At 44.3% G+C, this 72,089-nt stretch overlaps 2 protein-coding genes and 1 pseudogene across 5 annotated transcripts; 1 reads left to right on the forward strand and 2 right to left on the reverse strand.

The window, feature by feature from the left end:
- Positions 1 to 14,957: 14,957 nt before the first annotated feature.
- On the reverse strand, positions 14,958 to 18,838 carry LOC120644513 (zinc finger BED domain-containing protein RICESLEEPER 2-like). 4 transcript variants are annotated; one of them, XM_039921140.1, is made up of 7 exons: positions 18,794 to 18,838; positions 18,551 to 18,693; positions 16,334 to 17,445; positions 16,037 to 16,080; positions 15,856 to 15,913; positions 15,669 to 15,725; positions 14,958 to 15,390 (listed from the first exon to the last, which is right to left on the reverse strand). In XM_039921140.1, the coding sequence occupies exons 3-7, from the start codon at positions 17,339 to 17,341 to the stop codon at positions 15,310 to 15,312; spliced, it is 1,248 nt and encodes a 415-aa protein (XP_039777074.1). In that variant the 5' UTR covers positions 17,342 to 17,445; positions 18,551 to 18,693; positions 18,794 to 18,838; the 3' UTR covers positions 14,958 to 15,309. The 4 variants fall into 4 exon arrangements, with proteins under 4 accessions (XP_039777074.1, XP_039777078.1, XP_039777077.1 ...); XM_039921144.1 differs by lacking the exon at positions 16,037 to 16,080; XM_039921143.1 differs by lacking the exon at positions 18,794 to 18,838 and having other exon boundaries at positions 18,551 to 18,734.
- Positions 18,839 to 23,279: 4,441 nt separating this feature from the next.
- On the forward strand, positions 23,280 to 31,500 carry LOC120645671 (annotated as a pseudogene).
- A 5,414-nt stretch (positions 31,501 to 36,914) lies between these two features.
- On the reverse strand, positions 36,915 to 38,874 carry LOC120644514 (benzyl alcohol O-benzoyltransferase-like). The gene is made up of 2 exons (XM_039921145.1): positions 38,295 to 38,874; positions 36,915 to 38,088 (listed from the first exon to the last, which is right to left on the reverse strand). Exons 1-2 carry the CDS (start codon positions 38,739 to 38,741, stop codon positions 37,087 to 37,089), a joined length of 1,449 nt encoding a protein of 482 aa, XP_039777079.1. The 5' UTR covers positions 38,742 to 38,874; the 3' UTR covers positions 36,915 to 37,086.
- Positions 38,875 to 72,089: the final 33,215 nt, after the last annotated feature.

Below are 72,089 nucleotides of genomic sequence, written 5' to 3' on the forward strand. Positions count from 1 at the left end.
ATACTTGGTTGTTTCATTTCTTTATCTTCAATGAGACACCTTATCTGGAATTTGTTTTGCAGTCTTCCTATGCTCCAGAAAACTGTGGTTTTACTAGGTGGGTAGATCCTGCACCAATTGATTCTGTTCAGGAGTTCATCGAGTACCTCCAGATAAAGATCTTTGATCTGGAATGTAAGGTGAACCATTATGAGGAAGTGAGCGAGGGTAACAAAGACGACGAAGTTGATGATACCAGCAATGCAGCCGGTTCACAGGATGAACCATGCACTATTCCTTACTGCAACTGTCCTTGTCACAAGAAGAAGGGCCATGCGCCTCCGGCACCACCGCCTGCACCACCTGCAATTGGTGGATACTGCGGAGAAGGCTCAACGCAGTTTGCTACGTGGGGGTACGGCTACTAGGACTACCCTAGTGCTAGTGACATGCTGCATCATTGTGTTTATTCTGTTTTTTTTAAATTACCTAAGGCATGTTAGGTTAGTCCGGAATCTGTTTACCGTAGTTTGCAACGGGTTCTGACATGCCACTGCATGTGTGATGTGTGTTTCATTATCGTTGTATTATGATGTAAAATTTGGTGGTTCACATTATTACTTCTCGTCACCCTCTCTTTTTTTTTGAATTTTTAGTCTTAAATGACAAAGGGAATAGCGGCGAATGGTGGCCAGGGTTTAAGCAATAACGGAAGCAGCAGCAATTAGTGGATTCATGTTGAGTTCCTCGTGTCAAAAAAAAAGAAATGGTTAAGGATAAAATCAACCAAGAAATTATTACTTCGAACTTCTAAGCTCTATTGGTAGAAGTAACTAATAAGTACAAATAAATGATAATCGAAATCGTCCGAATTGCTTCGAGATCTCGTTTTTAGTTTCTAATCATTATAGGTTTGTGAAATCTGCATCTACCAGACATCCGCGCTGACAAAAAAGTTTATAGTTCGAAATCACATGAAAAGTAGTTTATCTAGTGTCATCTTTTAGAGGCCGCATCGCCCACCAAAATTGACATCCGACACCTTCCGTAAATTTCATGATAATTCGAACTCGATTTCCAAATCCTTCTGCAAATATATCACAATAAATCTTCGGACGCTGGAGGAATTTTATGAAATTCAATAGGCTTTGTTGGCTAGGCAAACACAGGACCCAGTCGCCCCCCCCAACGGGCGACAGGGGCCTGTCGCCCCTGGGGTGGGCGACATGGGCCTGTCGCCCGTTGGGGGGGCGACAGGCCCCCCTCTTTTTTTTTCTCCAGGGACTTCGTTGCAAATTTGAAGAAAATAAAATTACATTTGAGCCCTGTCGCCCCCCATAGGGCGACCGGGGTATATTTTTGAAATTTTTCAAAACCGACATATATTTTTGAAATTTTAATTTTTTTAAATATAAAAAAGAAAAAACCGCCTTCCTGCCTTCCTCCGCACCCCGATCCCGCGTCACCGTCGCTTGCTTGGTTCGCTGTTCGTTCAAAGAAAACCAAAAACCAGTTGCCGCGCTGCTCATTTCTGGGGTGACGGGGAATCCGTCAATCCGGGATCGCCTCGCCACGAGGGTTTACAAAACTGGTGGGAACCAGTCCGGTTTGACCGATTAACGGTTAAACCGGTCCGGCCCAATTATGGTTTGGGCCGATACCAAATCGGTCCAAATTTAAAATTCAAATTTGAATTAAAAAAAATGAAAAATTCCCAAAAAAATTCCTAAAAATACTTCAAGGTGCGACGAATCTAATAGTGTCAAATTTTCTCAAAAATTCGTTCGTTTAACATACTTTTCGGGCATTTAAAGTTAAACCAAAAAAGAAAAGGAAAAAAATGAGACGGCCCATTAAGGCCCACTTGGTAAACCGGTCAAACCGGCCGGTATACCGTTCCAAACCGGTTACATATGCGATTTTGAATTTGGATTTGAATTCAAACCGGCCGGTATACCGGTCCAAACCGATTACACATGCGATTTTGAATTTGGATTTGAATTCAACCGATTTCCATCGGTTTTCGGTCAAACCGGTCCGGTAAACCGCTACCGGAGGGCGGCGGTTTGACCGGACCGGTCGGGATTATTAACCCTGCTCGCCACTTGCCACGTGCCCACGTATATATCATGAGGCACAAATCCTCCATTAATAAGGACTCTCTGCTCACAAATCTCTAGTAGTTTCTCGGTTGCATATATGGGTTAAGAGGAATCAGTGATAAAACCCATAGCACGTTTTCACGAGAAATCTTGGCTGTGTTTGGTTCACACTACAATTCTTGCACGTCATAAAAAAAATCTCGCATGTATGGAGTACTAAATAAAGTCTGTTTGTATTGCAAAATTTTTTCAGAGATGGATGTAACTTTTCGCGACGAATCTAATGACGTAGTTGATCAATAATTTGCTACATTGATGCTACAGTAATCATTCTCTAATCACGCGGTCAAAGGCCTCATTAGATTCGTCAGAGTTCCTAACGTAAGGGTTCTGAAGTTCGTTTTGCAAACTGACTTTGTTTGACACCTCTAATGGGCGGTCAAACCCATTCTAGAATTCCTAGAATAGAAACCAAACACAACCAAGGTAAGGTTCATTTTCACGGGAAAAAAGATAAGCCAAGATCAAGGAGGATGAAACGACTTGCTATAATATGCAGGACAGCAAAGTTTCAAACAGAGCACAATCTAGTTAGAATCCGCATATTAGATCACCATGAAGACCGGAGTACGCAACATGCATTCACTACTAGAAAACATGCCATCGGTCCAGGCCAAAGGTATCAGCTGCTGTTGCAGCCGGTACCTTGCAGCCGGTACCGATGGGTACCATCGGTACCGGCTGCAACACCAGCTGGTACCTTTGGCCTTCGACCGACCTAGTGGAGGACAATTGGCACCGGGTGGTGGTTCCAACCGGTTCCAATGCGACAGCATAGGAACCGTTTTGAACCACCACCCGGTACCAAATGAAGGCGGCGCTATATGCACCGGTTGATGGTAATAACCGGTTCCTATGGTGATGAAACGTGGCAGCTGCCAGGAGCTCGGGACTAAGGAACCGGTTGGTGCCTTGACCAGGTGCTATTGTACAAAATTTTGCACCGGGTCATTGAAACCAATCGGTGACTTTGGCCTGAGCCTATAAATACCTCAGCCCCTCCCCCCTCAAGCTGCCGTGAACTCACTGTTCATGGCAGCTGAGTGAGGTGAGAGGAGGCGAATTTTTGCTTTTTTTTGAAAAAAGGTTAGTTATTTTTTTATATAACTTAGCAATTAATTTTTAGAAATAGTTATTACTTGATTTAGTTTATACATGTGATAATTATTTTTATTTGTAGCATCTTATTGTAGTTATATGCGTTATCAATTTATTTGATATTTGAATACTATCAAATTATTTTATTTATATGTTTTATCAATTTATTTGATAAGTGAATAATATCTATTTATTATAGTTATATGCATTATCAATTATATAAATATATTGTTATAAATTGGTAGTATGAATGAACTATTTGTACAGTACAATGATGTATATAAATGTATTGTGGACCCAGATGAGTCGGCAATGGATGTACATGGCCGACCGGCGTTCAAAGGAATTCATGGATGGCGTGCATGAATTCATAGAAGCGGCCGAGAAACACAAGTTTTGGCGGTTTCGTTCGTTGTCCATGCAAATTCTGTAAGAATGAGAAGGATTACTCATCATCAAGAACCATCCATAGTCACTTGTTCAATAGTGGTTTCATGTCGAACTACTATGTTTGGACCAAGCATGACGAAAGAGGAATTGTGCTGGATAATAATGTAGAAGAAGAGGACAGGATTCCTGACTTTGCAGCCAATTATAATTCCTTTTTCAATGACACTGCAATGGGTGAGCTTGAAGAAGATACTGAAGGATACGTTGTAGAAGATGATCTTGGTCAGATGCTGCGCGAAGCTGAGGAAGGTTGCGAAATAGAAAAGGAATCGAGAGATCTGAAGTGTATATTGGAGGACTATAGAACATTGTTGTACCCTGATTGCAAACAAGATCAAAAGAAGTTGGGTACCACATTGGAATTATTGCAATGGAAGACATCAAATGGTTTGTCTGACAAGGGATTCGAGGAGTTGCTGAAACTTATAAAAAAAACTTACTCCCTGAGGGTAACACCTTGCCGGAGATAACATACAAGGCAAAAAAAGTTATTTGTCCTTTAGGATTAGAGGCACAGAAGATACATATTTGTCCTAATGACTGCATCCTATATCGAGGTGAGTATGAAAATTTGGATTCATGCCCTGAATGCAACGCATGCCGGTATAAGATCCCTCGAGATGATCCAGGCGACGTTGAGGGGATGCGTGTCAAGAAGAGGGTGCCTGCCAAGGTGATGTGGTATTTTCCTCTAATACCACATCTGAAACATTTGTTCATGAACAAAACAAATGCTAAATTGATGCGGTGGCACAAAGAAGAACGTAAGCAAGACAATATGTTGAGACACCCCGCTGATGGGTCGCAGTGGAGAAAAGTGAACAGAACATTCCCAACATTTGCAAATGATGCGAGGAATATAAGATTCGGCTTAAGTATGGATGGCATGAATCCTTTCGGTGAGCAGAGCAGTGGCCATTGTACCTGGCCTGTGACACTCTGTATATACAACCTTCCTTCCTGGTTGTGTATGAAGTGGAAATTCATTATGATGTCGGTGCTTATCCCCGGCCCGAAGCAACCCGGTAACGATATAGATGTGTATCTGAAACCACTGATTGAGGATCTTCTATTGTTGTGGAAAGAGGAGGGTGTTCGTATGTGGGATGCGCACGCAGAGGATCATTTTAACCTTCGTACATTGCTTTTCGTAACCACCAACGATTGGCCAGCACTAAGTAACCTCTCTGGACAATCCAATAAGGGTTATAGGGCATGCACCCATTGTTTAGAAGAAACCGACAGCATGTACCTCAAGCACGGTAGGAAGATCGTGTATATGGGTCATCGTCGATTTCTTCCGATCAAGCACCCATTAAGGAGGAGGCATGCTCACTACGATGGAAAAGGCAGATCATCGTACCAAGTCTAGGCACCGTTGTGGGAAAATGGTGTTTGAAATGGTCATAGATATAAAAGTAGTATTCGGAAAAGGACCCAGCAGCAGAATAGTGCAGAGTGATGACGGACATGCACCTATGTGGAAGAAGAAGAGTATTTTTTGGGAGTTACCTTATTGGGAGGTCTTAGACGTCCGCCACGCAATTGATGTGATGCACCTAACAAAAAATATTTGTGTGAACCTTCTAGGCTTCCTTGGTGTCTATGGTAAGGCAAAGGATACATTGGAAGCACGGCAAGATCTTCAACGTATGAAACAACGGGCCGCCCTACATCCAGAAAAAAGGGATAAATGACGTCATCATCTAGGTCCTGCATGCTACACTCTTAGTAAGGAAGAGAAGCAAAGTATGTTCGACTATTTGAACAGTATCAAGGTCCCATCAGGCTACTCTTCGAATATAAAGAGGCTACTGAACTTGAAAGAGAAGAAATTCACACACGTAAAGTCCCATGACTGTCACGTGTTGATGACGTAATTGATTCCAGTTGCACTTAGAGATATTCTACCAACTAATGTTCGAGCAACAATCATAAAGCTATGCGCCTTTCGCAACACAATTTCTCAGAAGACAATCGATCCATCGAGTTTAAGCAGGCTACAAGAGGATGTTGTCCAAAGTTTAGTCAGTCTTGAAATGATATTTCCTCCATTATTCTTCAATATTATGATGCATCTTCTAGTTCACCTGGTCAAAGAGATTGGTATTCTCGGTCCTGTTTTCCTTCATAATATATTCCCTTTTGAACGATACTTTGCAGTCCTAAAGAAATACGTTCGTAATCAGGCTCATCCAGAAGGAAGCATTGCGAAGGGTTATGTCACAGAGGAGGTCATTGAGTTTTGTGTTGACTATGTGGAAGAACTCTGCCCAATTGGGATTCCAGTATCACGTCATGAGGGGCGGCTGATTGGAAAGAGCACACTTGGAAGAATATCAGTAAATGCCACAGATCATGACACGTTGAGCAAAGCACATCTCACAGTTCTGCAACAATCAGTCTTGGTAGCTCCATACATGGAGGAGCACATGCAAATTGTGCCAAGCATATTGTGACAGCCCAGGTTTTTAATTAGCTAATCTAAGGTTGTTAGCACCAAATCATGCATTATTAATCAGAAAACTTTGAAATAAATGCCTGAATGTCTGTGTGTCCAAGTGTATATGTGCATGAGTCGAAAACTTTAAATAGTTTTTAAAATGATGCAAGATTGCTTATGAAATTTCATACGCACCTCACTAAAATCATAATAAACCAAAGTCTAGTTGAAGCCATGGGAAGAAAGTGAGTTTTTGCACATGAAATGATAAGTCGATCCACATTACATTTTTTCCCCCATAATTAATTTCAGAAAATGCGGAAAAGATCCGAAAACAAAAAGTGCAAACCATAGCTTAAATTAAATTTTGCCCAAAACAAAAGTTGTAGAGTTTCATATAACCAACAACTTTCATGTTCAAAGTTTTTCAAGTTAGCACACAAAATTTGGAGAAAAATTCGAAAAACAATATGTATAGGGTAATTTCTTTTGCATTTAAATTTGAATTTGTAACTTTCAAACGAAACCTCAAATGGGAAAATGATTGAAACAAAAGTTGTAGATTTCGACATTTTGAACAACTTTCGTATTCAACGTTTTTCGAGTTTCAATTGAAAATTTTGATTTTAACTCGAGTCAAACAGTTGACTTTTCAACCCTTACTCACTCTCCCCTTTCCTCCTCCTTGCGCGCGCGGCAGAGCACTCGAGCGCCGCCCTCGCTGTGCCGCTGCACCGCCCGCGCTCGCTGCACTGCCCGCGCTCGCTGCCCCGCTGCTGCCCTGCCGAGCGCCATCACCACCCTACTTGAGCACGAGCCGCGCCCTGGCCGTCGCTGACGCTCCGCTCCGTCCGCGCACGCCACGCTCCGACGGTCGCTCGGCGACAGCTACGTCCGGCCGAGCGCCGCGGCCGCTGCCCGAGCTGCCCGACCTCCCTTGCCGAGGCAAAGCGTCCCACTCCCCTTCCCTTCCCCCTCGTTCTTTTTCCCCACGCAGACCTCCCTGCTCGCGCAACCGAGCCGCCCCGCGGCCACCATTGCAGCGTCGAGCTCGAGCTCGCAGCCGAACCCACCCCTCCGCCCCGTCCCAGACTCCACCAAGGCCCCAACCACCACCACACCACCCTACTGAAGCTGCTCGGCCTGGCCTCATCCCTCCTCTCTCACCAGGAAACGCGCACCACTGTTGGTGCCCGCCATTGCCGCCGTCGAGCGCCCCTCCACCCGCACTCCCCCTGCAGAACCCATCCGCTCCCCATTTGCATCGCGAGGAAGCGCCCTCACCTTCCCTCTCCACTCTCCTCTCCTCCTCAAGCTCGACCGCCGCTCCCCTGCCCAGAATGCCGCTCGCCGCCCGCCATTGTCGCCGCCGTGCCCGACCTCGCCGTGGAGCCCCCATCTCCGGCCTCCCTCCGCCCCAACGGAGCCCGGGAACGGGATCACCACCTCCCACTGGTACTCGCCGACCCCTTAACCATCCGTCACGGCCGCCGGAGTGCCGCCGCCGCCGGCCAGACCCGCCGCCGCCCCTTGCTTCACGCCGGAGAGCCCCGTCCGGCCATCCCCGCGAGCCCAGAGACCACCCACCGGTGCGCCTCGACACCCTCTCCCTTTTCCCCCACCTACCCCACGCCGCCAGCGAGCGAGCTCGCCGGATTTCGCCCGACGTCTCCCCTGCTCCAAGTCCGGCTAGGGACCTATTTGTAATCGCCCAAATCATTCTAGGGGCCTAGATGCAAGATCTCGTTTTCTTTTTCTTTTTGTTTTCAAAAACAGCGAACTTGTAAAATCGATATAAATTCGTAGAAAAATCTGAAAAATGCAAACTCAACTGTTCTGGAATCCTTGTGACTAGATCTACAACTTTTGTTCTTTTTTAAATAGTTTTTGCTCTTTTTAAAATACAAAAATAAGTAGCTTTTATTTATATCTCATGTTGTATGCATTTTCTGGTTCTGATTTTTGGATAGTGGTATAGTAGCAAATAGAGTAGCCCGGTGTAAAAGTTTCATGACCATAGGACAAATCTAGCTATAGATTTTAATAGACCTTGCTTTATGCCTAGGATAAATAGTTTTTTTATACAAATTGTTCTACTAATATTAATTAGCTGAAACTTTTACAGTTTCTCTATTGTGATTCATGTATTCCTCAGAAAAAGTTTGGAAATTTTAAGTTATGGCAAACTGATCCAAATAATTTATGGTAGGAAGAAATGTACTAAATAAAGACAAATAGTTTCTCTGTATAGAAAAATCTCATATTTTTACTAGAGCTTTTATTAGATTACTAAATCCTTCTGGTAAAGTTTGAGCCTCTAGAAATTAGTGTAACAGTCTATGGAAATTAGTTTTGATCCATACAACTATATGTTTATCTATTTTTCATGCTCTGTTTACTGCTCCATAAAATCTAAAAAATTAACAGTAGACGCCACATAAGAGTAGGAAGACTCAGTAAAAATTTTAGCATCTTTACTTGTATGGTCTGTTCTGTATAAATGAATCTTGCTCCTAGTTGTAGCTGTTTAATGTCTTTTTAATAATTAATATGCTCAATGAAATTATCTAAAAATTTCACAGTAGGCATGTTACTCAGATATGTACCTTGCATAAAAATTTCAGTACCAGAAAGTATATGTAACCCTCGTTATGGCATTACAGGTTAGTATAGTGTTAATTAAGAAAAATACCATTTCTACATGTCAAGAAAATGAAAGACAACAAACTCCTAGTCCTTTTATGAATAAAATCATGTTAGATAGTACTCTATAAATGATTGCCCAATAAAGAAAACATAATCTCCAACTTAACTGGAGTTGTGTTGGTTTATAACTTTATAGTGAATTAAATCATGAATTGAGATCATCACATAAACTCATGCATATGCATCTCGTGTAGATTCGACTACTCTCGCCGACGGTAAGTACGAGCTGGTGCCCGAGTCCGAGAGTGAGCAGCGTGAAGCTCAAGTGAATCTAACTGAAGCCACTAAAAACCCGAACCAAGTTTCGGAAGAGCCCAAGGCTAGCTACACTCAGGAAGGCAAGCCCCGGAGCATGACTTATTACTTTCAACTTTATACAACTTATTGTTTATATATACTTGTGCATTTAAGTTTACAGGAGTTGATTGAAACCTTAGTTGCATGATTCTAGGTACCTATGTTTGAACACTAGTATGTGTAGGTCGCTAGTTGGCTATGCTTAAGGGTTCGGTAGAAGTCGAGTGATTCCATGTCACTCGCGAGAAAATTAGGAGTTGATTGTTTAATTTATGTTGAAACCATAAGGTCGACGGGCGGGGCTGTGATACGATATTCATGTTACTGGTTGAGGCCCCGTCTGGGTAGTGAAAATGGCTAAGGTCGTAGTGTGTGGTAGTGGTGGTTAAGCGTTTGAACGTACTATCCACATGCCGAGAATATGGTAATCGGTAAGCTTAAGTACTGGATTGAACCGAGGCCGGAACATACTCCCCACCGTCTTGAACTCGTTCATATCTAGCTAATGGCGAGTACAGAGTCGTCGTACTGCTGTACTTGAGGGCGGTGGGCCTGTTCCGTGAAGCGGGAATTGAAGGGAACTGTTGCGTGGGTGACTCTGTTCCCATGCGTGTGTGTTAGGTCTGCCTGGCCAGGTTAACAAACTCGATTCGAATCGTCCGTTTGTCGCGGTTATTGAGACTGCTTAACCCTTTTGCCGCATAGAGTAAGAAGTGGAACAATGATAATGATGATGAATATGGTTGAATGATGAAAAATAATTGTTTTCCACCATGTATGCTATTGGATAGATGCTCACTTAGAAGGATTAATTGAACTAGAATTTGGAAGCTGAAACCTGAAATTAAGGATCTATTCTTTACTGCTTTTCGGCAAAACTAACCCCTCAAGCCAAAAGCCTTGCATGTCTAGATTAAGGGCTAAGTATACCCTTAGTCGGGTAACCCTTACTGAGTATTAGTATACTCAGCCTTGCTTGTTTTTCAACTTTGTTTTCAGGCGATACGTTGGAAGATCATATAGCTAGCTTGACTTGGCCGTGTACTTTACCTCATGGTTGGTCGGTGGAGTGGGATACGACTCCGGCCAACGATGACAACGCCGAGTGATGTTATGTACGGGCTTCATCATGACATCTTGTATCTTCGTTTAGAACTCGCTTTATTTCCGCTGCAAGAAACTCTGAACTATGTCTCAAGTTGAACTGTTGAGCTATGTCTTTCAAATTCAAACTGGCTTGTAATATTATTTAATTTAAGACTCTGTAATGTAATATTTCTGCGAAATATTGTACTCTCTGGACTCACCTTCGTGTGAGTTGCATGTAAGCTTTGGGTTCGATCTACGCTCAGGTGGATTCTTCGGGACTTTACCCGACAGCACTGCCGGATTACTCCGTTTGAAGTGCGTGTTAGCCGGGTTTACCTTTAGGGTGATGGTTAGCGCACTTGAGCCGGATTAATTTGGGCGGTTCTGCCACAGCTGGTATCAGAGCCGAACAAAGCGCACATCTGAGAGTGCAACAAGATTTGAAAAGTTTTCCTTAAAACTTAGCCACAAAATTGCATTTGCAAAATACGTTGGTTCGAAAAACCACCTGGTACCTTAGAGTTTTTCATTTCCCGCCGGTTGGAGTCCTAAGGCACCGGGTACACGGAGAACCGGTACCTTAGGCTTTCCAATGGTACTGGGTGGATCTTAAACCGATACCTTAGGGCTTCCTTAGGTACCGGTTGTTCTTTTTACCCGGTACCTTAGGACTTCCTTAGGGCTTCCTTAGGTACCGGTTGTTCCTTAGGTACCTTAAAACTGGATTTGGTAAAAAAGAGAAAAGGTCATTGGTACCGGTTGGAAAGACCAACTGGTACCAAAGGGGCTGCCACCTTGCGTCAGCGTGGCAGTCTCTTTGGTACCGGTTGGTGTTTCCAACAGGTACCATGGAAGCCTAAGACACCGGTTGAAAAACCCGGTGTCTTAAGGCGAGACCATTGGTCGCGATTGCGGGGTACCGGTTGGGAAACCGGTTCCTTTGGCCCTTCTCAGCCGATGCTGAAGGCCTGTTTTCTAGTAGTGATTCCAACCAAATCACGCATGCCGCTACTACTAGCTCGTACCCGGCCGCAACACTTTTTTATAAAAGAAAAATCATGAGGGATCACTGAAAGTAGGATATCCCTGAAAGTACGAGCAAACGTGCTTGTCGCAAAGAAAACACCCTCCCAAGTGGCAGAAAGATTCGGCCGAGTACTAAGATGTTGGCGTGTTTGGTGGCAGGGAGACAACCCATGGCAAGAGAATATCGATCTTGTTTGACGAAGCTAGAGTGGCATGCCGGAATGAAAAAAAAAAATCGGTGCGCGCCGCATGCAAGCTCTCGCAGGCGATGGCTCCGACGAGCTCGATTCAATATACGTACTCAGGGAAAATTTGATCTTTCTTTCTGACAAGGGGCGGCAGCAGTAGCTGGTCTGCAGAAAAAATCGACCGTGCCCAAGTCCAGTTGTTATGGAATAATACTAGAATTTTTTTAAAAAAACACAAAAATATTTTTGTCTCACTTGAGAAACGAAAATGTATCACGCGAATATGGTACAAGTACAATTGTATGTAGTATGCACGTAGTTGTAGTGATTTTACTAGAACTTCTCAAGCTTTTTTGTGCGGCGTAAAGGAAACAGGAACAGAAATAGAAAACGCTGGTAGAAAGAAAAAAGAAAAGAAAAGCAGCACCCTTGTCTTCATGTCTTGCCTGCACGGTGCACGCCCACGCCCCCGACCAACCGACCCTAACCAGACGTCAGCGCCCGCCCCACCACCGAGCCCACCCATCGTTAGTCTTAGGTCGTGTTCAGTTTGAACGCAAAAAAATTTTCGCTGCAATCTTACTAATTTGTACTAAATGAAGTTTATTTATAAAACTTTTTGCACCGATGGGTTGTAAATCGCGAGACGAATCTAATGATGCTAGTTAATCCATGATTAATTAATAATTAGCGGATGGTTACTGTAGCATCACTGTTGCAAACCATGGATTAAGTAGGCTCATTAGATTCGTTTCGCGATTTACAGCCTATCCATGCAAAAAGTTTTATAAATAGATTTCATTTAGTACTCCATACATGTGTCGAAATATTTGATGTGATGTTTTTTTGTGTTTACGGGGTTTATGGGGTGGGAACTAAACAGGACCTTAGGCTATTCCAAATTTTATAAGAGTTTTATACACATTAAATAGGGTGCCACATCACCATTTTAGATGATATGACACTGATTTAATAAGAAGAGAGATAAAATGAGTTTCATCTAGATGAAACCATATATGCACGGTTACCAACGCTTGATGAGTCTTAGAATTAAATAGGATGAGAGCCTATGAAATAGCAAACATGAAAAAATGCATTGTGGGGGTGAGTTTCATCCATAGTTTCATTTGTATTTTGGTGTCATGGTAGTGTCAAGTTAACATGACAGTTTCATAAACTGATTACAACATTAAATTGTTCAATGGTGGTGTAATCAAATGGGCCACGTGAACTTTGTAACCATTTGTGAAACAATATACTAGCACTACTACATAAATCTTTATCGAGGTGGGCAAAAAGCATTAATCGAGGCGGTTTTTGCAACTGCCTCGGAGCGATGATCACGGTTAATCGAGGCATTAACCGAGATGAGTTTTTTTGTCCCCCTCGATTAATCAAATAAAAAAAGAAAAAAAAAGAAAAACTCATGACGAGCCTACTGAGCCCATCACCCCAGCAAGCTCATCTGAATGGCGCAGCTCGCCGCGGCACCGCTCAAGGCTGCTGTTGCGCCGCCCGCCGCGCCGCAGCCGCTCGGGGCCGCCTCCGCTGGATGCCGCGGCCTCGAGCTCCGGCCGGCACAGGCTATGGAGAGGGAGATATGGGAGAGAGAGAGTGAGAAGGGGCGGCGGCGGCGGCTATGGAGAGGGAGAAAGAGAGAGAGAGTGTGAAAAGTGTATTTTTAGAATATTTCTATTTTATTTTAGAACATTTTAATTTATTTTTAGAATATCTTCTATTTTTATTCTTATTCACAATAATTTTTCTTGGTGCTCATTTGTCCACAACGATTTTTATTTTTAAGGTGGGACAATGTGGTCCTCCTTTGCAATCTAGTTGTTCCACCTTCAGAATTAAATTGTTTCATCTTAGAAACTAACAAAATATATTTAAGTGCCATCTTGTTTCACATATGTTATCTAAATATACAAATGATACACTCAAATTTTGATTCAAATATTAAGTTTGAAAGATATGAATTTTTATTTGCATGTGGATCATTTTTATGTTCTTGGTCCGCATGCGCGATACACTGCTTTTGTTTATGGTGACAAATTTTTTTTGTGCGTGTGTTGACTTTTTTTTTTGAGAAAAACACCAGAAAGGTGTCTCATATCTAATTCAAATTAAGGAAAAACAATTTGTGGGTTGACAAATTTCACTCGATGGTGGACTAGTTACACGTTCGAACGCTCGGTCGAAAAAAATAGGGAAAGGCTGCATTCCAATACTGCTGGGCCACGCCTGGTAGTGTGGGCCATGGGCCGCTTGCATAGTGCAAAAAGTAGCAGTAGGCCTGGCAGGCCGTGGGAAGCGCTATCTGCGACACAACGATCTCAATAGCACGGGCTGCCCACCTTAGTTCTTGGGGTATTTGATAGGAACAAAGAACCCACCTTAGTTGGACGTTTTGCTGCGGGAAAGGCCTGCCCCAGGCGGCCCACTCGAAAGACAACGATAGCGGAGGAGGGCCCACCACCAGCTCCCTCCCACGCGCGAGTTGGGGTGTAAATGGTACAATATTTTTGACCGATCAATCAACCGAGAGGAGTCGGATAGTGATTCGGATACTATTTTTTTGACCGACCAATCAACCAAGAGGAGTCGGATAGTGATTCGGATACTATTTCTGGATATCCTGATATTTTTTGAATATCCAGATACGAATTCGGATACTTTATTTGGATATCGGATACAGATACAATATGGGTAATATCAGTCGGATATCGGATATCCGGTCGGATAATCCGGATAGGTGATTCGGTTATTAAATTCGGATATTAAATAATATATATTAATAAAAAATCTAACTTAAAATCTGAAAAATATAATTAATTCATTTGAAATCAGAAAAATACAAAATTAGTACAAAATTTTTTATAAAAATATAATCTACCTAATGATACTACTTTAGTTTTTCAATACAAAATATATACATTGATAAAAATTTAATTTGTCTCAAAAATTTTGGAACTAATTCATTTCAAATCAGAAAAATATAAAATTATTACCAAAATTTTACTAAAAATATAATGTACATATTGCCTCTATATAGAAGTTGAATCTTATTTATTAGTAGTGTAGTTGAAGAACTAAAGTCAAACTTTAGCAGTAATTCGACATTCTATTTTGAATGAATATTGCTGTTACTCGATATCCGAATAAACATCTGTGCCCGACATGATCCGCATCCGGTTCACTCCGTATTCGAAACACATCTATTCGTATTCGTTCGAAGGAATCCGAATCAGTATTTGTATCCGAGACTATCCGTGTTCAAATCCGAATCCGATAAAATATATGAAAATAAATACAATATCGACAATACCAGCCTCCCTCGGCGCGAACCCAAATCAGCGATTGCTCGCTGGTAGCCCTGCTAGTGGGCTAGGATCCGAGCTGAAGCCAGACCGAACCATCAAATGCATACGGCGTACACCAATCCAGCCCGATTTGTTTGTCTGTTTGAAAAAACTAAACCACCCCGAACCATACTTCTGCTCACTCCACACCAGTCCAGTCCAGCGGCCGATCCATGGGTTCAACCCATTAAAAAACCATTTTCCAGACTACGGTTAGCATGCATGCACGGGTAACCAACAGCATCACCATAGAATGGTACATAAGATTTTTGAATGGTACATAAGTTCATCGATTAACAGTGATATGGACCTAACTGGACATAAGAATTTCACTGCATCACCATAGAATGGTACATAAGTTCTACAAGATACCTCTAAATAAATAGAATCCTCTTTTCTATCAACTCATACACAAGCCAACTGAGATATGCAAGAGAACACAGGATATAGAGCTAGATCGTTCCATGCCAATGTGATTGTCACCGCGACATTGTCTTTCAGCATGCAAACTAGAGCACCAACATCCAGTGGAAACAGCCAAACAGGGGATAGCCAAGAAGACTAAGGTTTTGAAAGAAGATGTGTCCACCCTGAAAAAAGGAGATTCAATAAATAATTTCGAAACATCAGGAAAAGTACTTTGATTAGCAGTGGCAGTTGATTACATTACATGCCAAATCAAGAAAACATGAAAAAAATCAGTATTTGACTAGCTTAACTCTTCTTTTTAAATTCTCGCTGGAATGTTATGTTCTTGTGACATAAAAGTAATAAGTTTGCAAAAAGCAGTGCTTGTGATGGGAGTATAAAAGAAATAAGTTTTGAGTATTTTTTAAAAAATCACTGGCAAGAAGGAGGGAGCACTAACCTGAGATGCCCTCCTCTTACGTCTTTCACAATGAATGGACACCCTCTGCACCAGAACCTGAAATGGGACATACACAGGACATACAGAAACCAACCAAGCATGTAAGAGCAAAGCCAATACGATTAGTCGATAGATAAAAACATAGACAACTCGTGCCTGCAGATCATTGGCTTTGGAAGTGGCTTACCTTGATTGGAAGGTGGATCTGTCCCGTGAGTTGCAATGTAAGTGGCTGGGGTGACATTCTGATGGCAAACACAGGGAAAGAAAGAGAGAACAGAACTGAATTAGCACCAGGTCAACTGAATATGTCATTCATAATAGTATATAATAATATTCATCCATGATAAAACCAGGACCTAAACTACCCTGTCATGCTCACACCAACACCACAAAGCTGCCCAGCATGAACCTATTCTTAGAAGGGTAGAAGCACAACATGCCAAATCAAGAAAACAAGAAAATTTTAGTTTTCTGATCCTAGACTAATCAGAGCAAATGCATTCAGTTTGCTTGTTCTAATGCATTCAAATTGCTTGTTCTAATGCATACATAAGCGATATATAACCAGAAAATATGAACAAACTGATTATCACCCAACAAGCTCAAGGTTCACTTAACAAAAACAGATATAGGCATATAGCAAGTCTAGAAAGGAGATTTACCAAGTTGTTTTCATTGTCCATAATTTTTTCCATGTACAGCCAATCTTTCCCACACACCAAAGCTTCCAACGTCTCGGGGGTCAGTGAGCTTCTTGCATCTCCAAGTAACCTACCTCCCAAACTGAAGGCTGATTCTGAAGATACTGTACTGAGAGGAATTGCGAGAAAATCTCGAGCCATGGTTGATAGCATAGGAAAATTTTCTGTGCGTGCCTTCCACCATGCCAAAACATCAAAGTTTTCACTATCCTCCTCGGTATCCTCTTCCAAGTATGTCTCAATTTCAGACTTTGTTGCACGGGTCATTCTCCGACATGACTTAAAAGTAGAATACTCTGCTTCAACTTGCCTCTTTCCAAGCATGGGTGAACCCATGGTGCGACTCCCATCACTTGAACATGTCACTTGGTGCGAAGTAGCTCTCCTCACACGTCGCTCATACTCTTGATAGTACTTCCTAATCCATTCTAGAGCTGAGTCAACACATTTTTCAGCCTGGTCTTCGGTGTTACAAATCTTATGATAAAAGAACTCCAGGTAGTCACTTTTTCTTCGGGGATCCAACATTGTGGCAATAACAATTGCAAGGTTGAAGTCATAATCCTTTTTCTTGTTGCGAGGATTAGACATTTCAGACTCATCAGAACCCCAATACTTCTCAAATTTGAACTTCATAGCTGCAGCCAAGTCTTTCATAAAATTATTTGTTTGCCACCCAGGGTCATTTAAGGCATGCCGAATGCAAAGCACTAGTGGCAAAAAGGCATGGGCTGTTGGTTTTCTATCAGCAGATACGACATTTGTTGCCTCCTCAAAAGCCCTTAGGAATTCACATATTGTTTCCACCTTTTCCCATTCTTGTTCACTTGGGGGAAGTTCACCATATTGATTTGCATAACTATTCAGAACAACCTTATATTTCAATGCTTCTGCAACCATTTTAAGAGTGGAGTTCCACCGAGTTGGTATGTCAAGAGGAATACCATGCTTTGAGGGCAAGCCATTCATAACTGCAATGGCATTAAAAGCTTGGATCCGTGAAGGTGAGGAATCAATGTCTTCAAGAGCTCCCGAATCTTGCTTATTGCCACATGAATTACTTTCATTCCATCCTGCACCAAGATATTAAGAATATGTGCACAGCATCTGATATGCAAATGCACACCATCAAGCAACCATTCATGTCTATGGTTATGCACTAACTCTTCGCACCCATTTGTATTGTTACTAGCATTATCGACTGTCACAGTAAATAGCTTCTATCTTATCCCCCACTCTGTTAGGCAACTCACAATAGCCTCTTCAATGGCAAAACCGGTGTGAGGATACTTCACATTCTTGAAGGAGATAATCTTCTTCATCAATTTGAAGTCAGCAGTGATATAATGTGCAGTTATGACCATATAACCCAAGTTCTGTACTGATGTCCACATATCGGATGTCAGGCACACACGAGAGTCTAGGTTCATAAACTCATTTTGGAGTTCTTCCTTCATTTTTCTAAACTTTTTCAAACAATCATTACGTACAGTTTGACGCCCAACACAATTGAAAGAGGGCTGCAAGGTTTGCATCCAAGCCTCAAAGTATGGGTCCTCAAACTTATTAAATGGAATCAATCATTTGCTCACAAGCTAACTGATGGTTAAAAATAAAATTCTCTGAAGGATGCTTCTTCATTGTTGCAACAAATGCTTTCCTAGTAGATTCATCAATTTTGGCACAATACTCAGCAATATGAGTTCTAAGACTACTTGTGCCCTATTTGGTGCTCAAGTGCATACCACAAAACTTACACACCGCTTTTAGAATGTTATCAACTGCCACTAAATTCTGCTCATAGTATTCCCAAACTTTTGACCTTCTAACACGTGTTAGAGATGATTGAGACACATCCAGTGGGGATTCTGAGCTTTCAGAAGTGTTTGATGTCTGTCCAAACATGTTGAAGTTTGCTGAATTCCCTAGGTATCTGTAATTCTAAACATTAATTATAGACTAATACAATGTATGCAACATTAAGCAATAATGAGTATAGCAAACATGGACAATAAACTAGCATAGTCAAACAAATCCGTCCACAAACAGTACAGATCCATCAATGAGATTCCGTGTGTGACATAGCATCATACAAGAATAATTTCTTTGTTATGCCGCAACTAAGTCCAACTCAAATATCTGGCATTAATTAACTGCAGAGGCGTATTTTCTTTGTACCTTCCGACTCCTTGTTCTACTCAATATGTCACTCCCTCACGAGCAGATTAATGCCAATTCCCTAGCAGCTCGAGCAGAGTGATTAAGAATAACCAGTCGTGTTCCTCCTCCTCCTGTCTTCGTCTCTTCCCTCTCACACAAATCTAGCAGAATGAAGAACCCAATCTAGGGTTAGAGAAAAAAAAATCCAATTTGTGCGTATCGAGAGGGAGAGGGGAAGGGATAGGGGAGGAGAAGGTTCACCGCTACTCGGCGCCGGGGCTACCGACGGAAGGGAGAGAGCGCAGCGCGTAGGAGTACATCTTGGCGATGGCATCGACACTTGGTGCTGGTGGAGCCATGTCGGAGCGCCGAAGCCTTAGGATGTGGAGGTGTGGCGGCGTGCTGGCGAGGTGGAGGCGTGACGAGCTCGGCATAGGCGGCCGACAAGGCACCCTAGCGCTGGTAGAGGACGGTGTCCATCGAGAGCGTCTCCACCCGATGCCGCACCACGGAGTCCCGCGTGCGCAGACGTGCGGGCGAGGCGGAGGCGTGCGCAGCGATGGAGGCCGCGGCCGATGCAAAGAGTAGCAGGTGCAGCGACGCAGACCCGTGGATGCGTGCGTGCGGCGGCGGGCGAGGCGGAGCTGCGGAGGCCGGAGGCGAGGGCGTATCGTGGATGTGAAGTGGAGTCGTGAAGCTGTCGTCTGCAGCTTGGTTTGGAGCCCATGGTTTGAGCCCACGGTTTGAGCCCGTTAGAAACAGGCCAGCTACGAATCGTACCAAACCAATCCAAACCGAAAAGAGGAGCAACCCAAACCAATCCAACTCATTGATATTGCCAGACCGTTAGCGCCCAGCCCACGCGGAAAAGTTGGGAGCCCAAACTATTAAAACCGTTTTAATCCAAACCGTTTGCAGGGCTACTCGCTGGAGTCGCTGCTTGCAGTCGGGCACGCATGCGCCTGACGAGCTCCGCACCATGGGGCCCACCTTAGGACGCTCCCCTACCTTTAGGACGCTCCCCACAGTACCCACAATCATTACTGTGGGCAGATTATTAGTATATGAAATATTTTCTTCCATTTCTTTTTTCTTTCCCTTTTATTTTTTTGTTTCTTATTTAACATGTGGGTACTTACAATCATTAGCCATATGGCTAATCAAATTCATATGTTTTTGAAAATTTTTTCTAGAAAGAGTTATATGCACAAAGTTGTGCAGAATAAGTTGTGTGCATAAATTTACGATGATGTTGCTGGTACAGATTATTTATAAAAGTTCTATTAGAAAAATTATGCTGAGAAATTTTCATTATAATTTCACTGTTAAACTTGGTTGGCACTATTGTCATGTCATGTGAACTCGTGAAGTTATTCTGCAAAATTATAAGGATAAGTTATATCTAAAAATTTTGTTCGAAACTTCTCTATCGTAAATTTGATTGTAAAGATATTTTTTAAAAAGTTGATATGAAAATTATACACAAAAGTTATATGTACAACTTTATAACTTTCTAAAAATGGAAAATTGCGGAAAACAGAACTTTCCAAAAAAAAAGAAAGTTCGGCGATGTCCCAGATCGATCATTGGGAAGCATCCGAGCGCGGGCTCGCTAACTAGAAATCCCCCTCCCTCGGCCACCAGCAGTGACGCCGAGTTGAGTGGGCTCAAGGCTAATAAGAAAATGAAACATGTTAAGAAAAGTACCTATCTAACCTTAATTGCATAATCATTACTTAAACAACTTTATTCTTGTCGTATTTTTTGAAATAAAATCTTCAATTATACGTAATCAATCTTCTCCAACCTGTCACTCTCAAGTGCTATCAAGGCCAAATCATTAAGTACTATTTGCTGAAATTATATTTTTAGATCGATCCACGGAAAACATAACTTCATTTGATGTTTATGGCACAAAAAATGAAAAGAAAAAAATTAAACTATAAAGATTCAAAGGATATAAAGTAGATTAGTATAATTGGAGAATAAAAAATTACGTATACCTTGACTCTTTGAGCCATTGTCTCTTTAGTCTAACCGGCAATTGCTTGCAGTTACAGAATGCCCCTGAGAACGTCGCCTGCCTGCCCTGGTACGGTGCTGCCGCCCGGCTGCCGCGCCGTGTCGTGATTGCAATCGTCGTCGCTTGCTGCCGCCACCGCTTTGTCGGCTTGGAATGCGTAAGTCGTGACAGTGTGATTGCGTGAAGATGAATCGGCAGTTGGCAAGACTGGTGGGTAACTGGGCAAGCTAGCAGGCAGTTAGCCTTTTGGCTATGGGCATGCGTATCTAGCGTCAGTTACATTTGGGCTGGCCGGTTGGGAAAAATATAAGAGCTGGTTAGTAATTGTTGAATTAATGGGTTTGATCATGATAGGCTGCGAAATTTTTTTGGAGGTGCGGCCGCGGCCGCATACCCTTCTGCTCGGGCCTGGTTCGGCCAATGTTGGTCCTCAAGGGAAATGGAAATTAAAGCTGCCCATGGAGCGCCCGGCCAGCTACGATGATGGACGGCGCCGCCCCCTCGCCCTCCATGCACGCACCGCATACTCGTGTCTCATCTCGACTCCGCTCCGGCCAGCTGCGTCAGCCATCCTTGACGACCGCTTTGTTCCGGGGCGGCTGGCGTATATGTACTAGCGGCGCTATAGTGGGGCAATAGTGTTTTTCAACAGCTGCAACTATAATACCATTGTATTAAATAGTGCGCTATAGTGGCACTATAGCAGTGGAGAAGAGCTCTCCGCTAATTATCATATCCCGCTATTTTATACACTGGTACTAGCATATCGCAGGCTACAAGCCAATGTGCTATCACTGCTAGAAAAATGCCTATTAGTACCGGTCGGGAACCCCTGTTTAGTACCGGGCTCCCGACCGGTACCGGTTGGCCGGTACTAAATGAGACATCATTTAGTACAGGTCAAAATGCCCGGTACTAAATGGTCCATTTAGTACCGGTCGGTAACACGGTCCAGTACTAAATGGTTTTGAGCCCACAAATAAAGAAAAAAATTGACGAACCCTCGGGAGATCTGCACACGCGAATTTTTCACGCGTAAATGCGCGTGCGCGGTCGCGAGGATTCGAACCCATGACCTCTGGCCTCGCACATTTCTTCCTTACCATCTCACCTATGCATCACATGTGACTGTTCGAGAGATGCTTTTCTTTTGAACCAACCCGTGGAGGACCATTTAGTACCGGGCCAAGCCACCGGCCGATACTAAATGACGCATTTTAGTACCGGTCGGTGTTACCGACCGGTACTAAATGGACGCGCCTTTTTAGTACCGGCCGGTAACACCGACCGGTACTAAAATGCGACATTTAGTACCGGCCGGTGGTTTGGTCCGGTACTAAATTGGCTCTGAGGGCTTTCAAATTTGGACCCGGTACTAAAATGGCATCAGGACAAGTTTAGTACCGGACCAAATTACAACCGGTACAAACAGTCAGGGACGAATGAGGCATTTTCTGGTAGTGTATAATGGCAAAATACGCTCTACAATGTACATGTGAACATGTACACATTTACCAAGTTTGTACACTCGTGTTTGCATGCTTTGCAACTTATTGGACTAAAGTGATATATTTATACAAATTGTTGTACAGTGAGTGCACTTCAACTCTGTAGATTGCCCTTCCTGTTGTTTGCAATCTAGCTAGGATGATTGAAAGGGGGACAACTGGTGGTTGCAAGTTGGAAGCCATGTATTTTGAGCTATTAGCCATCGTCCATCTTCTACTTGCCAGACAGTGCCTCCATTGTTCAGCGGAGGAGCGAGGTGTACTCGCTTGACGCTGGCCAAACTTCCCCCTCAAATTGGTAGTGGGCAAGGATTTGGCAAGGCTGGGTACATTAAGAGCATCCAAGCCGTAGCTTCGTCCAACATTCTCAAATTATCAGATGGTGTAGTCTATCTAAGTGACCCAGCTAGCTGCTATGAGCCAATCAGTGGGAGTTTTATAAAATTTTATGGGCACTAAATATGAACAAATTTGCTGACATAGCAATGTCATTTATGATGAGAGATAATAGAGTTTCATGGAACGAGAGAAAGTTTCATCTCCGTAACACCGGGTACCAAGTTTTGAGCCTTGATAACTGTACGGCACCGACACCGGCCTAGCGCTGCACCGATGGTAGTATGTACGAGTAGTAGCTGCAGAACTGAAGATGTAGGCAACAGCAGGCAACTAGCCTTCCAATGAACAACGCTCGTACACACATCGGTTTTCTCTTTGCGCAGCACAACATATCAACAATTTGTCACTTGTGCACAATTTCTTCTTTGCAAGGAACGACTAACACCTCGATCGGTGACGGAATATTAAAAGGACGTCGGCGTACGGTGCCGATGCAAGCCTTGCCTCGGCGACGCATCTCGTCCGGCCTAATCCTTGTCGACAAATGAAAGCAGGAACTGAAGAAGCGCCGCCTCAACAGCCGCCCGCTACGGACCGGACCTCGGTGCCTCGGTGACCAATGCCTTCTCTTGTCCCTGCAGAAGCAGCTGTCACCAATAATGATCCACCTGCGACTCCACGAACCTGCCAACATCTTTCCAAGCACTTTCGTCATCATCAGTTCATCATCATCATCATCTATATAAGCGTGCGTATAAAAAAAAACTCGTTTGGAGCAGATAAAATTAAAACAGGCCGGTGCAAACTCGACCGCCTGCTTCTTCCATTTCGCCGGCGATCAATGGCAGCGACGCGAGCGTGCCTGGTAGCCCTCGTCATGGCTCTCGCATTTCTCACCTTATTGGAGGGTGCGGCGGCGGCGGGGAGCGCCGGGAGGTCGGCGCTGCGGCGGCGGCAGGTACGAAGCCTCCTCAGGAGGATCAACAAGGCTCCTCTCGTGAGCATTCAGGTACTGGCTGACCGACCGAGCATCCGGCTCGAAACGATACGGCTCTCGCTCAGCTTCTTTAGTTACTCGTACTAATAATACTAATAATAAAAGAGTAAATTACACCCACCATACAACAACTTGATAGATACGTGCAAATTAGTCCAACAACTCGTAAAGTGCTCAATTTAATACAATAACTTACATGTGCATTGAGATTGATCCAACAACTTAGAAAATATTTAATTTAGTGCAATAGCTTGGTAAATTGATGCATTCACAATCCAAATGTTACACGACACTGTATTTGCTAGCGTTAGATCACAATAAAGAGTATATTTACATCGGAATGTATTATTTGATCATAGATTTTCGTATCGCAATGGACGCCAATAATTTTATTCTCAAAATAAATTAATTGTGGTTTTATTAAAATAATATATTATTTAACCACCATTACAACAGCAACATACTAAGTAGATGAACGTTACTAATTCTTAAATTTTATAAATGAAAATTATTGATGATGATCTGGTTGTTATTTTTTAACTATGCACAATTTTTTATTAGTTCAAATTCAATCAAATTTTAGAATTACACCATTAGCATCACTCAAACACTGAAGTCGGTAAGAGAGACTCTGAAACCTTAGGTTTCTTTTGTGCTTCTGCTCATGTATTCAACAATGTTCATGTTTGTTTATATTTATTTAGCTCATTTTTCCTTTCTAACTAATATAGGAGGCTTTAAAAATATATGTACCAAGCTCCTAAAAGGTACCAATAGTTTATATCAATATATTGGCTTTTTTAGCTTAACAGTGCATATAATCAAACATATCAGAAACAACGAGGGTAAATTTTCAATATTGAATATCAAATTAAATATTTTTAATCAAAATTAAATCACTATACAAAAATAATTAATGTAAAGACATAACATTAATTTCTAAACACTAAGGGTTCTTATCTTGGCAAAATATATTGCCAACCAGGTGCAAATAATACTTAATAATTTGTCCTAATGTGAATATACTCTTTATTGAGACTTTGCGTTAGTTATGTTGCTGTGTAATGTTTAGAATGTGAATGCATCTATTTGCCAAGTTATCACATTAAATTGAGTATTTTACAAGTTGTTAGACCGATCTGCACCTACCTGTCAAGTTATTGCACTAAATTTAGCATTTTACAAGTTGTTGGACCAATTTGCACGCATCTGGCTTGTTGTATGGTGGATGCAATTTGCTCATAATAAAATATGTACCGTCTCTATAGTAGCATGCTTCCTAATGTACTATAGCGTATTTGAACCAAGTGCTAATGTTTAAAAGTGGTAAATTTTAGTAGTAGTCCATCCAAATAGAGTGCTAAAGGGTATGAGCGCGATTTATATTTCCAAGGTAACCTTAAAAAGGAATGTTATGTCAGACAGGGGCGAGCCCACTTGGTATGCAAGGGTATTCTTTGAATATTCACTACTTTTGCTAACCTATAGGATTTAAAGGTATAACCAAATATATATATGTCAATAATAGGTATAAAACAGCCATTTTGCTATGCGTTTTGAATCTTTGAATACCCAAACCTTTCAGGTCCTAGGCCTGCCACTGATGTCAGATGGCTTTCTCCTATACCACAATGCTAAAAGCTTGCTCCAATACACGTATGACCCCCATTTCTATACCTATTACTAAAGCGAGTAAGGTTTCCATCCAAATTTTTAATTTGGTACGTTGGTTTGGTCCATCTGTGTTATTGGGCCTTAGTCTATCCCGTATGTGAGTGGGACCAACCCCTCTATCCATGACTCGACGTAGATCTCTACAAATTAACACACGGACACTAATACATATCTAGTACTTATACGAACTTTGTCCGTAGCAACGCAAAGACATAATTGGCTAGTATAATTAAAAAGTCATTCCCATCCTATGGTGATGAGAGGGAGAGGGAGGGGAAAGGGGAGAGAAATATTTTTTTACTCCTTATGATCACACCTCAAGCTTAAAGCTCGTCTTAAAGTTTTTTTCCCCATAAGGTGTACCCCCACGGCTCTAGCATTTATGCTTAAGGTTACTGTTCTACAATACTTGGCCGCTCTAATAGAGTGGGCTAAACTTTAGCGAAGACTTAAAATTTTTAGCAAAGGTATAAATAATGCTAATAGATCATGTTAAAGTTTAACACTTACCTTTAGCCTATCGCTCTAATAGTTTTTACCGGCGGTTTATGGGTAGAAGCGACAATATAGCCCTTATCCATTAAAAAAGGGCAAATTTTAGCGGAGGGAGCAGCGGTTTATTGTTGGAATCATTTGATTCTCAATTATAATGGTTCAAACCCTAATATAATATTTCAAGACCATCCATGTGTTTGTATGATTTGGGTTTCCTTCAGCTTAGGAGAGGACACAAGCAAGGTCTTGCCTTGGGATCGATTGATTTGAGAAATTTATTGAAATCGAAGGGACAGATGCTTTCCTTTTATTCCTTACCTTTCTTTGTAGGCGATCAGAATATTTTTGAACCGTCATATTTTGGCTTCAAAACTGTTCAAAATGTAGTAATTTTACTTTGTTTTGCTCCCACTTCTCTTGTTTGATACATGGATATGATTGGATCATGTCAATGTTGCATTTCATAGCCTTGGAATGTCTACTCTTTTCTTTTCTCTATTGCCTAGGTTTAAACTTACGGAAAAAGTTCAATTTACTCTCCTCAACTATAGCTAAAGTCTGGATAACCCCCTAAACTATAATTTGGTTCAATTTACCCCCTAAACTATGTCATTTAGTTCATTTTACCCCATAATATAATTTGCCTTTTTTGTTACTCCATACACAAGTTGAATTTTGATTTCAAATTTTGCAAGATAGTAGTGGGCATCACAATCAATATTTAGAAAAACAAAGTATAATTTTTTACCATTAGTTTTAATATAATTTTGAACTCTAATTATTAATTTATTATTAAATATTCTAACATATCAAAATATTGATAAAAAATATGATATATTTTTTCTAACATGTGTTATGTTGTTTACTGTTATCTTGTAAAATTTCAACTTAAAACTCTACCTATGCATAGAGAAATAAAAAAGACAAATTTTATTAAGGGGTAATTTGAATCAAAATGCATAGTTTGAGGGGTGAAATGAACCAAACGATAGTTTAGGAGGTTATCCAGATTTTGACTATAGTTGAGGGGAGTAATTTAGACTTTTTCCTAAAAGCCAAAATGCTTTAATGGAAAGAATTTTACTTACACTTTTACTGCTCGAAATTTTGACATGATCCTCGCGATTCATTCTTATCCCAATTTATGCATAGTCTTGACTATTTTTCTGTCTTCATGCGTTTGCTGATTCCGAGAAATGATCGGAGCCCAGATGGAGATGTCATAGACTGTGTGCACATCTCCAAACAGCCAGCATTCGATCATCCATTCCTCAAGAACCATACTATCCTGGTACGTACCCCTCTACAGCACTACACACATGCATGTATCATTTTTGTCACTCCAAGCTTCACCATGTTTACCTTTCAGATGCGCCCTTCTTACCACCCAGGAGACCTGCATGGTGACTCAAACATTGCAAGACGTCTCATCACCCAAACATGGCATCAGAACCTGCAAGTGCCCTGAGAATACCATACCAATCCGAAGGACCAAGGAAGAGGATATCCTATGGGCCAGCGCTGTCAGGAGTTATGGCAAGAAGATGACAAGGAGCATCCAAAACCTCGTTTCGGTCAACGACCTTGCCCGCAATATTTCAATCGGCCACCAGGTACAAAGCTCTTCATCATCCAAGAATCACCTTCATATTAGGCCAATCTCAATGGAAGTGTCATAGAAGTACCATCTACCATGTGCATTAAATTTGCTGACGTGACATAGTTTTTATGAAGAGAGAGGGGTGTCATCATCATGACACTCCTTTAAGCTCGGTTACCTAGCTAGTTCACAGTCTTGGTAACCGTGCTATGGCATTTTCCTTTGAGCTTGGCGTAAGTACTAATATTAATATTACTCTTGGTTTATTTATTGTTCTTTCAATTTTCTCATTAAAGTTTGTTTTACCATCGAGCAGCATGCTGTAGCATATGCACAGGAGGATAAGTACTACGGAACCAATGCTACCATCAATCTGTGGCAGCCAATGATCAAGAGGGCTAATGACTTCAGCTTGGCCCAGCTCTGGATCACCGGGGGGCCCTATAACTGCGACCTCAATACCATTGAAGCTGGATGGCAGGTCAGACCTCTAAAGAAAAATTAAACCACCATTGTAAAAGTTCTATTAATATAATGCAGCTTCCATGAAATATCTGCAACTGAAAGAAGCAAAGCATCAGGTAGCAGCTAACATTCCCCCATCAATTCCAAAACTGTTTTTTTTTCTTTGAGGAGTCGTGCGTTTTAAGACCTCACGGCAGGTGGAAAGCTATAGACGACAACTCCTGTCGTTAGACAACTTGTATAGTGGGTTGCCTTTTCATCTACAAGAACATTTATGTTTTATTCTTGGAAAAAGACATTACCGCACAACTAAACCAATTGGAATAATCCCTAAAAATTGTTTCAAACTCACGAATATTAATCTTGAGGCCAACTAACACAACAAAAAAGGAATGCACATTTCCATCCGCGCTGCAGCAGGGAGGGGAGGGGAGGGATCGAGGGGAGGAGCGGTGGCATGGGAGGAGGAGCAGTGCCGCAGCTCCCATGCCGCTGGTTACCACGCTGCTGCAGCTGCCGCCCCGAACACGGCGGAGGAGGGGGAGCGGCCCCTCTCCCTGCTCGCTGCGCGCCACGGCCCTCCCACCACTATCGCGGGTTCGCTGCCCCCACACCCACCTGCCCGTGCCATGCCTGCCGAGAGGAGGAGAGGGGAGGGGTGAGAGGAGACTGCGGTTGCCAAGGAGAGGACGGACATGGTGGCACGGGGGAGGTGGGATGGGGAGGCCGAGGAGAGCAAAAGAGGAGGTGGCAGGGACGAGAAGGGAGGAGGCGGCCGCGGGGAGAGAAGGGAGGCTGCATGGGGAAGAAGAGGGAGGAGGAGGAGGATGCGGGTGAGGAAGGGGTGCAGAGGAAAAAAGGAAGGGGAGGAGAAAGAACTGTGTTGGATTTGTGTGGTGAGAGATGGTCATCACCACCGAGTCATGTTACGACCCGGCAGTGATACCCAAAAACCTATCACCGTCGGGTTTATAATTTGGAACCGGCGGTGATATACTATCACCAGTGGTGATGGGCCGTTTGCATTGACCATATCTATTTACAAGACTAAGGTGCAGTCTACAGGACCACACTAGATATTCAGAATCTCTGATCTCGATAGAAGAAAGTAGAAACAAGCTGTTTACAAGACTAAGGTGTCATGCCTTCTGTTGTTGCTTCACTAAAGGATGACTTCTCTCTCGCTCTCTCTCTACTACACAAATTTTAACCGAGGGAGGCAAAACACATTAACCGAGGCGGTTTTTGCAACCTCCTCGGAGTCAACATCACGATTAATGTGGTATTAACCGAGGCGATTTTCAAGCCCGCCTTAGTTAAAGAAATAAAAAAAATTAAAAAAGTAGATCCAGCGCAGGGCCCAGATCCAACCCAGTAGCCTGGATCTGGGCCCTGCGCCGACGCCGCCTGGCTCGCCGTCCACTGGAGGGAGCATCGCCGCCGCCAGGCACGCGCATGGATCTGGCCTATCTGCCGCCGGATCCGAGTTCTCCTCGCCGGATCCGGCCTCCACATTGCCGGATCCGCCGCGTCGGAGCCGGATCCGCCACTGGAGGAGGGGGCCGAGCCCCGCGCTGCCGCCACCACTGGAGGCGGACGAGGGGCCCAGGCCTCGCGCGCTGCCGCTGCCGGGAGGGAGGGGCCCGGGCCCCATGCGCTGCCGCAGCCGGGAAGGAGGGGCCGGGCCCCTCGTGCCGGGCCTGAGAGAGAGGGAGGGGCAGCGACCGATGAGGGAGAGGGAGAGGGATAGAATGAAAAAGAAAACCTAAGTCATGTTTATATAGTCGAGTGCAATAGTGGGCCGTGGGCTGGGCCACATTTTTTTGAGGTGGACGCCTCATACATGTCCGCCTCAGTAAATGATTAACCGAGGCAGTTGCAACTAACCGCCTCGGTAAATAAAAAAATTGCCTCGGTTAATCTATTTTGCATGGTGGTTTCTTTAACCGCCACGGTTAATAAGAAATGACTATTAATGCCGTGCATTAATCGAGGCGGTTAAAAATTGTGCCCACCTCCGAAGACTTTTGGAAATGTCTCGGTTAATGCAATTTTGTAGTAGTCTCTCTCACTCTCTCTCTCTCTCACACGCACACATGCACACGCGCACACACAAACCCCATTAACGACAACAAAAAACCATACGTGTCTGATGCAAGCTTCTTATAAATGGTTAACATCACACTACTGTACGAACCCAAGCATTCTTAATTTAATGATACCGCTAAGTTGTGCAATCTCTTTCATTATGTGTAATGGCCCTATTTTTCTACAAAATTGCAGGTTTCACAAGAGATATATGGGGATAACAATACTAGACTTTTCATCTACTGGACTGTAAGATAAACACCATATTCCTTTTTATCTTCATTATTTTACTAATTAGTATTAGAACTTCATGAGGAAAAAAGTTAGGCCCCATAGCTACCAACATAAATTTTAATCTTTATCTGTCCCATTTTGTTAAATATAATAGCGCAATACTCATAAAGATATGTACTTCTCTTTATCCAGTTGTGATAGTCATGCATGGCAATTACTTTATATAATTTTTTTACATCTATATTTTCTGCATTGCACCTCCATTTATGTTTACATGTGTTTAATTCAACCCTCAGTTTGAGCTATGTGCTTAGCATAGAACATAGTATTCTCTCAACACTTGTTGCATACATGTATGCATGTCCACATGGCCACGCACATCATATACGTATTACCTAAAGCTAGTATTTTCCATATTGAGAAAAAGACTTAGGGGATACTTTAGGTTATTTCTAATAATAATGTCGTATTTGTGTAGTAGATGTGAATTTAGGGGCTGTTTTATATTACTTTTAGAATGACATAGGTGGGCAATTTAGATGAAGATTAGGGGGTTACTTTAGTTTATTTTTTGTAATGACACTGGTGGGTAGTTTAGATATGTATACAGTGGGTTACTTAAATTATTTTATTTATAATGGTAGAGGTGGATAATTCTTCTATAACATAAGAGATCCAATGGCTATTATTATTAGTGATGATTAGACTAGCTATAATAGATTGATGGCTAGGTATTTTTGATTTTTGCGAGAATTCTTATTATTTATCTTTTTCTCGCGTGTCTCATGATGATTAACTTGGAGGCTCCAAAAAGAGTCTTCAATTATTAATAGTAAGATAAGATTTGGACCTCTTTTTATTGTTATTATGTGGGAATGGCAAGCTAGCTATTTACTCTATCTACATGGAATATTGTAGAGTGATGGATATAACAAAAAAGGATGTTACAACCTGATGTGCCCAGGGTTTATCCAGATAAACAATAAGATCGCTATCGGTGGTAGCATCTCTCCGGTCTCCATCTATGGTGGCTCACAATATGACATCAATATTTTTATTCGAAAGGTAGAACACTAAAGCCTCTCGCGTGCATGATGTTAGTACTAAAGGGATCTGTAAACTATTTTTGCGATTATAACTATGTGTGCTTAATTCTCCTGTAACCTTTGGTTGTAGGACCCAAAGGATGGCAATTGGTGGTTGGAAGTGGACAGCTATGTATTGGGCTATTGGCCATCGTCCATCTTCTCTTTCTTGGCAGACAGTGCCTCCAATATCATTTGGGGTGGCGAGGTGTACACACACGATGCTGGCCAAACTTCGACGCAGATGGGTAGTGGACACTTCCCTGAAGAAGGGCTTGGCAGGGCCGCGTACATCAAGAACATCCAAGTGATAGATTCATCCAACAATATCAAATCGCCAAATGGTGTGCACCTGATAGCTAAGCAACCCAACTGCTATAACGTGCAGAGCAGCAACAATAGCGACTGGGGTACTTACATCTACTACGGGGGAGCCGGCAAGAACCCCAACTGCCCATAGTAAAAGTTTAAGTGCTTCAAACATATCCTCCTTTCAATGGGATGAATACCTCTTTAGCAAAGCATCATAATAATGCATGTAGTTTGTGTTGCACCCTGTGATCTTCAAGGGTCGTCAATTGCTATATGTAGGGCATATTTAAGTTTCACATCATTGTTTCAGAATATGAATTAAGCAGATTTCAACATTTGGTATTGCAACATTATATGAGCTGTAGATAAGTACCGTACCATTTGTAAGGAGAGAGATAATTACATCCATGAGCACAAACATAAGCAACAATACCTCATTTGTACGTACCTCTCAATTGAATCTATTCACTACTACATAACACCCTATCACCGCCAGGTTAAAAACGGCTTCACCACTGGTTCGGTGATGTGTTGGATTTAACTTATGGTGAGAGAGAACGGTATCACCACCGGTTCTAGACCTGGTGGTGATGCCCTTTTTCACAAAATAAAAAGAAACACAGCGCCGCCCATCCCACCTACGCCGACCCTCGCTGCGGGATGCCTGCTGCCGCGTGTGCCGGCCTGCGCCCGCGCGCATCGCTCCACCTCCCTGTGGGCGCCCACACCACTCCACCTTCTCCTCTCGATAGCGGCCACGCGCGCCGCTCTGCCAACTCGTGGCTAGCCCACGCCACTCCGCTTCCTCTGCTCGCCTGCGGCTGCCTGCACTGCCACCAGCTCCGCCCACTCGTAGCCGTGCAGTGCTGCTCTACCTGGCCATGGCCACCTGCCCTGCTCCGCGTGGGAAGGGAAGCTGTGGAGGGGAGGGGAGCCGGCGGGGGTGGGGGAGGAGGGGAGCCGGCAACAATAGGGGAAGGGAGGGGATCTGCAGGGAGAGAGAGGAGGGGATCCGAGAGAGAGAGAGGACCTAGGGGGAGAGATGGACTAGGATAGGAAATGAGAGGGGGTTTAAGTGAGGAAGAAATAAATAGGGGGAGGATAATTGCATCATTGTCGAGTCATATTACGGACCAGCGATTGATGCTCATGTTTCACTTCCAGTCCATAATATGACCCAATGGTGATGCCACTTGAACCTATCACTGCCGGTTCAGTTCAAACCGGCTGTGATAAGGCGTTTGCAATGATAAGTTTCATAGAAGTGATTATCAGTATCAGCAGATATTGTACATTGACCTTCATGTCACATCCGGGCTTCGATCTCCAAACACCGCACCTAAAACATTGCAGATCTCAAATAATGCCCAAGGTCATGTGAAAGGAACCAGTGCTCATAGCCTAAGAGGAGAAGGGGGTGAATAAAGCCAAATTAAACCTTAACCTATAGCTGAATCTAGTTTGCAAAAAACATAAACTAAAACATACCATCTAGATGTGAGACTACGGCTCAACTAGTGTGAAACTCTCATCCAAAAATAAGTTTTGCAACCTATAGCCAATCCTAGCTTTGAACAACTATAAGAAAGTAAAGGCACACAAGTTGCAAGAAAGAATTGCGGAAATGTAAAGGAGTAGGTTGAGGGGAAGGAAACTCTTGATACAATAATTTATCCTGTGGTATCGGTAAGCACTAAAAGTCCATGTTGTTGAAGCATTCACTAAGAGTATTGATTCCCGATCACTAAGTCTCTACCGGAATACCCTTTGACTTTCCACAAAGGCTCACGCCAAGTTCCTGGTCACCTTGATGTTGGCTTCACTATAGAGCTTCCTAGGATGGAGGGGTCTCCTCGTCCCCTACACAAAACCTGTGATCACCGCTAAACACCAAGATGGAAATTCAAAGACTTGCGGCACACTAAGATTACACTTGTGGTTCACTCAAGAACCACATACAAGGCACAAGACCTTGCTCTGCCTCACTCTCTTTAGTACTAATCTAGTACTAACACTCTAAAAGTATGTGCTAAAGCCTATGGATGTGATCAATTGTCACTATTATGGCTTGGAGGTCTAATTTAGTGTATATGTGACTTCTCTTGAGCTCCAACAACCACAAATGACCTAGGCGAAGACTTATATAGGCTAGGAACTTGAGCATAGCCGTTACCTGTCATCTTCTAAAAAAGCCTAAAGCTTCGGTTAAACTGGTCACACTAAGCCTGCATGTTAGACGTTGAACTCTCCTTTCCATTGATGTCATTGCACCGAAGGTTGCACCGATGGGTGCTAGTTTAACTAGTGCTAAAGACTTTGTACCTCAAAAAATTCTACAACTTGACAAGCTCTCTAGATGATTCAACTACTAATGCACTGGCACCTATTGTCTACATCGTCGATTTAACCAGTACTGCTAGCTTTTATGCACTTGATCGCAGTTGCAATTCTTCATTGCATCGGTCCATTATATTTTGATACCATCAGTTCAACTAGCTGGCAGTTTTCTACTGCCACTTGTGAAAGGACTTTGATGTCGCCTAGAGGGGGTGAATAGGCATTTCTACAATTAATACAGCTTGCTAGCACATTGACTGGTCAGACCAGGCCAACACTTTAACCATGCCAACAAGGCACCAACCGGTCAGACCAGTTGGGTGACAGTCACAAACTAAAAGCACACCAAAACTTAAAGAACTCCCCTCCTCGAGCTCTAGCATGGACCAAACATGAAGTGGTACTTCTACAAATTATTTCAAGTATTTTTAACAAGTCCCTGCAAACAGAAAGGCACACCCCGGTAGAACGAAGCGGAAGCACAAGTAATATGCTAGAAAACAACGAGTAAGGCGAACCAAGTATAGACACGAGGATTTGTGTTACCGAAGTTCAGATTCACCATCGTGAATCCTAATCTTTGTTGACAAACTCTTTAGGATGTGAGTCTATTTTCACCTCACTTCCACTGAGTCGGGTCTTCTTCCAACCATGTGACACCCAATTTTGAAGGAAAAAATCGAGCAATAAATCATATGTGCGCCAAGATCAAATTAAAATTACACACAAATGACGAAAATAGTGAATAACAGTAACAATGCCATATAGTACCATAGTTAAGTTATTACAAACCAAGCTAAAAGTCATTAATATAAATGAATAAGCATTTCAATTTGCATTTATTCTAGCAGTGGATACTCCAACTCCACAGATAGGTGACTGGGGAATATATGCCTAGAAGTCATGTATATCCTTTGGATAATCCTCAAACTGGCCTTGTTCTGAGCATGTGTTGTTATAGCAAGTGTGAACACATGTCATACTCAGCAAATATATTAGAAATAAATGACATAAACGTCTTAAAGCAAGGAATAAGACTAGCTGAATAAAACGGTAAGCATTTTAATTGACAGTTGGACATTAGCAACATATTTACTAAGCATGTATGAAACCATCCCACATTTATGAAAAAGAAGTAGTAAATCTGAATAAACAAATAGCTTGGAACATTTAAATAAGTGAATTAAATCAACAATTTCCATTAAGTGGACATGTGTGGGTCCGAGCCGCTCTTGACCGTGAACACGGTTGATATATCAGTTTTCACTCTGCAGAGGTTGCACACTTTATCCACAACTCATGTCTCCCTTTGTGCCCGGGTTTGCAAGGCCCTTAAACACTCCCTTTTGTGAGTGACAAAGATTTACCATGAGGCCTTTACAAAGATTCCCTAGCCGGTAGAAGCCAACTGAGGTGTCAGCAGCTACATGAGTGAACCTCCCCCAAGGCATGACCAACTCCCAAAACATAGAACGCACCCTTGGCTGGCAGTGAACCCCTCATCATAGCTCCCTCCCCATGCGCCTTCCGGTAAGCTACTATCAAGCTAGAGATATCTAATTAATCAGACAAGTCCAGAGCCGTATAGTTCTTGTGGTTGCGCTGTTTTTCCGGGTGGTTCTTGTAGGGGATGCAACCTTCGGCCTCGGCGCCGAAGAGGACCCCGCCCTCGGGGAACCAAGCGGGTGAAGAGCGGTGGCCGCGAAGAGGAGCTGAGCTTCAACTGTTCTGCCGAAGGCGGACCGAAGATGTTCTTGCAGCGAAAAACGCACCCTCAAATGACAAAGGACGACGACCCGAGGGCCTAGAACATGAAGCTTATCGGGGTCGTCTGAGAAGAGGGTCCAAGATGAGCTGTAACCCACTTGGGAAAAAAGGATGGAATTTACCCTATGCCCCAAGAATATTTCAGTAATATAACTGTTGTAAGGGCTTTGAGTTGTACTTAGCTGGGGAGGTGAACAACTCCCCCCTATAAATAGTTAAATACCCATGTAACATTCATTGATTTGACATTAAATACAAAGAGAGAGAAACAGGACACTCGTCCGAAGACCACGCTCCTTCCCCGTGTTCATGCATCTTCGTTTTGTGCGCACTCTGAGACTATTGTAGTGTTCGTCCGGTCCAGAGGCACTCTCCACCAGCAGTTCTCCATGGTTGATTTTAACCAAGTTTACCAAACATCATATTGTTCCAAAGGTTATACAAATAAGCCTCATATCTCAAGTAGCATTATTGTAAAACCACCCATAACCATTGTTCAGCGCCTAAGCAAACTACCCAAAAGACTTTCACAAAAGGAGGCGGCTATTTAAGGACAAGGATAATCAAATATGATAATAGATACCCATCAATTTAATGCATGCCAGCGTAATTAAATGTTGTTGGGACAAAATATGATTAAGGAATATACTTGTCTTCCTCGGTCACTTACTGCTGCTCAAAGTCTTCAAAGTCTTGATCTTGGAAGTTCTTGAACGGCTCCTCGTCTACTTGTCATAGACAAGCCAAGCAACACAAGTACGTACAAGCAAATAATTAAAATAGTATACCAATCATTTAAAAACAGAGGTATTAAAAACTGGTTCTACGCGTTACAGCAGTCAAAATAACACTAAGAACGCTTAAAATGGATTTAAAATGGTAAAGGTATGCTGAAAACGGTTCTGTAGGGACTTGCGAGAAAACTACTAAAACGGTTAAACAGAAAGAAAACAGGGGATAAAACATAAATTTATATAAATACGCGAGGGCTATCCCACTAAAACCACGGCAAGGACGGCGAGTTCTATTTTGCAAAAGACCAGTGTGTTTTCCAAAAGAAACTGGACTAAAACAAAATTATTTTTGAATAGAGGTGGATTGCGGGTTAATTCTAGGAAAAATGAGGGGCTAGACTGCAAAATGACCATGGTTGACCGGTGAGTTTGACTCAGGATTAGATTCGTTTCATGCCGTCGGATGACGATCCTACGGCTCAGGCAGCTCAAAGTAGCTGGCAGCGGCGGATCGCCGGCAACCGGCAGCGGCCTCGTTGGAGTAGCACCAATCCGGCGCTACGATGCACAAAAAATTGTGCGGTTTGGCCTGGAAGCACGAGTGCGGCACGGGAAAACGGATTGAGTGGTTTTGGGGGAGGTGTCTTTCTTTGGATTTGATGTTAATCCATCAATATTACCCGATCCAGGTATTGATGATGAGTGAGACCAGTACGCGTGCAAGTTAACTGATGAGTACTGCATTATTTTACTGATAACATTTAGTATATATAGGATAAACATAACCCCTTGAGACAAACGTACGATAGCGTACCACACTGGACTACTCTCATGCTACTAGATGAAGTATCATTTAATTTATTCATTTTGGTCATAGTCAGCATATGGTGAATTATTCATAGCGCTGACCTCTTGACAGGGAATACGTTAGGCTGGTGCAGTAGTGTCACATCGGCTGACAGGCGCACGAGCTTGGTCATCTCTTCCACCAACCTATCCATCGCAGGGCCAGGCAGGCAGATCGGAATGACGATGCCGTCCTCCCCATTGGCGTTCTTGGAGGCTAGGAGGAAGCTTGCCAGCCAGGGAAGGGACGGGACGCCAACAGCTTCTGCCGGACCCCCATACACCGGCTTGCCCCATCCGAAGTCGAGGTCGTCAAACCTGGCCTTGGTTTCGTCCGTCAGATAATACATGCCTGCGGTGATGGGAGCACTTTGCCCTCTGCGCAACACGAAGAGGTCGGCCGCTGACCGCATGAACTCCATGTCCACCTGGTTTTTCGCCTTCTTCACCAGCTCCACGGCATAGCTCAAGGGGTTCCTGCAGAGCTCCCCGGCTGTCGATATGGCGGCCGGGAGTGCGAACGCATTTCCGTAGTAGCCGGTGGGGATGCCGGCCGCAGCGGTGCTGCGGCCGCGGGCGTCAACGAGCACCGTCAGCTCCATCACCTCGTCAGGATGCGGGGCCAGCGCCACCGTGCGAAACTTCCACAACCAGCCTGCAATGGTGTCGAACTTTGTGGCACGTTTCTGAAGGTGCGGCGGGAGCTGGGCTCGAATAGCAGCGATCTCTCGGGGCCCGAAGGAGAAGGAACGGAGCTGGCAGTTATCTAGTGGAAGCATGTTACTGCTGGCCTTGGTGTCAGTGTCACTGCCCGGCACCTCATCCGACTTGTTGTGTACCAGCTCATCCGACTTGTTGTGTACCAGCTCCGGATGTTGATGATTGCGCCCCTCCAGCAACTCCCGTTTCCACACCGGCAGCACGGACGGTGCCTGAGCACCCCGTGCAAGCTCTGCCACGGCGCCCAAGAACTGCGTCAGCCCCTGTGCATCGGCCATGGTGTGGTTCAGTCGGAGCGCAAGGATGAATCCTCCACACGTGAGTCGCGTCACCTGCACACCGGACATAGAATGGCCAGAATTTTACTAAAGTTTGATGATTTGATCTGCTGCCGCTACTTTTGCCAAGCTTGATGAATTGATCAGTTGCCGCTACTAGCCACGCCAGAATTTCGAATTTTGCAAATTCTGTTCGTTTTGCTTACCCACTAAAGATAGGTTCAACAGTATTCAACGAAAGACGAGGATTTAGAGGTTACCTGGAAGAGCATGAGGGGCGCGTTGATGATGGCGGAAGAACCGGGGACGTCAAAGATGAGCTCCTCCAAGCATGGGAAGGGAGGCAATATGGGATCACCAAAGTGCTCAAGGCCAACATCAGCGTCGGCCTCGATGAACAAAACACCCTCACCGGTGCAGTCAACGGCGAGCTTGCATCCATCATGCTCTCGGAGCCGTCCAGCGAATGGGTAGTAGGGCACAAGGGCTTTGGCGAGAGCTTCCCGTATAACCTGCACGGGGTCCTTGCTGCCCATGTACTCGTTCCTCCGGTAGAAATGGATGATGGGGATTTGGAACCTCAGACCGACCTGGTCATCAAAATCCGAGAGCCGCTTCAGCTCACGAGGCGTAGGGGCTGCCGGCGCCACCAGCACCTCCGGTCGCCTGCGCACCGTGAACTTGGGCGCCGCCGAGGAGCTTGCCATTCCTGCTGTTGGTAATGAGAAGGGGGAGAGATCGATGATTGTGGGTGCGTGTGTATGCGGCTGCTAGCTAGGGTGTTGTGCAGGAGTAATATGAATTGATCAACTGGCAAGTGGAAGTCGTTGGTAACCATCATTGACTCGATGAGATGAATTGGAGAAGTCCACAAAACGCGCAGGTCGCATTAAATACTAGCTAGGTGCATCTCGCAATGCAAGTTAATGTGCTACTTAGAAAAGTCGATATGTGTGGGGTTTCAGTGTACAGTTTCATATTACAGTTAGCATAGCTGCGAAAACTAAATATGTGTGCGGGCAGAGTTTTATGGGAATAAAACTACTCTCTAATCCCATAAAACTTCCTCATTCTCTCTTCTCCCTATGTTACTAGCAAATTAAAATGATGATAGAATCTAATACTACGAAACTCTCCATAAAACCTGATAAAGATTTGCCTTAACAACGTGCGTGTGCTTGCTACATTAATTTCGGCTGTGATGCATATGCATGGCAGAGTTGCAACGAATTCAATCTGGAAGAAAAAAACAGCCACTGGTTTGCCATATCGCTTCACAAAAGTCAGATCTGCTACAGTAGCTAAGACCATTCCGCGAAAGGGCCTACAACCTAGTAGTTACAAGAGTCTCGGTAACACCTAAGGTTCTGGGTTCGACTCTCCATAGGAGCGAATATTATGGGATTTAACAGTATTGTGCATTCAGTGGTAAGTGACGTTCCCGTCGACAGTGAGGCGCCTGTGGTGACTTCGTCAATCTCGAGGATTTGCCGGCACAGTCTTCGAAGATGCTCATAAGGGTAGGATTTGCGTACGTGTATTCATAGAGGTGTGAGTGTGCTTGCGTTGTGAGTGTCGAAGTTGTACTGTGTGATATAAAAAAAGCTAAGACCATTCCGTCTAATTTCGAAATATATTCCATATTTTTTCTTTGTCGTCACATCTCTTCGTCATCCAGCAATCAGTTGGCGGGTCAACCCATCCTATTATGGTTCAATGCAAACACAGTAGTATAGGTGATCAGTCCCCCTCGGTTAGAATTTGATTTGATGGTCCAATGGTCATCCCAATTCTCCGGGCAAATACTTCATTAATAAATGCATGGTTGATTGTTTTTTTCTTGAAAGGATTACATTACGTGGCGCTCGTAGTGTCGGACACCGTATGAGTACATGCAACCTTACCCTGATGAGCTTCAGAGAAAAGTCAGAACATGTGCCTCATCCAGATGAGCGGTTCCGTGAAAAGTCAGGACATGTGCCTCATTGTCAACTCCCCTTATAATTTCTCAAATCAATAAAAAAAAATATGAGCATACATTTCTAGTTAAGTACTCGAATTATGGCTGGGCGTTCGGGTTACCCGAAAAATTAGAGTCGGGTTTTTCGGGTTTGAAAAATTTCGGGTTTTGAAAACTACAATCCGAAATTTGCTAAAAATAATCGAAACCCGACATTTCGGGTACCCGATAATTCGGGTTCGGGTTCGGGTTCGGGTTTTACCCGAACAACCCGAACTATCCTAGACTCTGCAATACACCGCGGCTCCTCGCTCGCGGTTGACAAAGCAGGCAGGCAGCCCGCGCGGCCGGCTCGACGCCGTCCCTCCCTGCGTGCGTTGAGGCCGATTGGCGCACGCGGAGGGGGCGCGCGTACTCGGGCTGTTGCCGCCGCCGAAGCCCCATCCGCTCGCGGGACTGCAAGAGCAAAAGCCGAGGGGGCGTGGAGGAGGCAGATCTGGCGGGCGTGGACTCAGGATCCTGCTCTGCGCGAGAGAGACGGAGGGAATTGGAGAAGGACGCGAGGGAGCGCGAGAGAGACGGAGGGAATTGGAGAAGGACGTGAGGGCGAGGATGAGGAGATTGGAGAGGCGGAGGAGCTTCAAGATGCGCCTGGGCTGGGGCGCGGTGGCGGCGGCCGGCGGGCCCTGGGCGGTGGCGTGGTGGGCACCTACGGCTTGAGACGAGGACGAGATGCGCCGGCAGGCTGTGGCGCGGTGACGGCGGCCGGCGGGCGAGGGGCGGTGGCGCGGTGAGCCGGTGACGGCGGTCAGCGCGCGAGGGGCGGACGGGCGACTCGCGACTCGCGAGGGGCGCTGTGGCCTGTGGCGGCGTGACTGGGGTGGGGCGGTGGGGGACTGGGGGTGGGGTGGGGCGCTGTGCCTAGGTTAGGGTTAAGAGGTTTCATGGGCTGGGCTGCAAGCCTACAATGAGTAAACACATCTATGGGCTGGGCTGATTTCGGGTAGTTCGGATAATTCGGGTACCCTAGCCTAATACCCGAAGTACCCGTAATAATTTCGGGTACCGTGGGTTAGAACCCGAATTGGGGTTCGGGTTTTTCGGATTCGGATTTTTCGGGTTCGGGCTCGGGTTTTTCGGGTTCGGGCTTCGGGTATCGGGTATTTTGCCCAGCCATAACTCGAATAATAGTTTTACCATAACTAACTAACTAACTATTTAGAAGTGTGGTTTTGACAGAACATTTGATCCAGTTTATAACCATGGCCACGTATGAGCAGAGAAGCAAGGTGAACATATTCCAATGACGATTCTGAATTTGCTTGTCTGCTTTCCCAATGGGAAAAAAATCTCTCTACTCCATCCATCCTCGAATATAGGGCGAGATGGGTTTTTATAGTTAGATTATGGAGGTAGAGAAAATATACATGTACCTCTTATTAGTGCATGTTTAATTAATTATTTGCTTAATTTTCAGCTGCCCACACAAAAGTCAAGAAGATTAGCACCAAAATTGCTCTTTTTACTCCTCCATATCACCATAATTGATTTATTTACAAAATTAGCACCAAAATCAAAGAGATTAGCATGTCTTTTTGTTCAAAGAACCTTATAATGTCTTATATTTAGGTACAAAATTTAAACTCTTCAATGCCTTATATTTCAAGACGGAGGGAGTACATGACACTGGCACCAGCTCAGTTTGGATGGAAAATGTTCAATATATATGAAGGAGGTGCTTCTGCACGGGCATAAGGTGGTTCAGTAATTTTCATCGGCTTTATTTAATAAACATGATGACAAATAATTCTGTGAAAAAAATTAGTGGACGTAATCCGTAGGAACCGTTTAACATGGCTTCGAAACATTTCAGCTGTTGTCTCAATGTTTGATTAGCCGCTTGTGATATTATTCCATACGGTATTCTTTTACATGACATTCCGGCTCAAAAATTAATAGGATTAGTAGGATATTCGTATCAACAAAGTGCAACTCTTTTTTTTTCTGAAAGCTGATCTCAAAAGAACACTGATGTTTGTGCTTGGTATGGAGCAATTTCGGAATGAGTGACCAACCAGAAAATTCTTCCGGGTGCGTAGGAGGACAAAGCGTGCAGAAAAGATTTGTGTTGATTTGTGAGAGCAGTTTATGTCCTAGATAAGCTGCCAAATGTAAGCGGGCTCGACCTCAAGGAGACGGGATGTTATAGAGTGGTATCAGAGCCGACTAGCATGTGCAGGTCAGGGGCACGGGTGCGTGGCAGGTTAGTGCACAAGCATTTGGGATGCGCTGTTGGCACTAGACACACGAATGTGGTCAAGAGAGGACGTTCATAGCTTGTGGTTGACCAACGAAGACATCGGTCTCTTAAGGGGGTGAGGATATGACAGCCCGCCCAAGGGCTTAATAGGGTTAATAGATACACACCAATAAGTTGCAATTTCTTTTTTGGAAGACGATCTCGAAAGAACCATGAGGTTAAGCATACTTGGCCTTGAGCAATTTTGAGATGGGTTACTGACCGGAAAATTCTTTCCGAGTGCATAGGAGTGAGGACAAAGTGTGTGCAGAAAAGAATTGTGTTGGTTTGTGAGGGCAGTCTATGTCCTAGATAAGTTGCTAGATGTAAGGATGTAAGCAAGCGGGCTCGGCCTAGGGGAGGCGGGACGTTATATTTTATAGTCTTCTACTTTATCCTCTTTTCCAAGGCACCCATGCAAATTCAAATTCAAATTCTTTAGTTCTTGATCAACACTTCCTCTTAAATGTATTTATTATAAAAGACAAGTTTGATAGCATTGAATTGATATTTCAAATACTTTTATATGGTCTACATTTCATACTCATATTGTATATATAAGATATCAACGGTCAAAGTTCTAAGGTGGAGGTTGCACTAGGTCAAATTGCATCTTATTCAATTGGTTCGGTTTTGTTTGGTATGTTGTGTTGAAACTTGGCCATCTAGATTGAAGTCCTATGACTCAACATCATTGTTGTGTTTTCCTCAATTTATTTCAAGATCTAATGTCTAATGGGTCGTAATACCTCTTACCGCTCGGTGGCACTTCAGATGCTCCCTCAAGTACTCGATTCACCCGATGCATAGCATCCACCTGGGTAATCACGTCAGAAGAAAATTGTGATGGATCTCCTACACTCATATACTTATATTCGAGATTCACACGCAGTTGGAACGGCTGGATCCGTCAGCGCATCCTGTTTACAACTACTGAAGCTCCAGTCAATTTCTTTTTCTTCAAATTCTCTATCTTGTCGAGAAGATCATTGATTTGAGCAAGATTTCTTCCCTTCGAATTCCAACTGGACTTCAGAATTGGTGCTCTAGGGGTTCTGGCTGGGAGAGCTGGTGCTTGGTTTTCAACATAAAACCAAAAATCCTTCCACTCAATGACTTTAGATGTCAATTTATAGGGAATATATTTCGATCCTAACCCCTGACGCCGCCTGCTCCGCCAACTACATCTATGACAATTGCGCTTGGCTGAGTTTTCAGTTAGAAAAGATGTTGAAACAGATCGAAATGGGACTTGATTCCCATATATGCTTCATAAAGATGAACAACAATCAAGATGTGGAGGATAGAATTTGGGGTCAAGTGGTGTGCTTGAATCCTCCAATGATAAAGAAGGCCTCGGAAAAAGTCAGGGGTTGGAACTCCGAAACCGCGCAAGATATGGGATTGAAATGCTACGGTTTCTTGTGGTCCTTCGCGAGGAGGAGCATCTCCTAAGGATTTACGCCATTGGACTACTTCGTGTGGTTGGAGGAGTTTTTCCTCAACAAGGCCAAGGAGATGGAAATCAAAAGCACCTATTTGCTCTCCATCCTTCCTTCTCCGCTGGGCTTGATGCTCTGCTTGGCTTCTCCTTTCCCTTTCCAAGCACTTTTTGGGCGCCATCTGGATCTTGGGGATTTTCTTCTTGCTGAGTTTTTCGCAGCATAGGAGGTGAGAACAGAGGAGACCAAGAAAGAGCAATGGCAGCAGATTTAACTACGCAAATGGAGAAAGCATACTAACCCTAGCTTTTACCGCATGGTTAAATAACCTAGTCGGTGGCACTTCTGTTAATATCTGAAAGACAAAAAGATACGCGCTAGTTAATATTTATTTTGGGCGATAATTCTGGGATTATTTGAGGGAGTTATTTCATTACTCATTTTTCTGGGTTATGTTCCAGAAAAAGAGGTTTCAGATATCTGAATCTACTACTCCGAATTAATCATCAAAATAAGTTCTTTTAAGCCGCAAAATTTGGATCCTTAATTCAAAATCTTGGAATTTGGATTCAAGGCTCGTGGACTGCGGGATACGTGTCATTGACGGCTCATTTTCCAAATTCTTCAAAGATAAAGACCAGAAGATTGAAAACTAATTTGACCATCAGCCTGATTCTGCGTTCAATCTAAGGCTCGGGTGCTACTGCATATGGAGCACGAGTTCATCGTGCACCATATAAAAGAATATTCGGAACTTGAGCACCTCATAGCCTTGATGTAGCAAAGGAAGTACTCGGAAGACTACTTGAAGCACTCGATGAAGTATTAGTAGGGCAGCCATTTGACCTGATCCTTTGCTGGCTGGCTGATACGTGGATCTTTATTCTTTCAATTGGAGAACTTAGGCATTCTTACCACTCATGAGAAAACAAAGCAAACTAAGGGAAACAAAAACAATAAGGACACTTACTATGGAGAAAAGACAAGGCAACTTCTCTCTTCTCTCTCTCTTTTTTAGCATATGCAATACAAGATGATGGAAGGGAAATATGCAAATGCATGGATACGTGTTACCTTCGGGCCTCCCCCCGAAGCTGTCTTACTGACCGGGTCCAGGGTGATACCCATAGTACCGGTAGAAAGCCCGACTTTCTTGGTACTACTTTCGAAGCAGTTCCATTCTGGCATCATGATTTGTCTGCTGCTGCGCGTAGTGTCGCACGGTGTCGTCAATGTGTTGGTTGAGAGTTCATTGGATCTGCTGCGTCCTCTCGTCGATGTCGCCTACCCGAATGTTGAGGTCATGGAGCCCCTGAGTGAGGTCGCGATACCCTTTGCCTGAAAATGAGCGGTGGACAGCAAAGAGTGGGGGGTGCTCCGCCTGAACTGGAGCCACTGACATAGGCCCAGTTAGTGCGTGCAGTTTGTTCACACTCAGAGCTACCCGCGCTCTGCCATGATGACCCTCCAGCTTCAGGTTGCGGAATGTATTTATCCCAACCGGACTGTTGTCCAGATGAGGACCCGGCCATTCCGCCAGCGTGTGCATGTCCTGCATAACCATGAAAAACTTGTGGCGGAGGTGGCGGCATGTCCATCGCAGCATTACGGGATCTACTTCTGGTCATTCTCCCGGACACGCTACTCCTGCGAGGTGCTTCGATAGGCTGCAACTCAAAAGTGTAACCGCGGCTTTTATATAAATGGAGTCTCGGGTTCGGAAGCGGGATCTCGTTGACATAGCCAGGAAAGAAGAATATAATAGAGCTATCCGGAGCACTGTTCAGAGTGTCCTTGAACCAAATAAGCCAAATCGATTTTTAGGTGAGGAGTAGTGATGTAAGTAGTCTGAGCCCAGTTCAAAACAGCCAAACTCGTGGCAATTTATGTTACCGAAGAAGTACATTCAATGGGTCCGACCATTCGAAAATTCCCAAGCCATTGGCGAACCATTTCTTGCACGGGGGCAAATTTTACTTTGTTCACTATGGTGTAAAGAATGCGAAGTTCATCAACACGAACAGTCCGGACATCCTCTCTAGGAAAACACATAAGCGCAAGCCATTTATGCATCAGATGCAAGGTCGGATGTTGGATATCATTGCAACAACCCTGTGAATACATGTTTAACCCAGAAATGGAATGCCAAAAACTCTTTATGATAACCACGAGTTGCTTGTTCAACGTCGGTGGTGCATTTGTGGTGAAAACCCAAAACAATGCTTAAAACCCTCCAAGACATGACAAACTCACTCCCAAAGAATCAAAATGAAACCGCATTGTCCGTTTCCAAAAGAGTGCAAAGACTGAATTGTCAAGTCCCGAGAACCCATTTCGAAAATTTTAGCAAATGAAGACCACCCCACTGCCTTCTAAACGCTAGCAAATTCGGTATCCATACCCATTTTCTCTAGCAGGTCTTCATCAAACTCCCAAGTGTGACCGAAAGTCCGAGCCTTCAGTGTGTTGTAGGCTTGGAGCTCTCGCTCGCCTCGGAGCTCGATGTGAGCGTCATCCAGTGCCTCCTCTTCTTGTTGTTCGACTTGCTCTTCTGGCGCCTGGGACTCAGCCTACTCGTCACGGTTATTGAAGCTCGGCATGGGAGTGGATGAGTGGTGCGAGCTCAATTGATTCGAACTCGACCCGGTCACCCTTCTGAACACGTTCGAGAACTTCCGCCGGACGTTCTTCATACCTGAAATCATAGTACCCAAACACGACCAAAACTCGGAAGGATTACGTGAGAGTTAGAAAAACTCAAAGTTAGCCGTCTGAGAGTTATTAGTCCTTGCGGGGCATGGTTGGCTCTCAGAAAAATCGTTCTTGTGGGTGATAACACTCCACAAAATCGTTCTTGCGGGCGATGACGCACCACAAAATCATTGTGGCATGGTAGTAGTACCACCACAAACACGTTCTTGAAGAGAGAAGAAAGTAAACACGAAGTGCAAATGGGATGCAAATGGAGATGCAAAGCAAGGAAATGTTTTTCTTCTTTTTTCTTATGAACTTGGAGAAGAACAAGAGCAAAGAGAACAGAGGGAGGAAGAACAAGAAGTTAGACTGGTATATCTCGGGCTAGGGGAGTGCCATGAGCTCCCTGGGCACCGGGTTTTATAGAGGGGCGCCACCCCTTGGTCGGCCGACCAAGGTGGTTGACTGGCCATGTGGCTGGCCCAATTTTTGTCCCCTCTTTTCAGAGATTCTTAATAACTGCCACACACTCCAAAAACACTTGAATGCATGGAGGAGTAGGCCGGTGTAGGCCTAGGAGTGGCCCCATATGAACTTGGACATGAAAATCAACCAAGTTCATGCATGCACTAGACTCCAAATTTTTGTGGCAGCCATTTTCTTCCAATTTTACCCCATGGGCACTTGTCTAAATCCAAGATTCATGATGGTTTATGATGCAAAAGGTGGGGAATCAAAACATGCAAGGGTTTTTGAGCAAAATATACAATGCTCATGCAAGAATCAAATGAAAATGGAAGAAATTCAAACATGCAATGGTCGAAATTAAATATTGTCGACCATTGCATGTTTGAATTTCTTGCATTTTCATTTGATTCTTGCTTGAGCATTGCATCTTTTGCAAAAAAAAAAACCTTGCATGTTTTGATTCCCCACCTTTTTCATAATAAACCATTATGAATCTTGGATTTAGACAAGTGCCCATGGGCCAAAATTGGAAGAAAATGGCTGCCACAAAAATTTGGAGTCTAGTGCATGCATAAACTTGGTTGACTTTCATGTCCAAGTTCATTTGGGGCCACTCCTAGGCCTACACCGGCCTACCCCTGTGTGCATTCAAGTGTTTTTTTTGAGTATGTGGAATCATTAAGCATCTCTGAAAAGAGGGGACAAAAATTGGGCCAGCCAAATGGCCTGCCGACCACCTTGGTCGGCCGACCAAGGGGACGCGCCCCTCTATAAAACCCGGTGCACAGGGAGCTCATGGCACTCCCCTAGCTCGAGATATACTAGTCTTGCTTTGTGTTCTGCCTTCCTTTTGCTCTCCTTGCCTTTGTTCTTGATCCTAGTTCGTAAGAAAAGGAAGAAAAATATTTCCTTGTTTTGCATTTCCATTTGCATTCCATTTGCACTTCGTGTTTACCTTCTACTCTTTGCAAGAATGTGTTTGTGGTGCTACTACTACCCCGCAAGAACGATTTTGTAGTGCGTCATCACCCGCAAGAATGATTTTATGGATGTTATCACCCACAAGAACGATTTTTGTGAGAGGCAACCATGCCCCGCAAGGACTACTAACTCTCGCATGGCTAACTTTGATTTTCAATAACTCTCATGTAATCCTTTCGAGTTTTGGTTGTGTTTGTGTGTTTGTGATTTCTGGTATGAGGAACGTCGGGAAGAAGTTCACGAATGTGTTCAGAAAGGTGACCGGGTCGAGCTCGAGTCAATCATGGTCGCACCTCTCATCCACTCCCACAGCAAACTTCACCCACCATGATGAGTAGGCCGAGTCTCAGGCGCCAGAAGAGTAAGTTGAACATCAAGAAGAGGAGGCACCAGATGACTCCCACATCGAGCTCCGAGGAGAGCGTGAACACCAAGCCTACAACATTCTGAAGGGACGAACCTTCGGTCACACTCGGGTGTTCGACGAGGACCTGCTAGAGATGACAGGTATGGATACTGAATTTGCTAGTGTCTGGAAGGTCGTAGGTTGGTCCGCATTTGCTAAAATTTCTGAGAATGGTTCCCGGGATTTGACGATTCAGTTTCTCTGCACTCTTGTGGAAACGGACAATGGGATTTCATTTCGATTTTTCAGGAATGAGTTTATCATGTACTGGAGGGATTTAAGCACCGTTTTGGGTTTTCATCATAAATGCACCACGAATGTTGAGCAAGCAACTCGCAGTTATCATAAAGAGAGTTTTTAGCATTCCATTTTTGGGTTAAACACGTACTTGCAGCCCCACTGTAATGATATCCAACATCCTACTTTGCGTCTAATGCATAAATGGCTTGCGCTTACATGTTTTCCTAGAGAGGATGTCCCGACTGTTCGTCTTGATGAACTTCACATCCTTTATGCCATGGTGAACAAAATAAAAATTGCCCCCGTGCAAGAAATGGTTTGCCAATGGCTTGGAAACTTTTGAATGGTCGGACCAATTGAATCAAATGGTTTGTTTGATTCATATGCTAGGCTAGTTCTTGTTTCATGGCTTTTTTTTCATCTCCCTTAATTGGGCGCTCTAGAACTAAGGCCCCGGATAGAGATGGGTGTCCTTGCGCAAGGCTAATGTGGTGCTTGTTAGCGCAGGCATGGTGTCTGGGTTGATAACTACATTTGAATGCGACTCTATTCCACGGCTTGTAGAGGTTGCCAGCAGGTGGTGACAGCTCTGTTCGAGCCCTAGTAACCCTCCACATTCAGATGGAGTGGTAGGAGGTACATAAAGCCGTCGGGTGATAAGGCTTGTCCTGTTCATCTTGATGCGGTCTCCCTAGTCCATGTTCGTAGGCTTTTCTATGTGTATGAACGACTCAAACCAGCTTACTCATGAGTGTCCGATAGATTATGGCTCTAGCTACCCTTGATCTCGCTTTCACCCCTCCGATATCCTAAGGCAGATTTATCTGGTCATGTTTGTGTGTTACACTACCCCCTCAATATCATGAACAACTTACCCCTGCTTAGATTCTGGACATTAATTCATAGTGGTCTCCACAACTTAATAAGCTCTATATACCACCGCCTTCCTTGTAGAAATATAAATGACACCCCGGGTTACTCTCGGGTAAAATGCTACGGTGGTACTCCGTGCGCTTGCGGATTTATTCGTGGCCCATGAAATACCTGCCACCCCCTTGGCGTCAGTGGTGACATTGGTAGGTGCCAACAATATCCCAGAAGGTGAAGAGTTTGTCATAGTGGGACAACCAATAGAGCCACTTGTCATCCCAAATAGAGATCGAGCAATCCTCGAGGTAAAAGTTGGCAAAGAAAGAATCCCAGCCAGTCTAGTCCATTCATGCAATACCATTGCAGAGGCTAGACCGAAGCAAGACCCATTGGAAGAAGCAGTGAACATCAACCAAGAAGTGCAAACTCAACCCATTCTTGAAGAAGATGTCACACACTTCACCCAGGAAACAGATCCGGTAGGCAAGGGTAAGCTCAACAAAGAGGAGACACCGCAACCTCCCCTCCCTGAGCTGAAGCTGCTGCCTCTTGGTTTGAAGTACGCATTCCTTCACAACAACATAGCCACGCCAGTTGTCATCAGCGATAAGCTGATGGAGAGTGAGACTTGGCAGCTCGTTGCAGTCTTGGATAAATATCGGTCTGTCATTGGATATTCTCTCCAAGACTTGAAGGGGATCAACAGCCATCGCATCCCTATGGAATCGGAACATAAGACGTCAAGAGAACATCAACAGCGGCTTAATGATTTGATGAGGGATGTAGTGAATAAAGAGGTACTAATGTTTCTTCACGCGGGTATAATATACCTCATGCAATGGGTCAGCCCAGTTCAAGTAGTCCCAAAGAAGAGAGGCATGACAGTTGTCCGAAATAAGAGAAATGAGCTCATACCTTAGACGACAGTTACTGGTTGCAGGATGTGTATCGATTATCGGATGCTCAACAAGGCTACCAGGAAAGATCACTTCCCTTTCCCCTTCATTGACGAGATGCTTGAACGGCGGATGTCGTTTGGTCTATGCAACACACTAGCTTCATTTAAAAGGTGCATGATAGCGATCTGCTCAGACCTGATTTAGAACATCATGGAAGTATTCATGGATGACTTCTCAGTTTATGGCAAGTATTTCGATCAATGCCTTGAGAATTTGGACAAAGTTCTCAAGAGGTGCCAAAAGACGCACTTAGTCCTAAATTGGGAGAAGTGCCATTTCATGGTCAGAGTGGGGATTTTCATCAGACATAGATTGTCCGAAAGAGGGATATATAGAAGTGGGTAAGGCAAATATCGATGTCATCGAGCAATTACCACCCCCGATGAATGTCAAGGGAGTCAGGAGTTTCTTGGGTCATGTCGGCTTCTATAGGAGGTTCATCAAGGACTTTTCCTATATAGCCAGACCCTTGACGAACTTGCTCACAAAAGATGCCCAATTCAACTTCGACGAGGAATGCCTTGTGGCCTTCTATAGCCTCAAGAAGTCCCTCGTAACCGCACCCATCATTCAGCTTCCTGATTGGAATCTTCCTTTCGAATCATGTGCGATGCAAGCGACTATGTTATGGGCGCAGTACTAGGTCAGTGCAGAGATAAACAACACTATGCTATATCTTATGTCAGTAAGACACTGACCGGATCCCAACTCAACTATGCCACAACGGAGAAGGAATTGTTAGCCGTCGTATTATCCATGGATAAGTTCCTATCCTACTTGGTTGGTGCTAACGTGATTGTGTACAAGGATCATGCAGCACTAAAGTACCTCATAACCTAGAAGGATACTAAGCCACGATTCATCCGTTGGATTCTGCTCCTCCAAGAGTTTGACTTGGAAATCAGAGATAAGAAAGGAGCAGATAATTGTGTGGCAGATCATCTATCGAGAATGCAAGTACAAGGATCGGACTTGCCGAACAATGATTATTTAAGAGATGATACTCTTCTAAAGGTCACTTCATCTAGTCCATGGTATGCAAACTTGGTAAATTTCATGGTGACCGGGTATTTACCTCCATGAGAAGACAAGAAAAAGTTGATAGCCTCAACCGATTTCACCTTTGGGATGACTGTTGACGCTCCTTAGAGCGCCAATTTACGTACCGCAAGCGCACGGATCGTGTAGCTTTTCCCTTAGAGTATTCCCCCAAGGTTTATCAATCCACGGAACAAGTGTATTACTATGCTTAACTAAGCACTAATGATGTTGGTAAAATATCTATATTGAGTGATTGAGTGTGAAATAGATCTAATCTAACCAATCTAATCCAATCTAGACTAGTGAGCAATGATAGGTGTGTGCATAAGATATGAAGAGCATTTGTCCATAGGGTCTAGGATCACTAGAGATGCAATCGCCAAGCAACGAAGAACGGATCTAATCTACCAAAGGTGTGTTCCAAGATCAAAACCTTTCCCTCCCGCATTCTGTCACTACACGAGGATAATCGGTAACTAATCAACAAGAACATGATAGTTGATGTAATCTAAGTAAACCATGCAAGAGCAAAGCAAATCCAAAGCCAAGTCACGAACTATTAAGCATCAAAACATCATCAACAAGAATCGTGAGAAATCAATCTCATAAATAATTCGGCAATTACAACTCAAGATCTCCTTACAACCCCATGAACAAACGAGGACTTTACCCCATGAAGCTAAGCGAAGCGTAGTCGATCATGGTGATGAAATCTCCGGCAAGGGATGGATCCCTTGCTGTCCTCCAACTTGCAGCGGCGCCGAGGGATGATGAGACCTCCGGTGTCGCCTTTCTCTTGTGTCTAACTCGAATGGATCTCTGAAACTCATCTCTGGATGCTCTCTCTCTGCGATCTCTGCGATCTCTCTCTTTGACGGCGGCTTCGGGGTATATATAGGCGGTTCTGGTCGGTGGTTTTGGTAAAACACAGATTATGATTGATGCATACTTCGCGCTGAAGAAAATTGAGGCCGATTGGGCCCCGGAATGGGCTAGGCCGGCCGGCTCAGAGGGCCCCAGGCTGACCGGCCTGGGCCCTTTCTGGCCCCTTTCGGTCCCATTTTTCGTGTGTAGCCTCTTCTCCTTATTCCTCATCTTAGCCCAGTTGTGACCGTGCGTCAAAACATCTCCGAAAATGTCCAATTTCCTGCCAAAACACAACATGCTCCAAAATCCAGGACAAAATCGAAAACGGTCAAGTTCGGGTGCCAAGTGGCGGGTTAGTACATGAATCATCCCGAAGAAATTACCAAAACCACTCCTAATCATATAATAAAATGGGTACTTAAGGAGCGCCAACATTCCCCCCATGCTTAGCTTTTGCTCATCCTCGAGCAAATCAAATCATCAAGTCCTTCCATGGGTTGCTCGAGAGTTCTCAAACTGCAAAATTTACTTATGCAAACAAGTCTAACAATATTTCTTCAAACAAAGGTCAGAGGAGCAGCGTGGATAATCATATCATGGGCGTTCAAAAACTCATCCAATATTACTCCACGACTCTTACCTTTAGCCGGCAACTTGAATATCGACAACACTTGCTTTTCTTGCCATCCTTGGAGGTTTTTCTTTTTTTTTTAGTTTTTAGAAGCAAAATACCCTACAACAAAGCTAAGACCAAAAATTCTTGCACAAGTCCGTTCATGTCTCTCGATATAAGTGGCTATCCTATTATTATTTGCAAACTCACATCTCCCAAAAGTCTCTCAAGTATAAAGTGGGGCTATAGGTGAGGCTTAGCAAAGTATATACATATATTGTCAAATTAAGAAAACCTTCTAATGATTGCTCACCTTCTGAGCCAATGATCATGAGAGTTTCTCCATAATGTAAAGGGTTCAAGGGTAAGAAGATTTAGAATGGTGGACATGTGCAAAGGCATACAAAAAGATTGACTTCAAGGCACAAGCATCGTCCTCGTTGTCGGATTGCACATGGTTGGAATTGAGGATATTGTTCTCAAACAACAAGGTGATATCTCTTTGCACTTCTCTAACCATAGAATCCCTTCATTTATTCTTTTCTTCTCATACATTTTTTTCTTTCTTTCTTTCTCCCGAATTTTCTTTCTCTTCTCCGAACCTTTTCATAGGATACTTTCTATAAAACATAGATAGGCAAATCTCCAAAGTGGCTTCCTGAATTTTTGGAGCCCGAGCCGAGGCCAGAGGGTCCTAGGCCGGCCGGCCTGGGGCTTTCCCATGTCGGCTTCGGTCCATTTTTCTAGTACTCCTTCCTTTCTTCATCCCAAAATTATGTTTTATGCAAATCATGTGCAGAAACAGAACGTATCCTCATAATTGGGTTGTGGTCAAGGAAAAGGATAATAAACAAGATAATCTCAGGTTCGGGTTTTGGAATCTGGTAGATCTCATGAGTTGTTCCGATGAGGAATTCTCATTACCGAATATTGACGTGGCTAGCAATTCAGAGATGAAAAATACGGACATGATCATTGCTCGAAATTAAAACTCCCAAGAGAAAGAAATCCTAACTCAACTCAATGTACATCCAATACTTATGGTGGAACGAATATAGCTTTTGGATGATAGGATTTTTACTCTCAACTTGCCAAGAACTTGATCAACCTTATATTTGTAGGGGTTTTATTATTTTTATGAAATTAAAGTCCTCCAAATCATGCCTTACTCGCAAGCGTAATCAAAACCAAGCGCTAGATCAAAGCTCAAGTGTGGGTATTAACATGGACGAATAATTTACTAAGCTCCACAAATAAGAATTAATTTTCATGATAACGCTCGTGAACAATTGCTTTAAAGAAAATAAAGTAAAACTGAATGCATAAATAAAATTGCACGATCCAACAAAAAACAAAGAATCTTTTTATTTTTTTTCATGACTCAACACTAATTTATGACTCACTCTCACACATGCGAAAAATAAAGCACACAACGCTAGACTATGACTCTCACACATGCAAAATTAAAGACACGCACACGACGAACTTTCAACTAAACAAAGACTAACAAAAATCAATCTACGAGCCGTCACACCTCCCCCCCGTGCTTAGATTATGCGGCGTCCTCATCACAATGATATAAAAGACGGGTGTGATGCTCGTCGGTGTTCTCAACGACACCTAGGGCAATTGCATCTAGGGCGCCCTCCTCCTTGCTTTTGAAGATCTCCGACCATCCCAAATAACTTCCTTATGTTGCGGAGAAGGAAGTTGTAATCTCTTTCGGCCAAGCTCTCGATGTCGTCCATCCTTTGATCCATTGCCATGATTTGATCGTGGCACCTATCAATGGTGGCATGGAGGTCCGCAATTTCATTGCGGCACTTGACACAACACCCGAAGTAATGGCCGCCGCGGTTGGGGCTGTCATCTTCGGGTTCGTCGTCGTCCTTCTTTTTCTTCTTGCCGCTGTCACCTTCGGTGGGGTCATCTTCCTCCCTTCTCTCCTCTTCGGCCCACCCCGGCCAATCATCATCGTAGTCACGATCGGTGGCGCCCCATGAACTAGGGCTCATGCAGCTCTCCCAATCGCTGTCCCCCGCGTAATCCTTCGGCTCCGGGGCATGCTCAATGTAGTTCTTTCTTTTAACTCCGAGGAGGCGCAACGAACGCCTAGGTGCGGGTGGCTCTCTGTCTTGTCGCTTCTCGCCTTCGTCTTCGTCGCTGATGACGACGATGTAAGCATCTAGGCCCTCTAGGTATGTTTCGGTGATTAATGACAACCATTATTGTGACTAATGAGTTTGTGCAGCTTAATAAATCATTACCGCTCATTTGGTCATATGTCAAAAGAGGCCCCTCAATTTCGTTATCCAAAAAGGCGATCTCGGTATTCAACGCAAATATATAACAAGACTAAGGATCTTTCTAGACCTAAGTGTCATAAGGTTGAGAAGGACACTTAGGTTAGTATAGGTTTTATAGTTTTGTAGTGATCGCACTATTAAGAGGGGTTAAGGTCAAGTAACTTGAGCATGGACATGATCAATCAAAAATGGATGCACACTATGGTCACTCAGGTTCTAAAGAAGTTCAAATAAGTGGTTTTCAACTTATATCTCAAGAATATTTGGATTTCATTCAAGACTCAAATCAGAAAAGGCAAAATCAGGAAAAAGTCTATACACCGGTTTAACCGACGCTTCCATTTTTCTATAAGTCGGTTAAACAAAGTCAGCAGAGTCTGGACAAGTCAATACACCGGTTAAACCGACGTGTTTGAATTTAACGTCGGTGCATTAGTCCAGAGTTGGTTTTTCCAGGGTGTTTCAAGGTCAATAGACCAGTTAAACCGATGCTGTTTGAAATGAGTCGTCAGTACAATTGACCAGTGAGATGGTTTTTCCAGGGATTTCAGAAGTTGTACTCACTGGTTAAACCGACGATGGTTTTGAGTTAACGTCGGTGCAGTTGTCCAGAGACTTGGTTTTTCAGTTGATCAGTGGACAACTACACTCACCGGTTAAACCGATGATACATCGGTTAATCTGCCCAAGTTGTAACGGCTAGTTTTGAGAATGGGCAGTTTACATTCATCGGTTAAACCGACGCTGGCTATTGGAGGATCGTCGGATTAACCGGCGCTACGCAGTTATCTGGCAGCTTTTCTCCAACGGCTCTATTCGTGTGAGCTACCTATATATACCCCTCCAATGGGTCATTTTGCACTCTCTTGACACCAGGCAACATTTCATACACTCATATATTGTTGAGAGCCACTTTGAGCTTCATCATTCACAAATTTGTTCATTCAATCACTCAAGAAGCAAGATTAAGGACTTGAGTAGAGAGAAGCTTTTGTGCATCCATTCTTGGTCAAGTGAAGGCCTTAGCTTGTTACTCTTGGTGATTGGCAGTACCTAGGCGATCTTGGTGATTGAAGATGTTTCTTCCGGAGCTTGCCAAGGATTGTGGGAGCCCGAAGAAGGTTGTACGTGGCTTGAGCTCCACCACGCCAGGATGGTGAACGGAGACTCTTAGTGAGCACCCAAGTCTCGGTGACATGGGAGGTGACAAGACTCTTAGTGAGTGTCACAACGTGGATTAGGGGTGTGTGCCAACATCGACACCACGGGAAAAAATCTGGTTGTCTCTTGCCCACTCTTTCATTTCAAGCACTTACTTTCTTGAAATTATTCATGTGCTTGGTCTTAGAGATCATAACTTATCTCTACCTTGCTTAGTTTCTTATCTTTGTTAGCTTGTGTAGTTTGCTTAGTTAGCCGGTCGGTGAATTGAGCCTTACTAGCATTGCATAGGTTAAGGTTGCTTTAATTGTTTTAGAAATTTGAAAAAGGCCCAATTCACCCCCCTCTTGATCCCTCGATCCTTACAATTGCTATCAGAACCTCGTTGCTCATTTGGATCATTAGGCTTCACCGCCTAGAGCTATGGCCAAGATGGGAGGTTCGCCGCCTCACTTCGAGGGCAAGAACTTTGCCTATTGAAAAGTTCGTATGGCCGCATACTTTGATGCGATTGCCCCCGAAGTGTGGTTGGCAACAAAGACCGGGTTCACCGAAACTCCCACCTCGGAGCAATTAAAATGGAATGCTAAGACTAGAAATGCAATTTTTGAAGCCATTAGTGAGGAAGTCTTTGCTAGGGTAAATGGCATGGACTTAGCAAGTGATATATGGAAAGAGCTAATTGAAATTCATGAAGGCTCCACAAAAGTCCGCGAACAAAAATATCACTTGTTTAGAGCTAAGTATGATTCCTTTAAGATGCTTGCTCATGAAAATTGCAATGATATGTATTCTCGCTTGAATGTCATTGTCAAGGACATTAATGCTCTTGAAGTTTCTAAAATTGACAGTGGCTCCATCAACCGCAAGATTCTCATGCTCCTTCCGAAGCCCAAGTACAACATTATCAATGCTATGCTTCAAAAAAAGAATCTTGATACGATGGAAGTGGGAGAGCTTGTGGGCGAAATTCGCGCTCATGAAATGGGTATCCTTGGTATGTCCGAAGAGCCAACAACAAGCAAGTCAATTGCTCTCAAAACCAAGGCCAACAAATCCCGTAAGCTCAAGATGATCAAGCAAGAATCAAGCTCAAGCAATAAAGAAGAAGATAATCATGAAAGCTCATCCGATGATGAAGAAGATGGAGAACTTGCTCTCATGATGAGAAAGTTCACACGCTTGAGCGACAAGATAAACAAGAAGGGTTACAACTTTGACCCTAAAAGAAGAATGTTCCGGCCAAGGGAGGATGTCAAGTACAAAACTTGCTACAATTGTGGAGAAAAAGACCACATCTCTCCCAATTGCCCCAAGCCGGACAAGAGAAAGAAGGACAACAAAAGCAAACATCGCCATGATTGAAGCGATGATGAAGAAGATGAAAAGAAGAACAAGAGCAAGAAGCTTAAGAAGAAGAAGAGCCATGACAAGAAGACCAAGCTCTTACCAAAGAAGAAAGGGCACACCAAGATAAGCTTCTTGGTGGAAAAACAAGAATGGGTGACCGGTGTCTCATCAAGCGAAGATTCAAGTGATGAAGAAGACATCATCACCATCGCCCTCACAAATGAAGAACCACCGCTACCTCCGCCTCCCATGTGCCTCATGGCAAAAGGTAACACAAAGGTATGTGAGGTGGATAGTGAAAATGATAGTGATGAAGAGTTTGACCCTTATGAGTTTACTAACCTCATTAATGAGTATACATCTGTTATCAAGAGGGAAAAGAGCAAAGTCAAGATTCTTGAGAGTACTCATGCCAAGTTAGAGCTTGCCCACTCTGATTTGCTTGGCAAGTACAATGACTTGCTCAAAAAGCACAATGAGTCAATTGTACTTGCTAAGCAAGTTGAAAAGAGCCACAAAAAGCTTAAACAAGAGCATAGGGAGTTGGCTCACAAATATCAAGAACTTGAATTTGCCTATGAAGCAATTGACCCATGTCTTGAGAACTTTGTCAATGAAACCATTGAAAAGGTCAATGCTTCTACTTCATGTGATGACCTACTCATTAATGCAAATGCCACTAATATTGTGCCCGAGCTTGCTCCTTCTAGGGAAAAGGAATTGATGGATCAAGTGGCAAGCCTCAAGAGTAGTGTGGAGAAGCTCTCAAGAGGAGAATACATCCATAAGGAAATTCTCTTCAACAATACACATGACTATGGCAAGAGAGGTCTTGGTTCATTTCCGGAGCCAAATCAAGGCACCACTCCTTCTTCGGAGATCAAGACTAGCTTCATCAAGGAAGTTGGTTCATATTGCCAACATTGCCAAGTCACCGGGCACCACACTAGGGAGTGCACCTTACCATCACGTCCTCTTCCCACTTTACCAAAGAATTACTCATCAATGTTTCATAATAACCATTTTCTTTTGAGTAAAGTGAAGGGCAAGGTGAAGGCCAAATTCATTGGCAAAATCGCTAAGGAGTCAAAGAAGAAGCTCCCCAAGCAATTTTGGGTCCCAAAAGCTCTTGTCACACATGTGCGAGGCCCAAAGCTTGTTTGGGTTCCTAAAACTCAAAAGTGAATTCTCATGTGTGTAGGTGAACTACAAAGCCGGTGGAAAACATTGAGTACTTGATAGCGGTTGCTCTCAACACATGATCGGCAATGATAGCATGTTCACCTCTCTTGAAGACCCCGGCGATCATGAACATGTCACCTATGGTGATAACTCAAGGGGGAAAGTCTTAGGTTTGGGTAGAATAGCTATTTCTAAAGATTTATCTATTTCTAATGTCTTGTTTGTAGAAGCACTTAGTTTCAATCTTATTTCTATTGCTCAATTATGTGATCTTGGACTAACGTGTACCTTTGACAAGAATAGTGTTGTAGTAACTCTTGAAGAAGACAAGTCATTGGTATTCACGGGGTTTAGGCATAGCAACATTTACTTGGTGGATTTCTCTTCAAACAAACAAGCACCATGACATGCCTCTTCACCAAGTCGTCTCTTGGGTGGCTTTGGCATAGAAGAATTGCTCATATTGGCACGAGCAACCTCAAGAAAGCTCACAAGAGAGGAATGATCACCAGCTTGAAGGACGTCACATTTGACAAGAACAAGCTATGTAAAGCATGTCAACCCGGAAAGCAAGTTGCAACACATCATCCCTTCAAGACGATGTTGTCAACCTCCAAACCGCTCGAGCTACTACACATGGATCTTTTTGGTCCAACTACATACAAGAGCATTGGTGGTAACCTCTATTGCCTAGTAATAGTTGATGATTTTTCACGTTACACTTGGGTCATGTTTCTAGGCGATAAGGGTGAAACTCCGAAAGTCTTCAAGACATTTGCAAGAAGAGCTCAAAGGGAGTACAACTCCCCAATTGTGAAGATCCGGAGTGACAACGGCACCGAGTTCAAGAATATGAAGATTGAGGAATGGTGCGATGAAGAGGGCATCAAGCATGAGTTCTCCGCCACCTACACGCCTCAACAAAATAGAGTGGTGGAAAGAAAGAACAAGACACTAATCACTCTAGCAAGAGCAATGTTGGATGACTATGGCACGTCCGATAAGTTTTGGGCGGAAGCAATCAACACGGCGTGCATGCATCCAACCGAGTGTATCCCCACCGACTCCTCAAGAAAACACCATATGAGCTCATCACCGGGAAGAAACCAAATATATCCTACTTTCGAGTCTTTGGTTGCAAATGCTTCATCTATAAGAAGAAAAGGCTCGGTAAGTTTGAGAGTAGATGTGATGAAGGTTTCTTTATTGGTTATGCATCAAACTCCAAAGCATATAGAGTATTCAATCAAACCTCCGGGTTAGTTGAAGAAACATGTGATGTGGAGTTTGATGAATCTAATGGCTTCCAAGAGGAGGTTGTTGGCTATGACAATGTAGGTGATGAGGAGATTGATGAAGTTTTGAAGAAAATGTCCATTGGGGATATCAAGCCGGAAGAGGTGCATGAAGGCAATGATCAAGGGGGAGGACCTTCCTCATCTACACCAAGCACCTCCACGGCACCCCAAGTGGATGAAGATCAAGAAAAAGATGATCCACAACCTCAAGAAAATGTGCAAACACCAACACCCCAAGTCCAAGAACAAGAAGAGCAAAATGTTCCACCACAAGCACAAGTCACCCATGATCCACCCCAACAAGCATCCACGCAAGTACCGCTAGTGAAGCATGGTCGCATCTACAAGGATCATCCAATTGGTCAAATCATTGGTAGTCCTTCCAAGGGAGTAAGAACTCGCTCTAATCATGCTTCATTTTGCGAATATTACTCATTTGTTTCTTGTATTGAACCCACTAGCATAGAGGAAGCACTTGAGGACTCGGATTGGATGATGGCCATGCAAGAAGAATTGAACAACTTCACCCGCAATGAAGTTTGGGTCCTCGAAGCTCCTCCGAAAGACAAGAACATCATTGGCACTAAGTGGGTCTTTCGAAACAAGCAAGATGAACATGGGGTGGTGATACGCAACAAAGCAAGACTTGTGGCAAAAGGGTTTTCTCAAGTCGAAGGTTTGGATTTTGGTGAAATTTTTGCTCCGGTCGCAAGACTTGAAACTATCCGCATCCTTCTTGCTTACTCTTCACATCACAATATAAAGTTATATCAAATGGATGTGAAAAGTGCATTCTTAAATGGCGTAATTAACGAACTTGTTTATGTTGAGCAACCTCCCGGGTTTGAAAATCCGAGGAATCCTAACCATGTTTATAGGTTGCACAAGGAACTCTATGGGCTCAAATAAGCTCCAAGGGCTTGGTATGAGAGACTTCGTGACTTCCTAATCATGCAAGGCTTCAAGATCGGGAGGGTGAACACCACTTTGTTCACAAAAGACGTCAACGGGGATATTTTCATTTGTCAAATTTATGTTGACGATATTATCTTTGGCTCAACTAATGATTCACTAAGCCATGAGTTTGCTACCATGATGTCTAGGGAATTCGAGATGTCCATGATTGGCGAATTGACCTTCTTCCTTGGTTTTCAAGTCAAACAATTGAAGGAAGGGACATTCATCCATCAAGAAAAGTATACTAAAGATATCTTGAAGAAGTTCAAGATGGATGAGTGCAAGCCAATCAAGACACCCATGGCAACCAATGGGCATCTCGACTTGGATGTGGACGGTAAACCGGTTGATCAATCCCTCTATCATTCTATGATAGGGTCTTTGCTTTACCTTACCGCATCTAGGCCCGATATAATGTTTAGTGTGTGCTTGTGTGCCCGCTTTCAAGCAAACCCAAAGGAATCACACCTCTCGGCTGTGAATAGGATCCTTCGGTATCTCAAGCACACCCCAAGCATAGGCTTGTGGTACCCCAAAGGCGCTAGCTTAGATCTCTTGGGATATTCGGATTCGGATTTTACCGGAAGCCGTGTGGACCGCAAGAGTACCTCTGGGGGTTGCCACTTGCTTGGGCGTTCTCTAGTTTCTTGGTCGAGTAAGAAGCAAAATTCCGTGGCTTTGTCCACCGCGGAAGCGGAATATATAGCGGCCGGTGCATGTTGTGCCCAAATCTTATATATGAAGCAAACCCTTTTGGACTTTGGTGTGAAACTAGATAGGATACCACTCCTTTGTGACAATGAAAGTGCCGTAAAAATTGCCAAGAATCCGGTTCAACACTCTCGCACAAAGCACATTGATATTCACCATCACTTCTTGCGTGATCACGAAGCTAAGGGAGACATATCTCTTCAAGGTGTGAGATCCGAGGAGCAATTGGCGGATATTTTCACAAAACCATTAGACGAGAGTACTTTTGTTAGGCTAAGGAATGAGCTTAATGTGTTAGATGCGGCAAACATCATGTAAGTTGCCATGTCATATAGAAAAATGCATACATATAGGACACTTGTCTAACCATGGTAAGATAGTGATGAGCAAGGGTTTAGCTAGAGGTGGTGGTCCACTTGTTTTCCTCTAGGCTTGTAGAAAGGCTCATCATGAAGAAGCTTCCCGTGGGTTCAAACTTGACAAATAGAAATTAAATTCTTGTTATGCATTTCTTGTCATATAGTTGTGCACTTCATGTTTACTCTTCTTTCGCATGTGGTTGTAGCTTGCACCATCATTGCATGCGTAAGGGTCACAAAGGAGATCACTTGATGAAAATGAGACTTGTTTCATATGCAAGATCTTAATTCATGAAAAGTGAAAAGAGCAAAGTGTTAGGTGCGTTATTGCCTAGTGAGTCATGTCATGATGAGTTTGAAGCTTTCTATCTTCAATATTCCTATGACAAGGCTCATACATTTTATTTGGCGCTTTGTCTCGCTTTGCGGCTTTTCCTTGTGTTGAAAAGAAAAACTATTAAGCTAGTGTGCTACCCTATTTATTTTGAGGGGTAAAGTCGCTTATGCAAGTCTATTAACTTGAGTTTAGTTGAATTTTATAAGTTTATTGGACTTAGCATAGAAGAGTGAGTTGAGTGAGGGTTTTTGGGTTCACTAGTTAAACCGACGCTTAAAAGGATTTAGCCCATCGGTTTAACCGGCGTTACTAAGTTTCTGTCTCGGCTCAGTCAAACCAGGCGTTTAACCGACGTATTCAAAAGTCACAGCATCGGATCAACCGGTGAACGTAAACTCAGATCTGACCCTTCAATCAACCGGTGTTAACAGCGTTCAACCGGCGAGTTCAAAGTGCATATTGTCGGATCAACCGGCATTCAGATGAATTTCTGCTGCAGCCTCGGGTGAACTGCACCGATGCAATCGACCGGCGTTCTAAACCTAGTCATCGGTTTAACCGGCGTTAAGGAAATTCGCGGGGCCCACTTGCCATATATGTGTCTTGCTCGTGTCGCCGTCCTCTCTTCCTTCTCCGTTTTCGCCCGTTCTCTTCTCGACTCGCGCCGCCGCCGCTCGATCCGCCACGCCGACCATCGCCGTTCCACGCCACCAGCCCTCGCTCACCCATGCTCTTGCCGCCGCTCGCCTGCACGCCGCCAGCCCGCAGCCGCCGCCGTGCGCAGTCTGCGCCACCGCGCCGCTCCACTCCAGTGCCGTGCGTGCATCACCGCCGCCAGCGCTGCCCGCGCCGCCCGTGCGTCGCCGCCACCGAGCACCTCCGCGCCACCACCACTGCCATGCGCTCAGCGCCGTCCACGCAGCAGCACCCCCACACCGTAGCCGCAGACGCAGCACCTTCTCGCCAAGTGCTCGCTAAGTGTTCGACAGATTGCCTGTTCGATATGGGTCGCGAGAAGAGGATGGGAAATGAAGTTGTGGTCGAGAAGCCCATTCGCAAGTGGACCCGCGCAGAGAGAGAGGCCGAGAGAGACGAGATGGTGGCCAAGGCTGCCGAGGAGCAGGCGTCAGGCCGTGCTTGCCCGTTAGCGATCAGAGAGTAGCCAGCCAGGGGCAGAGGCAGAGGCCGAGGTATGGGCAGAGTCAGAGGTGCCAGGGCCACCAGAGCCACGACTGTGGTAGCAGCAGAGTCAGATCACTCAGATACAACTGCAGATTCAGATGCAGATTCAGAGGCAGAGCAGTCTGAGCAGTCTCAGGGGCAGAGCACACAGGAGTCACCGACTCTACGACGTTCTGGCCGCACTCGGCAGACGTCCCCAGCAGGAGACTCTTCACCAGCGACCGAGCATCGCACTGGACTGAGGACGCGAGGAGGTCACCAGCCACAGGAGCCTCGCAGGTCCACAGCAGCAGCAGCAGCCCGTAGAGCCGAGGCCCTAGAGGTCGAGCGCGCAGTGTTCCGTATGGACACTGTTGTGTGTCTGGAGCCAGGTGTGCTGCTCCAGAACTTGACCAAGGCCATTGCAGCGAAGGTCAAGTGGCTCAGGTGGATCGTTGGAGAGGAGGACTGGTTCCCTGTGACCCGTGACAGCAGGGTCGACCGTAAGTTCTGGACGCTTCTTCAGGCCAGTTTCTACGAGACCTACCAGAGGCGGGGGCACAGGATCTTCCCGCACAGCGTGCTCGACTGGGTGTCACTGAGGACAGCCGCAGGGGGAGCAGACGTCAGAGAGCATTTTGCTCACTTTAGAGGCCTGCCCAGGCTACTTCAGATAGAACAGAACAGATATATCGAGGACTGGGTCAGAGTGTTCTATGCCACGGCCTAGATCGCTCCCGAGCGCAGAGCAGTACACTTCGTGTTTCGAGGCCAGGTCTTTGGTCTGTCCAGGGCGACGATAGCAGGGATACTTGGAGTTGATTTAGTTGATGTCTCCCTGTACGAGATGGTATACAGAGATGTAGATCCATCGCGCAGAGCGATGATTGGCGGGATTGCACCTTCTCACGAGGCGATCTCTCAGTGCTTCCGCCAGCCGTTTCCAGCTTCGTACGCCAGAGTCCCCAGCCTGCTGACCCCAGAGGCGTACGCTATTCACATGGCACTCCGGAGGACTCTGTTACCGAGGAGTGGCTACCCAGAGGGGTTTACAGGGCTGCAGCAGCTACTACTTCTACACATCCTCACTCACGAGCCTTTTAACATTGTTGACTTCATTTTGGCTGAGATCGAGGATGTGATCACTGACGGGATGGGTGTTGTGCGTCAGTTTCCGTGTGCTCACTGGATCAGCTATATCTGTTCTATGATTCTACCAGCTGAGTCACCCGTCCGTGCAGTCTACCGTCAGGATGAGGCTCCCCGGTTCCCAGTTTACCGTCCGACAGCACCACAGGACCGGAGGAGGGGCAGACAGGTCGAGAGAGCTGCCATGGCACAGTTGTCACCTGAGGCACAGGCCCGAGTAGCACAGGAGGACGAGGCACTTCTGGCAGTCGAGGCACAGCTTCCCGGAGCAGATGATGAGATACACTGGTCTGAGCATGAGTCAGACTCCTCTGAGGACGTCGAGTACTTTCCAGCAGCCCCAGCTAGTCACGACCACGAGGCAGGAGGGTCCCAAGAGCCAGCTCCAGAGTCACTCGCAGCTGCTACTGTTACAGAGTCCTAGGTGACTCAGCCGTCCGAGCTTACCTCTCTCCTACAGCAGCTCGTCACTTAGCAGAGAGAGGATCGGATAGCACAGGAGGAGGCCAAGAGAGCCCATGAGGCTTAGCTTGCAGCGATACAGAGGGAGACCGCCCGAGAGCGTGCTGCAGCGGAGGAGCGTTTTGTCGGGCTCATCGACCCAGTATCACAGAGGACAGATGCTCAGTTCCAGCAGATGCAGCAGGGGATGATGGCGATGTTCGGGATGATTACACAGCTTTACACTCACACCGGACTCGCCCCGCAGCAGCCAGGACAGCCAGGCCTTCAGGGTGTTGGAGCACATCAGCTTGCAGTCACTCCAGCTCCAGCCCCTACTGCAGCTCCAGCTACTACGGCGACACCAGAGACCACGTTCTCGATGTCCGCACTCCTTGGGTCTACCGGTCGTCCGCTCTTCTCACCACTGCCAGCGACGACACTCTTTCAGGACTCACCGTCGACAGTTCAGTCAGTCACCCTCCCCATCGTACCACAGACACTACCTTCACGGGGAGGAGAGGTGTCTATAGTTCAGCAGTCGACATAGCCGGCAGCTTCAGCACTCACTACTTCAGATGTTGACACTTCTTCTGATGAGCCGGTAACCACGTCTACGGACCCTCTTCCAGGCAGTGCTAGCACGAGAGCCTCCACGACGGCTACACCCCCAGTCAGTTCAAATCCAGCAGGCAGTTCAGACCAGGAGCTCCCGTCCGTCACAGAGGGCTCTCCGTCCGACGATGACGACGACGACGATCCGGACCGCTTCCTCGCCGTACCTTGACAGCCGGATCAGTAGCTCGCCTTTTTTGGTGCTTTGATGCCAAAGGGGGAGAGAGTCAGGGGGAGTTGGAGTCAGGGGGAGGGTAGAGTTAGAGAGAGCTCGTAGTTACAGGACTTTGATGTTATATCTCATTTGGTGTTAGTTCATGGATATGTACATTTGACGCTTGAGTATGCTGTGGTTTGAGACATATCTATGGATTTCGTTTGAGCCGTTGAGCTCTTTGGTCCTTTTTCGAGTTTGCTTGTGTTTATCCTGTTTATTCCTTCTCGCTCTCTCGTTATTTATGTTTGTGTTGTCATCAATCACCAAAAAGGGGGAGATTGTAAGCATCTAGGCCCTCTAGGTATGTTTCGGTGATTAATGACAACCATTATTGTGACTAATGAGTTTGTGCAGCTTAATAAATCATTACCGCTCATTTGGTCATATGTCAAAAGAGGCCCCTCAATTTCGTTATCCAAAAAGGCGATCTCGGTATTCAACGCAAATATATAACAAGACTAAGGATCTTTCTAGACCTAAGTGTCATAAGGTTGAGAAGGACACTTAGGTTAGTATAGGTTTTATAGTTTTGTAGTGATCGCACTATTAAGAGGGGTTAAGGTCAAGTAACTTGAGCATGGACATGATCAATCAAAAATGGATGCACACTATGGTCACTCAGGTTCTAAAGAAGTTCAAATAAGTGGTTTTCAACTTATATCTCAAGAATATTTGGATTTCATTCAAGACTCAAATCAGAAAAGGCAAAATCAGGAAAAAGTCTATACACCGGTTTAACCGACGCTTCCATTTTTCTATAAGTCGGTTAAACGAAGTCAGCAGAGTCTGGACAAGTCAATACACCGGTTAAACCGACGTGTTTGAATTTAACATCGGTGCATTAGTCCAGAGTTGGTTTTTCCAGGGTGTTTCAAAGTCAATACACCAGTTAAACCGATGCTGTTTGAAATGAGACGTCGGTGCAATTGACCAGTGAGATGGTTTTTTCAGGGATTTCAGAAGTTGTACTCACTGGTTAAACCGACGATGGTTTTGAGTTAACGTCGGTGCAGTTGTCCAGAGACTTGGTTTTTCAGTTGATCAGTGGACAACTACACTCACCGGTTAAACCGATGATACGTCGGTTAATCTGCCCAAGTTGTAACGGCTAGTTTTGAGAATGGGCAGTTTACATTCATCGGTTAAACCGACGCTGGCTATTGGAGGATCGTCGGATTAACCGGCGCTACGCAGTTTTCTGGCAGCTTTTCTCCAACGGCTCTATTCGTGTGAGGTAACTATATATACCCCTCCAATGGGTCATTTTGCACTCTCTTGACACCAGGCAACATTTCATACACTCATATATTGTTGAGAGCCACTTTGAGCTTCATCATTCACACATTTGTTCATTCAATCACTCAAGAAGCAAGATTAAGGACTTGAGTAGAGAGAAGCTTTTGTGCATCCGTTCTTGGTGATCGGTTCTTGCTCAAGTGAAGGCCTTAGCTTGTTACTCTTGGTGATTGGCAGCACCTCGGCGATCTTGGTGATTGAAGGTGTTTCTTCCGGAGCTTGCCAAGGATTGTGGGAGCCCGAAGAAGGTTGTACGTGGCTTGAGCTCCACCACGCCAGGATGGTGAACGGAGACTCTTTGTGAGCGCCCAAGTCTCAGTGACATGGGAGGTGACAAGACTCTTAGTGCGTGTCCCAATGTGGATTAGGGGTGTGTGCCAACACATCGACACCACGGAAAAAAATCCGGTTGTCTCTTGCCCACTCTTTCATTTCAAGCACTTACTTTCTTGAAATTATTCATGTGCTTGGCCTTAGAGATCATAACTTAGCTCTACCTTGCTTAGTTTCTTATCTTTGTTAGCTTGTGTAGTTTGCTTAGTTAGCCGGTCGGTGAATTGAGCCTCACTAGCATTGCATAGGTTAAGGTTGCTTTAATTGTTTTAGAAATTTAAAAAAAGGCCCAATTCACCCCCCCCTCTTGGTCCATCGATCCTTACAGATGACCACCCTTTGGGCTTGAGCTAGCTTCTCGTTGCACCATTGAAGGCCCTTCCCTCCGACGCTCATCCTTGCTTGAGTATTGAATTTCTTCGGAGGGGCCTTCGCTTCACATCGCTTTGCTTCGACAAGGAGGGGCGACATACCGGTCGCCGAGATGGGGCTAGGCGTCCTTGGCGTGGGGGGTGTCGGGCGCCATGCCCCTCTCGTTGATCTCCATTGCTTCAATCATAGCTCTTGCACTCGCTGGACCGGCCATTGTCGATGTCTCTCACGAGGTGGTGGTGTAGATTGAAAAGTATGAGAGAATAGATCTAACCCGCGCCTCTATTTAAGTCCCGAAAAGACTTGGACGAGAAGTCCAATATCTCTTCGGTTTTGGCATGCGAAATCTATAAGGCACAGGTTTGAAATTTCCTTGTCTCGTACCTACCAAAAATCGAGACCGAATCGCACACGAGGAGCCTCAAGCCGGCCGGCCTAGGGGTGTTGGGCCAGCCGGCCCAGGGGGTTTTTCGGCCCCCTGGAATCCAACTTTTTCCGAGGTGCTCACCAAAAAAATTATGAGCCTATGTTTTACTCAAAGTTCGTCCAGAATAAAAATAATACTACGAAAATAAAATCTAAAAGAGAATATTTACAAACTTACCTTGCTTAACGTCGTTAGGCTTGACGTTCCGGTTCCTCCTCCATGGTGTATATGTCGATATAATGAAGGGGCATGATGTCGGGCTCCAAGAATACCTTTAGTCGCTGTCCATTCACCACATATTGGTCACCTTTCACATCCATGATTGTCACCGCTCCCGTGGGTGAAACTGAGTGTACGACGTATGGTCCATCCCATTTGCTTTGCAATTTTTCTTTCCCAAAGAGTTTGAATCTTGAATTGTAGAGTAGGACTTTGTCTCCTTCTTTGAATTCCTTGTTTTGTAATCACTTGTCGTACCACCTCTTCAACCTTTCTTTGTAAATTGATGCACTATTGTATGCTTTCAATCTTAACTCCTCCAATTCGCTTATTTGGATTCGCCTTTTAATTCCAGCAGCTTCCGCATCAAAGTTCATCTCCTTCATCGCCCAATACGCCTTATGTTCTAGCTCAACCGGCAAGTGGCATGTTTTTCCATAAACAAATTGATAAGGAGTCATACCAATCGGGGTTTTGTGTGCCGTACGATATGCCCATAGTGCATCATCTAGTCTCTTCGACCAATCTTTTCCTCCTTTTACCACGGTCTTCTTTAAGATATCCTTCAATTGCTTGTTCGAAGTTTCTGCTTGTCCGTTTGTTTGGGGGTGATAAGCCGTGGACACTCTATGTTCAATTCCCAATTTCTTCAGGCATTTACCAAAGTCCTTGCCCGTGAAGTGTGTTCCTCCATCGCTTATCAAGATTCTCGGGATGCCATATCGAGGGAAGATTACTGATTTAATCATGTGTGTGGACTCCTCCGTTGATGCCTTTCGACATGGCATAGCTTCAACCCATTTTGAAACATAGTCCACCATCACCAATATATGCTCATACCCATGTGAGTTCACGAATGGTCCCATGAAATCGGTTCCCCAGACATCAAATAGATCTATTTGCAAGTTGTAGTTCAATGGCATGGCATTCCTTTGCGAGATATTCCCCGTCCTTTGGCATTCCGGACAAGTCAAAACAAATCTTTTCGCACTTCATGCATCTCGGGCCAATAGAATCCACTAGCCCATACCTTAGCTTGAGTTCTAAAGTTCCCATAATGTCCTCCATATCCAGACGAGTGACACTTCATTAGAACTTCTTCACGTTCCTCCCTTGGTATGCATCTTCTTAGGACTCTATCTTCTCCATATCTATATAAGTATGGCGGATCCCAATAGTATTTTTTTCTTTCCACGATCACTCTTTTCCTTGCATTCTTGTCCAAGTGATCCAAGGGCATCCCTTTTATTGCCTTTATTATTTCATTCATCCAACTATCTTTGTCGAGAATTCTATATAGGTGATCATCTCTCATTTGATCCTCGATAGGTTCTTTACCATCATCTCCATGGTTCATCCTTGATAGGTGGTCGGCCACAACATTTTCTGCCCCTTTCTTGTCCCTTATCTCCACATCGAATTCTTGTAGCAATAGGATCCATCGAATCAAGCATGGTTTAGCATCTTTCTTGGACAAGAGATACTTGATTGCCGCATGGTCGGTATAAACTATCACCTTTGAATTTACTATGTATGATCTGAATTTTTCGAAGGCGAATACCACGGCAAGCAATTCTTTCTCCGTTGTTGCATAATTAAATTGGGGTTCATTGAGAGTCTTGCTTGCGTAGTAGATAGCATTTACCTTCCCCTCTTTTCTTTGTCCAAGAACGGCTCCTACGGCGTAGTCGCTTGCATCACACATGATTTCAAAAGGTAGATTCCAATCCGGAGGTTGCATGATAGGAGCACTTATGAGGGATTGCTTGAGTGTTCGAAATGCGTGAAGACAATCACTATTGAAGATGTACTCCACATCTTTTTGGAGAAGTTGTGTCAATGGCTTGGTGATTTTTGAAAAATCCTTTATGAACCTCCTATAGAATCTGGCATGACCTAGTTAGCTCCTCAAAGATTTGATGTCCGTAGGTGGTGGCAATTTCTCCACGGTTTCTATCTTTGCTCTGTCCACCTCTATCCCTCTCTCGGAGATAACATGACCGAGGACAATTCCTTCTTTCACAATGAAATGACACTTCTCCCAATTAAGCACAAGATCAACTTCTCCACATCTTTTAAGAACTTTCTCCAAATTTACCAAGCAATTTTCAATGCTAGTACCATGCACCGAGAAATCATCCATGAATACCTCCATAATCTCTTCTATGAAATCTGAAAATATAGCCATCATGCACCTTTGAAAAGAAGCGGGCGCATTGCACAATCCAAAAGGCATCCTCCGATATGCAAAAGTTCCATACGGGCAAATAAACGTGGTCTTATGTTGATCATCCGGATGAATAGGTATTTGGAATAACCCCGAGTATCCATCAAGGTAACAAAAGTGTGAATGCTTTTACCAACCTTTCTAGCATCTCGTCGATGAATGGTAGTGGAAAATGATCCTTCCTCGTTTCCTTATTCAATTTTCTATAATTGATGCACATCCTCCATCTCGTGATGGTTCTTTGCGGTATCAATTGCTCCTTCTCATTTTTCACAACCGTGAGTCCTCCTTTCTTCGGAACGCAATGCACGGGGCTTACCCATTCACTATGTGGCACGGGGTATATTATTCCGGCATTCAACAATTTGATAACCTCCTTCTTCACCACATCACACATAGCATGGCTCAACCTTCTTTGATGCTCTACGACCGGCTTGTATTGCTCCTCGAGTTGTATACGATGTGTGCAAAAAGCGGGGCTAATACCTTTCAAGTCATTAATCGAGTAGCCGATCACCTTTTTGTGCTTCTTCAATAAATTCAGCAACTTCTCCGTCTCTTCCGGGCTCAATTCGTCGCTAATAATCACCGGAAAAGTCTTGCCATCTCCCAAAAATTCATATTTCAATCCCTTGGGGAGTGGCTTCATCTCAACATCGGGCACACCATCCTCTTCTTGATCTAACTCTCCAATGTCTTCAAATTTTTCTTCCTCCAAATTCCCGTGTTGCGACTTCAACTCTTCCATTGTTTCCACTAGATCTCCGTCTTGATCATCTTGAGCGTCTCCATTCTCCAAAGCGCGTTGGAGATGATCCCTGAAAGAATCAATGGAACGAATGCTCTCTACCTCTTCGTTATCAAGAGGTAGAGGTGAAGCAAAAGACGGTTTTGAATGAAATTCGAATGTGCGCTTCTCTCCATCTAGATCAAAAGTGACAATCCCTTTTCCAACATCTAGAACAGCATTTACTAATTTGAGAAAGGGTTTTCTAAGGATTATGCCTTCATGCTCATCATCACTAGCATTAATCACAAAAAAGTCGGTAGGAATTTTTTTACCCGCTATAGCAACATTTAGATTTCTAAGCACTCCT

The sequence above is a fragment of the Panicum virgatum genome, chromosome 8K, assembly GCF_016808335.1.
Source record: "Panicum virgatum strain AP13 chromosome 8K, P.virgatum_v5, whole genome shotgun sequence".
In the NCBI taxonomy this organism is placed as follows: Eukaryota; Viridiplantae; Streptophyta; class Magnoliopsida; order Poales; family Poaceae; genus Panicum; species Panicum virgatum.

Bases quoted from the DNA above. Each gene is read 5' to 3' on its own strand.
- LOC120644513 (XM_039921140.1), bottom strand. From the start codon at position 17,341: ATGAATGGCTTGCCCTCAAAGCATGGTATTCCTCTTGACATACCAACT. The intron at 16,081-16,333 runs GTAAATCTCCTT...TTCTAAGAATAG, and splicing joins TGGACAATGAAAACAACTTG to GTTCATGCTGGGCAGCTTTG. The intron at 15,391-15,668 runs GTTAGTGCTCCC...TCCTTTTTTCAG, and splicing joins GTAAGAGGAGGGCATCTCAG to GGTGGACACATCTTCTTTCA.
- LOC120644514 (XM_039921145.1), bottom strand. From the start codon at position 38,741: ATGGCAAGCTCCTCGGCGGCGCCCAAGTTCACGGTGCGCAGGCGACCG. The intron at 38,089-38,294 runs GTAACCTCTAAA...TCCGGTGTGCAG, and splicing joins CGCCCCTCATGCTCTTCCAG to GTGACGCGACTCACGTGTGG.